The 72089-nt window shown below is 40.2% G+C and overlaps 2 protein-coding genes and 2 pseudogenes across 12 annotated transcripts; 2 read left to right on the top strand and 2 right to left on the bottom strand.

Annotated features, from left to right (window-relative positions):
- Positions 1–22168: 22168 nt before the first annotated feature.
- Positions 22169–71635, top strand: GPRASP2 (G protein-coupled receptor associated sorting protein 2). 11 transcript variants are annotated; one of them, XM_064362228.1, is made up of 9 exons: positions 22169–22497; positions 22638–22773; positions 23851–23963; positions 24408–24453; positions 24816–25029; positions 28434–28605; positions 67607–67674; positions 68006–68083; positions 68363–71635. In XM_064362228.1, exon 9 carries the CDS (start codon positions 68697–68699, stop codon positions 71283–71285), a length of 2589 nt encoding a protein of 862 aa, XP_064218298.1. In that variant the 5' UTR covers positions 22169–22497; positions 22638–22773; positions 23851–23963; positions 24408–24453; positions 24816–25029; positions 28434–28605; positions 67607–67674; positions 68006–68083; positions 68363–68696; the 3' UTR covers positions 71286–71635. The 11 variants fall into 11 exon arrangements, with proteins under 11 accessions (XP_064218298.1, XP_064218295.1, XP_064218290.1 ...); XM_064362225.1 differs by adding an exon at positions 27467–27728 and having other exon boundaries at positions 22169–22773; XM_064362220.1 differs by having other exon boundaries at positions 22169–22773.
- ARMCX5 (armadillo repeat containing X-linked 5) lies at positions 25042–27450 on the top strand. The gene has a single exon (XM_064362248.1). The coding sequence runs from the start codon at positions 25080–25082 to the stop codon at positions 26784–26786; it is 1707 nt and encodes a 568-aa protein (XP_064218318.1). The 5' UTR covers positions 25042–25079; the 3' UTR covers positions 26787–27450.
- LOC135268965 (peptidyl-prolyl cis-trans isomerase A-like) lies at positions 29242–29850 on the bottom strand (annotated as a pseudogene).
- LOC135268903 (chromosome-associated kinesin KIF4A-like) lies at positions 47278–48874 on the bottom strand (annotated as a pseudogene).
- Positions 71636–72089: the final 454 nt, after the last annotated feature.

Here is a 72089-nt window from a genome sequence, read left to right as displayed (position 1 = left end):
ACACAGAAAAAAAGGCAGTGTGACAAAAGAGGCAGAGATGCCCTATTGATAATCCAGGATAATTTCCTATCTCAAAATCCTTAAGTTAATTACATCTGCAAAGACCCTTTTTTGCCATATAAGGTAACATTTGGTGCCACAAGCTAATTAATGCCAGCAGCCACCAGAAAAGGCAGGAAAGGAATTATTCCCAAGAACCTCTGGAGATAGTGTGGCCCTGCCAACACCTAGATTTCAGATTGGCAGTAGTGATTTTGGATTTCTTCCCTCCAGAACTGTAAGAGAATTCATTTCTGTTGTTTTAAGCCTCCTGTTATACAGAAAGTTGTTAAATCAGCAATAGGAAACTAATATAAAAGTTTTCTTTTAAATTCAGCTTTTATTTTAGATACAGGGGGTACATGTGTAGGATTGTTATATGGGTATATTGGACCCAGGTAGTAAGCACAGTCCCCAATAGGTAGTTTTTCAACCCACACCTCACCTTCCTCCCTTCCCTGCCTAGTCATTGCAGTATCTTTTGCTCCCATGTTTATGTGTGTGTGTAGCAATGTTTAGCTCCCACTTACACTTACATAAGAACATGCAATATGTGGTTTTCTGTTCCTGCATTAATTTGCTTAGAATTATGGCCTCCAGCTCCATCTATGTTGTTGCACATGTCATGATTTCATTCTTTTTTATGGCTGTGTAGTATTCCATGGTATATATGTATCATATTTTCTTTATCCAATACACCATTGTTGGGTACCTAGATTGATTACATGTCTTTGCTATTGTGAATAGCATGGCAATGAACATACAAGTGCATATGTCTTTTTGTATAATGATCTACTTTCCTTTGGGTATATACCCAGTAATGGAATTGCCACATTGAATGGTGGCTCTGTTTTAAGTTCTTTGAGAAATCTTGAAAAACTGCTTTCCATAGTGGCTGAACTAATTCACATTCCTACCAACAGTGTCTAAACATTCCCTTTTCTCTGTAGGTTTGCCAGCATCAGTTTTGTTTTTGTTTGTTTGTTTTGTTTTTTTCTTTTTGGTTTTTGTTTTTGACTTTTTAATAATGACTCTGACTGGTATGAGATGATATCTCATTGTAGTTTTGATTTGCTTTGCACTGATGATTAATGATGCTGAGTATTTTTCATGTTTGTTGGCTGCTTTTATGTCTTCTTTTGAATATTTCTACATAGCAATAACATCCAGGCTCAGAGTCAAATCAAGAATGCAATCACATTTACAGTATCCACAAAGAAAGTGAAATACCTAGGAATATAGCTAACCAAAGAGGTGAAAGATCTCCACAAGGATAACTATAAAACATGCTGAAATAAATCAAAGATGACACAAATAAATGGAAATCAAACATCCCATGCTCATGGACTGGCAGAATCAGTATCATTAAAATGGCTATATTGGCCAAAGCAACTTACAGACTCAATGCTATTCCTATCAAACTGCCAATTTCATTTTTCACAGAATTAGAAAAAATCTGTTTTAAAGAACAAACCTAGAGGCATCACACTGGCTGACTTCAAACTATATCATAAGGCTACTAACCAAAACATAATGGTACTGGAACAAAAACAGACACATAGGTGAGTGGAACAGAATAGAAAACTCAGAAATAAAGCTGCATACCTACAACCATCTGATCTTTGACAAACTTGACAAAAACAAGCAATGGGGAAAGGATTCCCCATCCAATAAATAGTGCTGGGATAACTGGTGAATCATATGCAAAAGAATGAAACTAGACTCTTACTTTTCACCATATACAAAAATTAACTGAAGATGGATTAAAGATTTAAATGTAAGATATCGAACTATAAAAATCATAGAAGAAAATGTAGGAAATATTCTTCTTGACATTGGCAAGTCTTCTGCATAGCAAATGAAACTATCAACAGAGTAAACAAACAACCTACAGAATGGGAGAAAATATTCACAAACTATGCATCCAACAAAGGTCTAATATCCAGAATCTATAAGGATATAAAACAAGTCAACAAGCAAAAGCCAAGTAACCCCATTTAAAAAGTGGACAAAAGACATTAACAGACACTTTTATTTTCATTTGTCAAAGTATACGTTTTCTGTGCACTATCTGACTCATTCTTACACAGAATGAATAGGTTTGCCCTCTTTCTTCACTCTCAGATACTGTGATTACAACACAGGGTCCTACAGGACTATATGTGTGCATGTCTGTGCACGGAGAATGAAGTGTAAATCTTAAGGAACATGTGAGGACAAGTAAAGCAAAATGAGTAAAGGGTATGAAAAGAATTGTAATAAAATAAGAAATAAAGACTGACCAACTAAAATGTTAAGCTATCTTCATATTTACATGTAATGAAAAAAAATACTGGTTTTCATCTATGACATTTGTGAAGTTTTTCATTTCAATTATTTGACACATGAAATGAGAGAAGATGAGTAAACAGGTGTGTTGATAACTTCTCTAAAGACTGCAATATGATATGATTTTTATGCAAGAATAATTTTAAGTAAGTATCAATGAACATAAAATGTTCATACTTTTATGTCTAGTGCTTTCACTTTCAGAAATAAATCATTAGGAAATTAAGTGGACAGGTGGAATAAGACAAAATGTGTATATGAGAATGTTTTTCACAGCTTAAGATATTAGGCAGTCTCTGTTTATTATTTCATGCTAACAGCAAAAAAGGTGACTGACAGTTTATCTTAATGGTAGCACTAATAAGTGCTATAGGTATCAATTAAGCCACCAATACTAGGGAGCTGTAAGAGCTTCTAAAAGGAAAGCAGATGATAATTAAAAGTGACAGTATGTATTAGTCCATTCTCATGCTGCTATGAAGAAATACTCGAGACTTGGTAATTTATAAAGAAAAGAGGATTAATTGACTCACAGTTCTGCAGGGATTGGGAGGCCTCAGGAAACTTACAATCATGGCAGAAGGGGAAGCAAACACATCCTTCTTCACAAGGTGGCAGGAGGGAAAAGTGCTGAGCAAAGGGGAAAAAGCCTATTATAAAACTGTTAGATCTCACAAGAATTTACTTACTGTCACAAAAACAGCAGCATGGGGATAATCAATTACCATGATTCAGTCACCTCCCACTGGGTCCCTCCCACAACACATGGGGATTATGGGAACTACAGTTCAAGATGAGATTTGGGTGGGGATACAGCCAAAACATATCACAGTGTGTCCACCTAATTAGGCTTATACTCAAATATTAGATATCAGTGGCTTCCCTCCTCTCTGGTTAATTTTATAAGTGTAACAAAAACTGCTTCACATTCTCTAAACCTATCATTGCATGACACCAATAAAGCAAAGAATTAGGTTTGGGCCCCTAGTATCTGTAGAGGACAGCAAAAGATACAACAGGGAAGAGTTCTCAGGGTCTATACCTTTCCATCCTGTCGAAGCCAGGACATCTACTTCATGCATGAAGAGCTGCTATTTGAAAGACAAAGCCCAGGAATCTTTATCTTCCTACTGAGTAGTAATTATATAATCAGCACCACGCTAGACACTGGGTTGAAGTGATAAAATGCACAGACATAATTTGATAGTGACCGTGAAAATTAGAAGGGATCATGGATTTCACTACTGTCTTTTACTGTTTCATTCTTCTTCTAGTGTAGCACTACCTTAAAGAGATTAAAATATGATATCTGACTTTAAATATGTAACTGTTTATAATGAAGCTACAATAATTAGTTTGGTGATGAATTAATAATAGAACAGTAGAACAGACTAGAATATACCAACTGACCAAAATAGAGATATTTAATATATGATAAAAATGGCCTAACTGTGGGCAAAAGATGGATTCTTCAAAAAATCATATTTAGAGAGTGATGACAGGGAAAATGGTGGCGTAGGAAGTGTTAAGAATCCATCTCTCCATGTAGACAACAATTGTACTTCAGGAAACTAGAAACTGTCTGATGTGACTCTTTTGGAAATCTTGATTCTACTTGAACTCTTTCAGCTTCCAGGGGAAAATATTGCTGGTAAACTGTAGTGATTATCAGTTCATTTTAGCTGTCAGTGCAATAGGAGCTACTCATACTCCAGCCCCCTTCCAAGCCCCATGTCAGTGTAGGGACAGCAACCTGTGTCTCTGGCATGGCTTGTTAGAGTTACAGTGCATAATAAGGCCATTGTCCTCCAAATATCAACGTTTTGTGTTCTGTTATGGATAGCTGATTCTGATTGCTGAGGTGCAGGTAAATAATCCTGGCAACTGTCGTTCTACCCCTCACCAGCTGAAGTGGCTTCCAGAGGATTTCAGGGAGCCTCATCATTTTTTTTTTTTTTTTGGACATTCAAAAACAACTGCATATACAGGGTAATTTAGAAAGGCACTATGTATGCCCAAGGAAAGATACAGTCCCAGAAAATACCTGAGAAGATTGTGACTATTCCATCATTTTAACCCTCATGAGTAAAGCTCCCAACAGACGTGTTAGACTTTTTATGCTACCTGACAGCTATTTTTCACAAGTCTCTCATGTAATGTGAACAATAAATATATTTTTATTATTATTGTTTGAGACAGAGTCTCACTCTGTTGCCCAGGTTGGAATACAGTGGCGTGATCTCAGTTCCCTGCAACCTCTACCTCCTGGGTTCAAGTGATTCTCATGCCTCAGCCACCCAAAAAGCTGGGATTACAAGTGTGTGCCACCATTCCTGGCTAATTTTTGCATTTTTATTAGAGACAGTGTTTAGCCATGTTGGCCAGGCTGGTCTCAAACTCCTGGCCTCAACCTATTGGCCTATCTCAACCTCTCAAAGTTCTGGGTATTTTTGTTACTTTAAGTTGCCCAGATTTGGGGGCCATTTGTTACTGCAATATAATGTAGAACATCATTACAATTATAGAACATATTAAAATAATAGGATTCCATTTTTTACCTTTCATATGAACAAAAATAAAAGTTGGATAATTTCCAGTGCTGACAAGGTGTTTCTGAAACAGACAGTTTCATTTTTTTAAATATTCTTTTTTTCATTGAGAAATAAAAATTATATAAGTGTATGATGTCCAACATGATGTTTTGATATACAGATACATTGTGGAATGACTAAATCAAACTAATTAGCACATCTGTTCCACCTCATGAGTTTGTCACAAATTAACAAATCTCCTATACTCATATATTTGGGTTATATCTATGTTTTCCTATTATAAACAATTCTGTGAGGAACATCCCTGTGGGAAATTTCTAGTACTAAATGATACATTTCACTTGTGTATTTTTTATTTGTGTCAGCCCAGTTATAGTTCTTCCCCTGTTTCACCGAGCAAGATTACCTGGGTGAATTCTAAGATATGGAGAAAAGATCTTGAAAATCTGGAGATTATGCAGGTGCTTGTGTTTGCTGATGCTGGGATCAATTCTGTTTTTCTGTTTATCTACACTTTGAGTGCACTCTCTCCAAGGTGTTTTTTCTTTTCTAAAGTCAGCCCCATAGATGAAGGAATAGCAGAGTATTAATATTCTTGTAGCTAAATTGATTTGCACATCCTTAGCTATTTCCTTAGGGAAACATTCTAGAAGTAGAATTCCTGGCTCAAACAATCTCTGTTAAATAACTCTTAGTTGTATTTTAAAAATTACAATCGCCTTCTGTCACTTTCTCTATAGTGGCACAGAAACGCTTATCCAGTGATCAAGTACCTGAACATCGAAGAGAAGTAGAATTTAAATGGCCTTGAGAGACTTGTGAAAAATAGCTGTCAGGTAGCATAAAAAGTCAAAAATTCCTCAAGTAGCATAGATTAAAAAGTCAAAAATTTTAGTGTCAGCTGCAATATATAAAGAGCTTAGAAGTCATCACTCCCAAATTTAAATAAGAAAAAGCTAACAAACTAAAAACAAATGGCCTATTTTTTGGACCTATTAGAGAACTAAGGTCATAGGCAAACCAATACTACAAAATCTGGAGAAACAGTACATTCAGAGTCAAAGCTGAAATCGGCTTATATAGAATAAAATTTACTAGAGCCATAAACTGGTAAGGACACTTAAATGTTAATTTAATGAATTGCTTACACTGACTGTACAGCAGCAGGAGAGTGAGAAGTTCAGGGAGTCAGTCTCATAGGGGCTTTTTATGGATTTAAACTTCAGGAAACTCCCTCAGTTCTTACGTTGAAGAACCAAGAATTATCTCCTTGTGAATCTGGCAGAGGGAGAGGAAATACAACTATTTTTAAGTACACCCAGAGCATTCTCCATACAACTGACTACTCTTAAGGGAGACAAACTACTGGAGCCTTGTCCCACCTGGGGACAGGCATTTCACCAATTCCAACTCCACCTAGCATTCTTGTCTCACCTTAAGAGGAAAAAAGTTAAGAAACACTTGTGAGGGCACAGGCCAAAGGAAAATATCCAATTCTAGCCCCTTCTACATTTCCTGTCTCACTTAAGGTTAACAAAAAAATGAGAAGCACTTGTGAATGTCACTAAATGGGCAAAAGTTCACGAAAACACTGAAACCTAAAAATAAGACCATGAAATACTTCTCCTTCCCATCTCCTCCCACCTCCATTTCTACTACATCAATAAGGCTACTGTATTATAGCAGGATATTAAAACAGAAGAAACTGTACATATCAGACCATATTTAAGAAGTCTCTAGGGAAACCCAATGATAACAGGGAAGACTAAAGCAAGGACATGAGAAGAAAATTAAGCTATAGCAAACAATAAACACAGCCTAACTGCTAGCCAGACTAAAGGCCTACTTACCTCAATTTCTTTTATCCAGTACATCATATTGATCTTTCAACAAGAAAATACAAGTATACTAACAGAAAAATACTAAGGAATCAAGACCTAGAGTAAGTATCAGAATTAGTTTGGTATATGGCAGAGACTTTGGAATTATCTGACCAGGAATTTAAAACAACTATGATTAATATGCTAACTGCCCTAATGGAAAATGCAGACAACATGCAAGAACAGATGGTTACTGTAAACACTCAAATTGAAAGTCTAAGAAAGAAACAAAAGAAAACTGCCAGAAATAAAAAACAGAACTGAAGAGTGCCTTTGATGGGTTCCCCAGTAAACTGGACATGGCTGGAAGTAGAATCAGTGAGCTTGAAGAAATGACAATTGAAACTTCTAAAACAGAATGCAGAGATAAAAGAGGAGAAAGATGGAACAGAGTATCCAAGAACTGTAGTACAATTACAAAACGTGTAACCTATATGTAATAGGAATAACAGAGAAGGAAGGGAGAATGGAACAGAGATATTTGATGTCAGAATGGCTGAGAATTTTTCAAAATTAATTACATACAACAATCCACAGATCTAGGAAACTCAGAGACCATGGAGTAGGATAAAAATCAGAACATCTACACCAGTTATATTATATTCAACCTGCAGAAAATCAAAGACAAAGGGAAAATATTTTAAAAGCCAAATTAAACAATTACCTACAAAGCAGCAGGGATAAAAATTGAATTCAGATTTTTTTTTTCAGAAACCGTAGAAGCAAGAAGGGAGTGGAGTAACATATTTAAAGTGTTGAAGGAAAAAAAAAAAAAAACACCAACATAGAATTCTATGAAATTACCCTTCTAATCTAAAAAAAGACATTCTGGATATTCTCAAATAAAAATTGAGAAAATTTGTTCCCAATAGACCTGGCTTGTAAAGATATCAGTAGACAATCTCCAGACAGAAGGAAAATTATGCAGGTCAGAAATTCAGATTTACATAAAGAAAAGAAGCGTGTTAGACAAGGAATAAATGAGAGGAAAATTAAATCTTGCATTTTTCTTATTAATTTATTTAGCAGATAACAGTTTGTCCAAAACAATAATGTTAGCAACAATGTATGTGGTCATTACAACTTATAGATAAGTGTAATAAATGACGACAATGGTATAAAGGATTGGAGGGACAAATTAGAAATACCCTGTTATAAAAGTACTTCTGTCGAGGGAAATTTTTAAATAACCTAAAAAATATGAAAATACAACTTATCAAAGTTGTGGGATGTAGCAAAGCAGTGCTTAAAAAGAAGTTTATAGCATTTAATTAATATATTAGAAAAGAAGATCTATAATCAGTAATCTAAGCTTCTAAGGAAGCTATACAAAGAAGAGCAAATTAAATTCAAATTAATCAAGAGTTAAAAACTAGGCAGAAATCAAAGATATTTAAAATAGGAAATCAATGGAAAAACTCAATGAAAAGAAAAGCCAATTCTTTGAAAAGATTTAAAACATTTATAAGTGTCTAGGCTATGAAAAAGAGAGAAGGCACAAATTGTTAATATCAGAAATAAAGGAAGGCCCATCACTACTCTCCTGTTGACATTAAAAGATAATACAAAAATATTATGAACAACTTTGTCCAAAACTTTGATAACCTAGCTGGAATGGAATTATTCCTTGAATGACACAATCTACCAAAACAAACCCAGGGAGAAAGAGATAATCTGCCTAAGCCTATAACCATTAAAATAATTGCATCATAGCAAAGACATAGAATCAACCCAAAAGCCCATTAGTGATAGACTGGATAAAGAAAATGTGGTACATATACACCATGGAATACCATGCAGCCATAAAAAGGAATGAGATCATGTCCTTTGCAGGGACATGGATGGAGCTGGAAGCCATTATCCTCAGCAAACTAACACAGGAACAGAAAACCAAACATTGCATGTTCTCACTTGTAAGTGGGAGCTGAACAATGAGAACACATGGACACAGGAAGGAGAACAACACACACGGGCCTGTTGGAGGGGGTGGGGGAGGGAGAGAATCAGGATAAATAGCTAATGCATGTGGGGTTTAACACCTTGGTGATGGGTTGGTAAGAACAGCAGATCACCATGGCACAAGTTTACCTTTGTAACTAACCTGCACATCCTGCACATGTATCCCAGAACTAAAATAAAATTTAATTAAAAAAAATAAGAAATTCAATCAATGCATGATACACTTCCAAATGAGAAAGCACTAGACCCAGATGGGTTCACTGGTGAATTCTACCAAACATATAAGGAAAAACTTATAACAATTCCATACAATCTTTCACACAAAGAAGAACCCAAGGGAATACTTTCTTTAAAAATGCGATTTGGTCAGCATTACCCTAATATGAAGACCAGGTAAAAAAGTTACAAGAAAGTAAAATAAATGAACATCCCTTACACACATAAATGTAAAAATCATCAACAATTATTAGCCTATCAAATCCAGCAATGTATAAAAAGAATTATATGCCATGACCTAGTAGAATTTATTCTAGGTATGCAAGAATGTTTCAACATTCAAAAATCAATTAATATAATCCATCTCATCAAAAGGCTAAAGAGGAAAAATGATACAGTTACATCAATAGAGCAGCAAAAGTATTTGGCAAAATCTAACACTCATTCATGATTTTAAAAAGAGAAACTCAGAAAACTAGGGACAGAGGTGTTGTGGGCTGAATGTGTATATCCCACCCCAAATGTGCATGTTGAAGGTCCAACACCCAATGTGATGGCAATATAGAGGTGGGACCTTTTGTAGTTAATTGGGTTTAGATTAGGTCATGAAGATCGAACTCTCAAAATGGGATCAGTGCCTTTATAAAAAGAAACACCAGAGAGCTTGACCTCTCTCTCTCCTCCTACATGCACACACCGAGGAATAACCATGTGAGAACACAATGAGACAGTTGCTGTCTACAAGCTAGGAAGTGAGACCTCATCAGGAACCAAATCTGATGACACTTTGATCTTGGACTTCCCAGCCTTCACAACTGTGAGAAATGAATGTCTATTATTTAAGCCACTTAGTATATGACATTTTGTTATAGCAACCTGAACTGACTAAGACAGAGAGAACTCTTTATACTTAATAAAGAACATCTACAAAAAATCTACAGCTAACATCATAAGGGTAAGAAACTAAATGCTTCCCTGCTAAGATCAGGAACAAGCCAAGGATGTCCCTTTTCACTAATCCTATTCAACATTGTACTGGAAGTCCTAGCTAATGCAGTAACACAATAAAATCAAATAAAAGGTACACAGATGTGGAAGGAAGAAATAAAACTATCTTTGTTCACAAATGACATCGTCATCATCATCCTTATTATTATTTCTGAGACAGAGTCTAGCTCTGTATTTTTAGTAGAAACGGTGTTTCATCATATTGGCCAGGCTGGTCTCGAACTTCCTGGCCTCAAGTGATCCTCTCACCTCCCAAAGTCCTGGGATTACAGGCGTGAGCCACTGCACCTGACCCACAAATGATATTATATCTATATGGAAAAATCTTTCAAAATTGCCCTTATATGCTCTCAGCAAACTAGTATTTCATGCATGAGAAATAAAAAGAAAAAGGTGCCCCCAAAGACCACTGAACCTCTCATTGTGAAACAGAAGCACATGAGTTTTAAATAGAGAAGACAGGAGGGGCCTCTGAACAGTTTGTTCTCCAAGCAGCCAAGCAAACCTTCACTAAGGAGAACCACATTCTAGGATTTATCATTGTTCTTAAATTACGTATCTCAGATCCAAAAGTTCAACTTGCTGAAGGTTTTGATGTGTTTATGCCTAAAACTTCACTGTACTCTGTATTGTCAAAGTAAACCTTTTGTTTAGAAAATGGTGTGTGCATTTTTTTGTGACAAGACTTTGGCTAACTCCTTACCCAACTGTAAGGGAAAGAAAGGACTTGACAAGAACCAAAAAGACTAAACCAAAATATTGTGTGCACAATAAAAGTGAGAAGTGTTACAGCATTCCAGAAAGGATTAACATGACAGCTAGCACAATGAAACCATAAGCATTCTGCAACTAAATTGACAAGCAAAGAAAGAAGTTTGGGAACATAATAAGAAAATGAGATCAAGAGGTATACTGAGGCTGGACAAGAACTTACATATCCTATAGCTATTGATGACTCATGAAGGATTTTACATGTGAGTGAATAATATGAAATTACTTAGAAATAGATCACTGTACAGAAGCCCAATAGAACTTTCTATCATGATGAAAATATTCTATATTTGAGGTATCCAGAATTGTCCCACTGGCCACCATAGCCATCAAGTGACTATTGAACACTTGAATCCAACCTCCACCTCCTGGGCTCAAAAGATTCTCCTGCCTCAGCCTCCCAAGTTGCTGGGGGGAGTACAGGCACTCACCACCACACCGCATTAATTTTTGTATTTTTAATAGAGATGTGGTTTCGCCATATTGGCCAGGGTGGTCTCAAACTCCTGACCTCAGATGATCCGCCCGTCTCGGCCTCCCAAAGTGCTGGAATTACAGGTGTGAGCCACCACACCTGGCCAGTTTTTCTATATTTGCTTGTAGGTAGCCAGTTGTCCTTTCACCATTTGAAGACAAGTCACCATTTCCTCCAGTAAATAGTATTGGCACTCTTTTCTCCTATCAGATAACCATAAATATACAGGTTTATTTCTGGATTCTCAGTTGTATTCCAACAGACATCTATATGTCTATCGTTTTGCCAATATCACCATCATGATAAGTGTAGCTTTGTAGTAAGTTTTAAAATTCGGGAAATTGAGTTCCTCCAACTTTTTCTTCCATGATTGTTTTGGCTATTTTGAATCCTTGGATTTAGAATAAATTTGTCATTTTCATAAAAGAAGTGAAGTGATATTTTGATACAGATTGTGCAGAATTTGTAGATAAAATTGGGGCATAATGCCATCTTAATAATATTCTGTCTTCAGTTCCATGAACAGGAAATTTTCTCTCATTTGTTTAGATTTCATTTTATTTATTTCAATAATATTTTGTAGTTTTAAGTATACAAGTTATCTATTATTGGTTAAATTTATCTCCAAATATTTTATTCTTAATGGTATTATAAATGGAATTGTTTTATAGATTGTATTTTCAGATTGTTCATCACAAGTGTATAGAAATGAATTGATGTTCGCATATTTTTCTTGTATATTACCACACGGTTGAACTTGTTTATTAGTTCTAATAGTTTGAACCACTCTATAGGGTCTGTTTATGGGTTCCAATGAGGAAGGAATGGTTGAAATCTCTTGAATGATACTGCTGTTTACCTCTTGAGTGTGTGGCCCCCAGTGCCCAGAGAACAGAAGTACTCAGACCTTGCTTATTTGCAGCTGCTCCCCGACCCATGAGGATGTGGGTACTCACTCACAGACTAAACGCAGCAGTCACTTTCATTCATTCATAACCACATGCTGAGAGACAAGAATGTGCCATGCTGTGTGCCAGGCAGCATGGCAATCCCTACATTAGCTCTAAGGCTCAGTCAGCCCCTAGTTGTCTGTCTCATATTTAAAGGGTCGTGAAGAGGACTCACTCCAGCCACAGAGATTTCCTTCCTAGGAAAGCTGCCCCACTGGAGCCACACCAATATGGGTGACTGCTTCCATCTCTGCTCATCAATGTCTGTTGATAAGTTCAAACTGTAGAGAGGGCCCCACAGAGAGGATACTTTCCAGTGTCCCATCTTCGTAATGGCTGGCCAGAATTTCTCCTCAGCTTCTTTGTGTGATCCTCTCTCCCACACTCTCTGCACCCTCCTTTCCCTGGGTCTAATACATCACCCAAGATCCCCTATATTAATTTATAATCAGAGAATCTAAACATAATTTATGTACACAGCCATGTGTGTGTTTACACACTGAAGCAGAGATTCCAAAGAATTATGCACAATGCATTTTGGGCAAAATAAATAAGACCTTGAAAAGCATGGAAGGAGAAAATAACAATATTTGTTCTTCCCATATTACTTAAAATAATATTGCTCTTTATGACATTCCTGTATTAATTTAGCCCCACCACATACATACATTTTCCAGACCATGGGAAATTTTTTATAAAGCTATAATATTTTTTTAAAAAAGAAAACCAGAAAGATTTTTTTCAATGTTTTGGTGTCTTGAACTTTTTTTCTAATTTTGTGAGAGGATAATGATTCCTGTCAAAAGGAGGCAAGTTCTCGGGGTGATTCACAATCACCAGTGGAACTTGATAGCCTTGCCAATGGAAACAGTCAAACAATCGCCATATATTTTTTCACAGGAATAAATGAATGAATGGATAGGTATTGTCGCAGGTATCCGAGTTTGCAAACGTCATTTCTGAATGGCTTGGTAGCATCTGAATAGCAAATTCTGTGTGGATAGAATGTGGTTGAACTTGGTAAAGAACTCTGAATAATAGCAAAATGAATACCTAGAAAAAGTAGCAAAACCCTCATTCACAGACATGTGTACACGGCATTAGGGAATTATCTCCACAATGTCTTTGGCCGGCAAACACAGTTCTATCTGGTAGTCAGATCTAAACTCTGCAGAAATAATAAGTGCAAAAAAAAGAAATATGTAGAAGATATGGATGGTGAGTGTTAAATTTTGCCTAAGCTAGTCAAAGCAGTTTGTGTTGTGATACAACTCACTGAGTTGATGAAAGGAGCTGAGGCTACAAAGAAGGGGAAAAGCCTCTGAATAATCTCTGGTAGGATACAGAGATGAAAGAAATCAAAGTAAAGAGCAAGTATTAATACATGAGGAGAGTGCTCTGGTTGAGAGTATGACTCCAGAAGGTAGGCAAAAACTTGCTGGTAGATGAGTCCATGAGACTTAGAGTCAGAGAACATTTAAGGGGAGTATATAAATTTCAGAGGGACAGGTTTGATTAATTGTAAACCATTTCCTTTGAAATCCGCTTCCTACTAATGAAGGTTTAGGAAACTGAACATCAAATTATCTTTACTACTCTTAGTACTCCTGGTTCTTCTCTGCTGCCATGAATGACTGACAGATATGTGGGCACTTTTCTTCTAACATTTGAGCCAATTTGTGGTGTAAAGGAAATACATAGCATCCTGTAGAAACCAGTGTGCTCTTTCCTTAATTGGTCCTACACCGGAATGACGTCAGAACCCTGTAGTGTCCAATCGGTTATCTCTGAGTCATGTCTGTTAACCTGGGAGGACCCCAGTCTTCACTCCAGTCATGCTGGACTCCCTCTCCCTTCCACCCATCCAGCCCCCAAAAGTCCTGCCCATTGTTCTGGGTACAGCTCATCTTCAAGGAGACTCTGACATCTCCAGTGAGGCTTCCCTTCTCTTTTATACTTCAATGTGGTTTTACAGAGGTCATCATAACTTTCACACAGACATAGACCTTGTTCAGTGGTTACCTTGATATTTCACAAGGGGATGTTGGCCACAGGGGATGTTGAGAGTGACTGCATAAATGCCCATTGATTTTGGTTAAAATGATCTTTCTGGAACAGAGCTTCTGTGGTGCAGTGGTTAAGAGTACTGGCCCTAAAGCCATGTCATACTGTTCATGTCATCATGTTCAAATCCAAGATGTGGCCCTCACTAACTTAACAACTCTATTGATAATGAAAATAATGATGGTGGAGGTGAAATCCTGCTCCTTGTACCAAGAGGGCTAGGTGTTGGCGGTCATGGACAATGACTAGTCTCTGAGGTGCCGTGTCATTGGGGCAGAAATACAGGTTGTTGACGTATAAAAACTGAAGTAAGGCATAGGGTATTAAAACTTTTAGAAATACCATATTCCAGGCATTAAGCATTTTTTTATCTCCTTTGACCCTACCATTTTTATTACCATGACTCATATCAAATGTTAGGAGAAGCGACTTTCCTCAGAGAAAAATTAATGTGAATTACTTTTCAGGGACTCAAGCCCTGGAAATACTTAACGTCCCCAAATTTTTCTATCCCATCATGTGGATAGACTTTCAACGTCCTCACATATATTGTTTTGTGTTTTCTCTTAAATAGTGAACTATACTACATTTTAAAATAAAAAACTGGGCTGGGCACGGTGGCTCACGCCTGTAATCCCAGCACTTTGGGAGGCCAAGGCGGGTGGATCACGAGGTCGAGAGATCGAGACCATCCTTGTCAACATGGTGAAACCCCGTCTCTACTAAAAATACAAAAATTAGCTGGGCACGGTGGCGCATGCCTCTAATCCCAGCTACCCAGGAGGCTGAGGCAGAATTGCCTGAACCCAGGAGGTGGAGGTTGCGGTGAGCCGAGATCGCGCCATTGCACTCCAGCCTGGGTAACGAGCGAAACTCCGTCTCAAAAAAAGATAAATAAATAAAAAACTATAAATTTGGAAATGTCTTATGTATAGAGATATATGTATATATACATATAGCTTTATATACATATAACTACATATTAATATCTTTGGTATAGCTTTCTCTATATATAGCATACACAAACTGTAAGTAGGTAAATAGTATATAAATAAGTGCATATATATATATACATACATAAATATGTAAACACAAAAAAGGTGTAGGAAAATATTTAAGACCTATATTGTAGACATGGGGCTAATATGCTTGGCATATAAAGATCTCTTAACAAATACAGAAATTGGCAAATAATAACAACAGAATGCCCAAAGGACTATGTAAACATCCAATAAACATTTGAAAATGTGCTCAACCAAATGAAATGGCAAATAAAAATCCAGAGATATAATAAGGAAAAGAGGTGAGGTAATATATTACATACAGGGTAATCACAGTTTTTCAAAGGAATGTATTTTACATGTGTATATATATTGGAGTGTTTTGATATATGAGAATACATTCAGAAAGATAAACAATCTGAAGAATACGCAGCAAGTGATTAATAGTGAATGGATAATTAAGTACCTAAAATCGCTACTAACAATTGCTAACATGTGTTGGATCTTTCAGCTCTCAAGCAATGACTTGAGGTGTACTTAGAGAAAGCATTAAGTCACTTTTCTTTTAGGTAGAATGTAAGATTAGATGTATGAGTATTCTTTTAACAATAAAAATCAACTTGAAAACTCCAATGGGCTTTCTGGCTAAAAGTTGAAGGCCAAGTAAAAAAACTGAGAGCAAGGGCATTTGTTTTTCTCCTTGTTTCAACTTACTGTTCATAGCGCCTGACACGCAAAAAAGGAAAATGAAGTTTGGTGCTAATAAAATACTTAGATTATACTTTGATACATTCTCATTTTTTACGGTGTATATAAGATATCTTTTCTCCTTTGGTTGTTTCAAATGTCTGAAATGTTCCAAAGGTAATTACATAAGTCTTAAAACAGCAGTTATTATGAAAATGAATGATGATTTTAAAATTATATCAGTTGATAGACATACTTCAGCAGTAAGATCATTAAGTCTTCTTAAACATGTACTAAGTTCAGGCTATATAAATTCAAATTGTAATTATGATAGGTCCCATTTTTTAGTGTTTACAAGACCCTAGCACTGTTCGAGGAGTTTAGCTGGGTTGTGTTTTATTTAATCTTTACAACAACAACCATATAAAGGAGATAAATGATGTTTTCCCTTCTACACAAGTGGAAATCAAGGCACACAAAGTAAGTTGGCCAAAGCTCCTAACACCACTCCTCTCGTAACAGAAGAAGAAGTTTTAAAACACAGTGACTCCAGATAGTTTGCTTTTAAGGTCCCAAAGGACAGTGTACTTTTTGTTCGTTTTATTTTTTCCCTTCCAAATTTTACACAAAATGAAAATGACTTGAAGTACATGACTCAATGGCAGCCAACTAGTGAGTGGGTAGTACTGAAATTTGACCCCAAACAGTCTGTTAAGAAAATGTCATTTGTTGAATCATGTCTATGATGTCTGAAGTTGAGCAAAGCCCTCCATACCTTACATCAGTGGCCATTTTAATTTTAGAAGCAATGATAATTATAATACAGCACACTATTTACAAGACAACTGGGCTGTTAAAGACGCCGTGGACTATGGATAATTATATCTGCAAAAGGAAAAACAACAGGCACAGAAACAGATTGGAGGTAGCCTATAGGAGATGGGAAGAAGGATTGACTTCCAACAGACATGAGGAAACTTGGCGAGGGGAGGTGGGTGATGGAAATGTTCTGTATGTTAATTGTGGTGGTGGGGTTATACTAGGCATATATTTGTACAATCCCACAGAACTGTACACCTAAGTGATAGTATTAGGAGGTGGGGCTTTCAGGAGGTGATTAGACTCATTACTGGGATTAGTGCCTTATAAGAGAGGCCCCCCAAAACCCCTTACCCCTTCTACCATGCGAGGTTACAGCAAAAAAGGCAGTCATCAATGAAACAGGAAAAGGCAATCATCAATGAACCTATCACATAATATACTACAGCATGAAGATATGCCAAAATTTATTTAAACTGATGAATATTTAGATTGATAAATATTTACATTCTTTTCAATCTTTAATTGTTTAAAACGAATCTTCAGTGAATATTCTTGTACACACAGTATTTTGCAATGTGAAAATACAACTTCAGCATAGATTCTTAAACTGCAATTGCTGGTCTATGGCCACGTGCATTTGTACACTGATAATTGCCAAAAAACCATCAGAGATGGTGTAACAGTTTGCATTTCCACTAACATTGTGCAGTAGTGCCAGTTTTCCAACCCTTTCTCCACTAAAATTTATCAAAATTTTTGTCATTAATCCAATAGATGATACATAATATACCATTGTAATTATATTTTACATTTGCTATTATTAGTGAGATTAAACATTTTCTCAAATGTTTAAAACATATTGATGTGTCTTTTTGTGAAGAGTCTGTTCATATACTAGCATATTGTTCCACTGGATCATTGTTCATTGGTGTTTATGAATTCATAGGTGTTTGCTAATATATTAAAGAGCTTAATACTAATATATTAAAAAGCTAATATAATTAAGTATACTAATATATTAAAGAGCTTAATAATGCATACTTATAAATAGAAGACAGAAAAAGAAAAATAAATCACTAATATCGAATCAAAATTAAATGTATCCCCCAAAATATTCATTACTGAGATATTAAGATATCCCAGGCTTCTTTCTAAAATATATTTTTAAAAATCCTTACTCCCTTCCTCCATTAAAATCAGAGCCACTCCTTTATGGCTGACTCTGAGCTAAGCCCTGGGGTTACACGCAGCAAAGACAAAGACATGCCTATGAATTAGCATTGATCTGGAAGAAAAACAGAGGGTACCAAGGAATTCTCATGACTCAGTAGCCCCTCACCTTTTTCAACCCTTGACTGACTATATTGTTCACTATGTGCTGAAGATATGCTTCTGAACAAGGACAGAAAAAAAAAAAGGGCCCTTCATTCAAGGAACTTCCAGTCTAACAAGCCAAACTCTCCACTGCTTAGAAGGGAGAGTTCAAAATTTTATCTATTCAGAGGAAAGGAGTACATGCATTCATTAGGCAGGGTGCAGGGCTGAGAGAAAGGTGCAGTTGAGGAGAGCACCTGGGATCTGGGATCTACCTTGAAGAAGTGCACATATAGCAGTCCCCTCTCCTGACAGAAAAGTGGAAGAGGTGCCAGGACCATCCCTACCTGGTGCCATCAAAGAAGGAGGACTGTTATGACCTCCTGTGGGTCCTTACAGGGAAAGGCCTTCTTTTGGGGTCAACTGTGGGGATGGTACAATGCCATTGTGAACCACCATTTGAAATGAGAAAAAGGAGTGTGGCAGAAAGAATGAGTCTGCTGCAGGCCAGTGATCAGTTTCCTAGGATTAGAGGTCTAGGTCTACCTTCTTTTAGAAGAGGGGCAGTGGTGAGGCCTTGATGAAAGCCCTTGCCCAAGAGTTCATTTGGTGCACCTTCCTCCCCTGCCTGGCTTCAGGAAGCAGGGAACGAAACACATAGGAGGCCCACCCTAGAGCCCTGGGCTTGTCTGGCCTGAAATCGCCTCTCTTCCCTAGCCCGCAGTCCTGATGTTCCTTCTACTCCACTGGGCTTTGGGGGCAGGAAATGTGGTCGGTAAGGCCTCAAAGGAGACCGCAAAACTGGGAGGGAGTGGGCTCACCAGTACAAAGTATTTTGGTGTAATCCTCTACCATGAGTACAGAGTTGTTTTTCTCAAGCCTATGCTCAGGCCCTGCATATTTATTTAGGTGGAGAAAATACTGTGGGAATGGAACACATACACACTGGGGTAGTTTGGTATTAATGTCATCTCTCTGCTTTCCCTATATCCCCATCCCACTTTATCTTTTGACTATTTCAATGCAAGACATATGCTGGGCAATAAGGGTGAAAAGACTCAGGTGAGAGGAACAGAAAAAAAGATGAAAGGATGTTTGATACTAATCTGCAAATGAGGCTGGATCAGCTTTCCAGTGGCCTCATCAGGACCTTGCCCATTTTGTGTAGAAAATTAAGGGCTGTAAATTTCCCTCTTAACAGTGCTTTAGCTGCATCCCAGAGATTATTCTGGGATTTTGTCTCTTTGTTCTCACTGGGTTTCAAAGAAATTCCTGATTTCTGCCTTAATTTAATTATTTACTCAGGAGTCATTCAGGAGCAGGTTATTCAATTTCCATGCAGTTCTGTGGTTTTGAGTGAGTTTCTTAACCTTGAGTTCTAATTTGATGGCGCTGTGGTCTGAGAGACTGTTATGACTTCAGTTCCCTTGCATTTGATGAGGAGTGTTTTACTTCCAATTATGTGATCAATTATAGAGCAAGTGCCACGTGGCACCGAGAAGACTGTATATTCTGTTGTTTTGGGGTAGAGAGTTCTGCAGATGTCCGTCAGGTCCACTTGATCCAGAGTTGTGTTCAAGTCCTGAATATCCTTGTTAATTTTCTGTCTTGATAATCTGTCTAATTGGAAGTTCTGACCAGGGCAATCAGGCAAGAGAAAGAAAGAAACTAGGTATAGAAGGAACATATCTCAAAATAATAAGAGCCATTTATGACAAACCTACAGCCAGTATCACAATGAATGGGCAAAAGCTGGAAGCATTCCCCTTGAAAACCGGCACAAGACAACGATGCCCTCTCTTATCACTCCTATTCAACATAGTATTGGAAGTTCTGCCCGGGGAAATCAGGCAAGAGAAAGAAATAAAGGATATTCAAATAGGAAGAGAAGGAGTCAAATTGTCTTTGTTTGCAGATGACATGATCCTGTATCTAGAAAACCCCATTGTCTCAGCCCAAAAGCTCCTTAAGCTGATAAGCAACTTCAGCAAAGTCTCAGGATACAAAGTCAGCGTGCCAAAGTCACACACATTCCTATACACCAACAATAGACAAGGAGAGACCCATATCATGGATGAACTCCCATTCACAATTGGCGTAAAGATAACAAAATACCTAGGAATACACCTAACAAGGGAAGTGAAGGATCTCTTCAAGGAGAACTACAAACCATTGCTCAAGGAAATATGAGAGGAAACAAGCAGATAGAAAAACATTCCATGCTCATGGATAGGAAGAATCAATATCATGAAAATGGTCACACTGTCTAATTTATAGATTCAGTGCTATTCCCATCCACCTACCATTGACATTGTTCACAAAATTAGAAGAAACTATTTTAAAACTCACATGAAATCAAAAAAGAGGTCATATAGCCAAGACAATCCTAAGTAAAAAGAACAATGCTGGAGGCATCACACTACCTGACTTCAAACTATACTACAAGGCTACAGTAACCAAAACAGCATGGTTCTGGTACAAAAACAGACACATAGACCAGTCGAACAGAACAGAGAACTCAGAAATAAGACTACACATATACAACCATCTTACCTTTGAAAAACCTGACAGAAACAAGCAATAGGGAAAGATGCCCTGTTTAATAAATGGTGCTGGGAAGACTGGCTAGCCATATGCAGAAAATTGAACTGAGACCCCTTCCTTACACCTTATACAAAATTTAACTCATGATGGATTAAATACTTAAATGTAAAACCCAAAACTATAAAAACCCTGGAAGAAAATTTAGGCAATACCATTTAGGACATAGGCACAGACAAAGATTTCATGATGAAATTGCCAAAAGCAATCGCAACAAAAGCAAAAATTAACAAATTGGACCTAATTAAACTAAAGAGCTTCTGCACAGCAAAAGAAACTATCATTAGAGTGAATAGTCAACCTACAGAGTGGGAGAAAGTTTTTGCAGTCCATCTATCTGACAAAGATCTAATATCCAGACTCTACAAGGAACTTAAATTTACAAGAAAAAAACAACCCCATTAAAAAGTGAACAAAGGACATGAACAGACACTTCTCAAAAGAAGACATTTATGTGGCCAACAAACACTTGGAAAAAAGCTCAACATCATTGATCATTAGAGAAATGCAAATCAAAGTCACAATGAGACACCATCTCACACTAGTCAGAATCGCAATTATTAAAAAGTGAAGAAACAAGAGATGCTGGCAGGGTTGCAGAGAAATAGGACTGCTTCTACACTGTTGGTGGGAATTTAAATTAGTTCAACCATTGTGGAAGACGGTGTGTCAATTCCTCAAAGACCTAGAACCAGAAATACCATTTGACCCAGCAATCCCATTACTGGGTATATACCCAAAGGAATATAAATCATTCTATTACAAAGATACATGCACATGTATATTCATTGCCACACTATTCACAATAGCAAAGATGTGGAATAAACCCAAACGCCCATCAATGATAGAATGGATAAAGAAAATGTGGTACATATACACCATGAAATACCATGCAGCCATAATAAACAGTGAGATCATGTTCTTTGTAGGGACATGGATGAAGGTGGAAGCCATTGTCCTCAGCAAACCAATGCAGAAACAGTAAACCAAACACTGCATGTTCTCATTTATAAGTGGAAGCTGAACAGTGAAAACACATGAACACAGGCAGGGGAACACCACACACTGGACCCTGTCAGAGGGTGAGGTGAGGGGAGAGAGAGCATTAGGAAAAATAGCACATGCTAGGCTTAATACCTAGGTCATAGGTTGATTGATGCAGCAAACCACCATGGCACAGGTTTGCCTATTTAACAAACATTCACATCCCGCACATGTATCACAGAACTTGAAAAAAAAAAAGAAAGAAAGAAAGAAAAGAAAAAGAAAATTAAGGCCTGGGAGGGGGGACTCGAAGGTACACAAAGTTTGTGGAATCGATTAGTATGTATCCTCCTATCTCAGTCTTGACTCTCTTTGCAGACTTTCCTACCTTGGGCCCCACCCCCAGACGGCCCATTTCGGTGGGGCCCCTGTGTTTGGAGAGATGAACTTCTAAAGACTGGAACACTTCCGCCTGTCAGGCCGGAAGAAATTTCCTGACGCCACAGCCGGAAACCCGTGTGCATTTCAGTTCAGAAAAGAATGGTAGGCTTGGTGGGGGGAGCTCCTGCAAAAGGGGAACTAATACCGAAACACTCTGGTATTCGTCTGCCTCTCATTCCACCGCGGTTTTCCCTATATTCGGAGCTCGCCCCTGCGCATTCCAATACCTGAAGCGGCCACAGAGTACAGGACAGGGAGCTCTCCGACAGAAAGAGTCGCGGCCTTAGGCAAACCCTGATATCACTCCGCTTCCACAAGCTGGATCCCGGTAAACTACGCTCTAGCTCCTCCCACTGCCGAGGTGGGTAACCCGGATGTGGAAGAACCTTCTCGGCGAAGGAAAAGGTAGATGTTAAATGATAACTACCCGCGAGGTCCTGAGGAGCCCTGGGAACAGGAAGGAGAAAGGAATACTGAAAAGTGACAACCGTTTGCCAATCACAGTCTTTAATCTGATAAAGCGAGTATCTCGTCTTGAATCCCAGGTGCCGGATCAACCTCCGAACACAGCCGCCGCCATTGACTCGAGTCCTTGTGTCTGACGGTCAGTCCCTGCTGCTGTGTGACACAGCACCTAGAGGCAAGGAAATAAGAAAACTGCCTCTGATCCAAGCAAAGAAGGTCAGTGAGAAGGCGGGCATCGCTTGGGGTTGTGGATGTGGATATCGGAGGTGAACACTGGAAACGCGACCTGGTCATGGGAGGCGGGAGGTGAGGAGGAGAGAGAGGCGAGTAATGTGAATGGCACACAACAATAAAAAATGATCTGCCTTTTGCTAGCTTGATTTCCAGATACACTTGGTTCACGACCATGTTTGGGAAGAAAAAGGTTGCAGCTTCTAGTCGGGAAAAGGCAGACTAGATAAGAGGAAGAGGGGGGCTACTTCTGTAGGCGAGAACAGTTGTCTGGGGAGCCCTGAGAGGGAGAGAATACAAAAAGAGGTTGTAAATGTTTGATAATCAAGGCCCTGGATTCGAAAAGGGTCTCATGTCTTGGTTACTGGTCTGACCATTAATAACCACGTCTCTCTCTCTCTCTCTTTTCATGTGCTCTTTGGGTGTGTATCACGCGTTTTTATGTGTAGATCTGTTCCTAAGTTTGCAGCACTCCACGTTTCTGTAAAGATCTCTAGAGGGCAGCAGACCTCAAGGGGAGGGGAGAACGGAAAGAAAATTGGCCTGGGTTTTACAGAGTGGGCAGTACTTGGAGGCAGCACTTGGAGGTGGTAGATGGCTAAGACTAGAGTAGGCAGGAGTCTACGGGAGCCCCCAGAACTCTCTGCCAGCTTTCCTAACATGTCCTCATTTACCCATCCACATTATGTTGCAGGAAATGATAGGCTTTGGGAGAGAGAAAGGAAACGTAGTAACCCAGATGAAATATGGAAATAATACTTTTCCTTTTTTTTCCCAGCCTCTGTGGTTTGTCTAGTCATTTCATCCCTACAAACACCACTACTACTACCTTGTAGGGATGTTTGAGTTGCCTCTGTATAGGAATTGTCAGACTTTGAGAACAGAGCAGAGGGCTTGGAGATTTAGGAGTGGGAGAAAAAAAGGGAGATAGAAAATGTTTGCAAATCAGGTACCTGTATTCAGAAAGAATCTGTGCCCTAGGTGCTAGTCTCTACCAAAGACAGCCTCAACTGTCTCCTATGTCTTCATTTATTGGTCTCTTGTTTTTGTGAATCCCTGTAGGTAGATCTGTCTCCAGGTCTGTGGAACTGTCAGTTGTGAAGTTTTGTAAAATGGCCACCCAACTTAAAGTTAGGAAATTACGAAGAAGATAAAATTGCCCTGTATCTGTTAAGGTTGGTGTAAAGCTACAGGGACGGGGTGGGGGCAACTTCAGCTAGAGAATTCCATCTCTTCTGTTTTGTCATTTTACCAGTTGTTTCCATCTGTCCCACCCTCTGCTGCTGCTGATTTAGTTGGGAGTCTTGGGAAGCTTTGGGGGTACAGAATACTAAGACCTGCCGTTCCCACTTCCCACTTGATTGTCCTGCTCTCATGCTTAACCCTAGTCTAATCTGAATGAAGGACATTCCAGGGCAATCACTGAAGGAAGAGGAAGATGGTGGGCAATAGGGAGGAGAAGGAGGAGTAGCCCTGAAACAAAGCAGTGCAGGGAAAGGGGACTCGGAGGGAAACAGTAGACAAAATGTATCTGGAAAGGCAAGAATAGGGGCCAGGGACCAAGGTCTGTCACCAGGAGATCAGTTTCCATATTCTCCTGTTTGTTTATTTGTTCATAGGTCTGCCTGTAGATCTGCTGTAGGGCTTGTCACCATTGGAAGCAAGGTAAGGAGGAGAAAGGTACTCCAGATCAGTGCAGGTTGGTATGAGTGTGGGGATTGCCTGGGTGGACCTGTAGGATGTAGTAGTGGAGAGCTGCTTGGCTCCAGCAGGGGTCAAGAACCACTATAGGGATTCCTTAGGTTCTCATCCACTTTTCCTTTGTGCTCCTGTTTGGTGCCTGGAAAGAAGGTTGATAGTGCTTGAAAGCGTAGGGAGTGGGTGAAATGAAGGGAGAGAGTTTGCTAATTATCTGCCTCTCTCACCTAGCACTGGATCTCCATACTCTCCTGTCTCCTTGTGCTGATCAGCATGAGGAGAAAAAATGGGAAGAGACTCAAAGCCCCATTTCCTTCCTCCACCCCTAGGTCCTACTTCAGTGGCAGATCTGGTGGCCTTGGAGTGGCTGAAGACCACCACCCTCCACAGGGCTGCGCCCATGCACAGCCATCCTTCCCTACCTTGAGTGAGCTTCCTCTGCATGTTTTCTACATCACCGGCAGAGCCTGTAGTTGGAAAGGAGACAGAGTGACTACTGGACTTTGTATGAAAACACCAACCGGGACAGACCTTCAGTCAAGGGTGAGACAGGGTTGGGGGTATATAACTTGTCCTTGCCTTAAACTTGGAACATGGCTGGCTCTGGGACAGAAGCAAGGGCTAGACAAAAGGCTGAGGCTGGCCTGAAAGAGGGAATCAGTGGTCCTGCTGCTGCTAGAGTGAGTGGTGAAACACAGGCCAAGGCAGTGGCTGAGGCAAAACTGAAAACAGAATCAGTGACCCAGGCCAAAGCTGGTGATGGAGCAATGGCCAGGCCACATACGGTGACCTACACTGTGGCTATGGCTGTGGCAAGGGAAGAGAGCAGGATGGAAGATACAACTAAGACTAGAGTCGTGGTTGAGACTAAGGCAAAACCCCTGGCAGAACATAGTATAGTGCCACAAACCAAGTCAAAGGCCATGCCTATGTCTAGGGTCAGTGCTGTAACCGAGTCTGAAGTCAAGATTGTTGCTGTCAGGGAGGCAAATATCAGGTCCTATACCAAGTCACATGATAAGGCCAGTACTGGGTCCAGACCTGATAGAAGGGAAGAGGCCAGCATCAAGGCCAAGGCTGGGGACAAAGCTGGCATTGGGATGAAATCCAGTGATGAGGATGAAGAAAATATCTGCTCCTGGTTCTGGACTGGAGAAGAACCTAGTGTAGGGTCCTGGTTCTGGCCTGAAGAAGAGACCTCTCCTCAAGTTTATAAGCCCCTACCTAAGATCCAGGAAAAGCCCAAACCCACACCTAAACCCATGCTTACTATAAAACAAAAGGCAATAGCATGGTCAAGGGCCAGGTATATTGTCCTAGTTCCAATTGAGGGAGGAGAGCGATCCTTGCCTCCAGAAGGAAACTGGACCCTGGTTGAGACCTTGATTGAAACTCCTCTGGGGATTCGACCTCTGACCAAGATCCCACCTTATCATGGGCCTTATTTCCAGACCTTAGCTGAGATCAAAAAACAGATTAAGCAAAGGGAAAAGTATGGGCCCAATCCAAAGGCCTGCCGCTGCAAATCACATGCATTTAGTTTGGAGCCTAAAGAGTTTGATAAACTTGTTGCCCTCCTTAAGTTAACTAAGGATCCTTTCATTCATCAAATAGCTACCATGATAATGGGCATCAGTCCTGCTTATCCATTTACGCAAGATATAATTCATGATGTAGGTATTACTGTTATGATTGAAAACTTGGTCAATAATCCCGATGTTAAAGAACACCCTAGAGCTTTAGGTATGGTGGATGACAGCTCTGAGTCTTCCAAAGAACCAAAAGCAGAAGAGTCATATATACAGCAAGTTTGTAAAGACATAGTCTCTTGCCCCTTGAACTCCCCTGTGCAACTGGCTGGACTGAAATTACTAGGGCACTTGAGTGTAAAATTTGAAGATCACTATGTGATTACCGGTTATATTCCAGATTTCCTCGCCTTGTTAAACAAGGGAAGTGTCAAAACCAAGTTTTATGTTTTAAAAGTGTTTTTGTGTTTGTCTAAAAATCGAGCCAATACAAGAGAATTGGTCAGTGCCAAAGTACTGTCATCATTGGTTGCACCCTTTAACAAGAATGAGTCAAAGGCCAATATTCTTAATATTATTGAAATATTTGAGAATATAAATTTTCAGTTCAAAACAAAGGCAAAGCTATTTACCAAAGAAAAGTTCACTAAATCTGAGCTTATTTCAATATTTCAGGAAGCAAAACAGTTTGGTCAGAAACTCCAAGACTTAGCAGAGCACAGTGATCCTGAAGTGAGAGATAAAGTCATACGATTAATACTCAAACTCTGAATACCCCTCTGTTTTTATAAAGCCTCAAACAGTTTTTTGGGGTTGCAATATGAAAACAATGCATATTATAATTATAAATTCAATACTTAACGTCTTCCATGTTGATTGAGGGGGAATACCAATTAATCTCGAGATCCTGAAACGTGCTGATTTTTATTGTGCTATATAATATAAATTGAGATTATTTTTAGTATTTGTGCAACATGACCTGATAATGAATCTATTCATCCTAAGCTATACTTCTGTGCTTTATATTGATCTAAGTGTATTCTTTTGAGATTTTATTTCCATGTTGTTAATAAAGTTGCATGCTAAAACTGGTGAAAATATTGTCCTAGTTCTTCAGTTGAAATCTAGTCTGGGGGGATAAAGCACAGACAGCATAAGGATGGTGAAGAACACTGCCTGTGTGTCTGTAGGAGGGCACAAACAAAACAGGTTCGCATTGACAGATTATTTAGTTTCAAGATGTTCAAGGAGTAGAATCACTCTATGCAAGAAGACAGGACTGTGCTATTAGCTGTCTTGTAGGCTTCTACTGATAGGGCTTCAAATGAGGAATGAAGCCCTATCTGGGCAGCCCTGGGAAAGGGAGTAAGGAGGAAGGGAACACAGATGCTTTCATTGTAGTCTCAGTTCCAGAACTCGTGCTCAGCTTTTCACATAAAATGTCTCATCAGGATGCCTTGAAGCTGTTTAACCCCAAGAGGATTCCTGGTTCTCAGCCCTGTTCAGTAAGCCATGGACAGCTGCACAGGAAGTGTGGTTCCGAAGGGACCCAGCCCCACTGTGCCCTCAACAGCTCCCTCCCTGTCCAGGGATATTAGATTTACTGCTGCATCTGAGATTCTCTCCCCATGAAGTCCTGGGTCGCAGAAGAGAGTGTTTCTGGGGATTACCCATTGAAACTGCTTCATAGATAATCTCGTCTGTCTCATCCTGGTAACTGTTGACTCCTTGCCTTTGTTTTTGGGCCATTGCTTTGGACTTGGTGACTTGTACCACAGTTGGTAGCAGCTCCCTTGTTTGTGCTGGTTCTTTTTGGTCAGAGCTCAGGTCTATGTATGACATAGCCACAGGATACCAAATTCCTTTAGAAGTATGTAGTTAGGAAGAAATTAATTCCCATAAAACCCACTATTCTGTCTATTTGCATAGTTTATACAGTTGAAGCTATGTTGTCTATACTAAGCTTGTCCTGTTTATTCTTAACAAAGGCTAGTTTCTCTGCAGGGGTTTGTGGAATCGAATGACAGAGTATAGTTTAGGATCTTGGGGTCACCTCTGCATCTTCTACCCCATGCCTGTTTTACTGTTAATTTACTGCCCAGAATTGGGAAATATAAAGATTAGGATAAGTATACAAATGGTGGTCTTTCTGTTGACCTTCCGCTCCTAACTTTTAGGGACGTTCTAAACCAGAAAATCTCAATATGGTGTAATGGATCCCTACTTTTAATAGCTATATCTAGTTTAATTTCTACTAGGATCAGGTGTGAATCTATTGTGGTACATCTAAAAGTTTAAATGAAGCACAATTAGCTACACTCGTGCATTAAGAGAATCAAGGAAGCTAGTTTTTTTTGCAATGTGAAACTTCAATTTAGATGATTTTTGAAGTTCTTTATAACATTTTTTAATCCACAGAATTCCTGTAGCCTGTAATACCAGCTGTGGGTACTACTCTCAGTGTTGGAGATCATCAAAATGCAATTGGACCAGACCCTTTGGAAATAATTCTGTGTCTCAAATGCCATGTGGAGCACACACTTAATCAGTTGATGGCTATGGAATTTTCCAACATCAGCTAAAGAGAAGGGTGAGTGTGGGGTGTGTATGTGTTTGTATCAAAGCACAAAGTTGATGGTCTCTCCTTGGATGGGAATTGTGGGATGCAAAGTCATCTCCGACATTGTTCATGAGGTGTCACCTGTTGATGGACACTTCGCTTGTTTCCATCTTTTGGCGGTTATGAATATTGCTGCAGTGAACATTGGAGTACAAGTATCTGTTTGAGTCCCTGATTTAAATTCTTTTGGGTATTTAACCTAGTTGTGGAATTGCTGGGTTGTATAATATGTTTAGCTTTTAGAGGAATTGCCAAGTTGTTTTCCACAGTGCCGGTACCATTTTACATTCCCATCAGCAAAATGCAAGGTTTTCAATTTATCCACATCCTTATTATTTTCCATTATCTTAAAAATAGCCATCTTAGTAGGTGTAAAGTGGTATATCATTGTGGTTTTAGTTTGCATTTCCTGAAAGTCTTATGATGTTGAGCATCTTTTCATATCCTTATTGGCCATTTGCATATATTTTTTGAGTAATGTATGTTTAAGTTCTTTGCCCATTTTTTTTGTTGTTGTTATTTTGTCTTTATTTCATAATCGTAAACTTAACTCAACTCTGTAATCCAGCTCGGCATGGAAGGGAACAAGGAAAACATGGAACCCAAAGGGAACTGCAGCGAGAGCACAGATTTTGGGATACTGCGAGCAAATGGGGTGGAGGGGTGCTCTCCTGAGCTACAGAAGGAATGGTCTGGTGGTTAAGATAAAACACAAGTCAAACTTATTAAAGTTGTCCACAGTCAGCAATGGTGATCTTGCTGGTCTTGCCATTCCTGGACCCAAAGCGCCCCATGGCCTTCACAATTCATGCCTTCTTTCACCTTGCCAATGACCACATGCTTGCCATCCAACCACTCTGTCTTGACAGTGCAGATGAAAAACTGGGAACCGTTTGTGTTGGGTCCAGCATTTGCCATGGACAAGGTGCCGAGACCTGTATGCTTTAGGATGAAGTTCTCATCATCAAATTTCTCACCGTAGATGGACTTGCCACCAGTGCCATTATGGCGTGTGAAGTCAGCACCCTGACACATAAACCCTGGAATAATTCTGTGAAAGCAGGAACCCCTATAACCAAATCCTTTCTCTCCAGTGCTCAGAGCACGAAAGTTTTCTGCTGTCTTTGGAACCTTGTCTGCAAACAGCTCAAAGGAGATGCGGCCCAAGGGCTCGCCATCGACGGCGATGTCGAAGAACACGGTAGGATTGACCATGGCTGATACTACAAGGTTCCAGGCGGCGGCGGCGTCTGCAAAGCCCTTTGCCCATTTTTAATTGTGTTTTTCGGCATCGTAGGAGTTTTAAAATATATACATACATGCCCCTTATTAGCTATATATGATTAGCAAATATTTTCTCCTGTTCTGTAGGTTTTTTCACTTTTAACGATGTCCTTTGATGTGCAAAAGATTTTAATTTCAAAGAAGCTCAATTCATCTGTTTTTTTTCTTTTGTTGCTGGTGCTCTTGGTGTCATTATCTAAGAATTCATCGCCAAATTCAAGGTCACAAGAGACTTACCCCTATGTTTTCTTCTAAAAGTTGTATAGTTTTAAACATCAGAGTAATTAGTAATTAGTGTGTCTATCACCTCAAACATTTATCATTTCTTTGTTTTGGGAGCATTCAAAATCTTTTCTAGCTGTTTGAAAATATGCAATACGTTATTCTTAACTATAGTCACCCTATAGTGTGATAGAATATTAGAACTTATTCCTCCTATCTTGCTGTAATTTTGTGTCTGTTAACCAGCCTCTCCCTCTCTACTCCCTTCCCTATCTTCTCTTAACTTTTAATGAAAAAAAAACCACAATTACTTTTGCACCAGCCTAATAGTAACCACTATTCTACTCTCTAGTTCTGTGAGATAAGCTTTTTTAGCTTCCACATAGGAATGATAATGTGGTATTACATCTTTCTGTGCCTGGCTTATTTCACATAGTGTCCTCCAGGTTCATCCATGTTTCCGTCAATGACAAGATTTCTTTCATTTTTATGGCTGAACACATTTTTTAATCCCTGCATCTGTTGATGGGTACTTATACTGATTTCATATCTTGACTGTTGTGAATAGTGCTGCAATAAACATGAGAGTGCCGATACGTCTTTGATATATTGATATCCTTTCTTTTTGATATATACCCAGCAGTAAGATTCCTGGATCATATGGTAGTTCTATTTTTAGTTTATTGAGAAATCTCCATGCTGTTTTCCATAGTGGCTGTACTAATTTACATTCCCACCAAAAATGTGTAAGAGTTCCATTGTCTCTGCATCCTTACCAGCATTTTTCTTTTTGTCTTTTTGACAATAGCCATTCCAACTGGGGTGCGATGATATCTCTTTGTGGTTTTGATTTCCATTTCCCTGATGATTAGTGATGTTGAGTGTTTTGTCATATGCTTTTTGGCCATTTGTATGTCTTCTTTTGAGAAATGCCTATTCTGATTATTTGCCAATTTTTAAATTGAAGTATTTGTGTTTTTGTTGTTTAGTTGAGTTCCTTGTATAGTCATGTACTGCACAGCGTTTCAGTACATAATGGACTGCATGTATGACAGTTGTCCCATAAGAATATAATACCAAATTTTTTCTGTACCTTTTATATGATTAGATACATGAATACTTAGTAGAAGAGCTTTTTTGCTCTTCTGCTTTTAGAAGAGCTTAAGAAAATCTGAATCTATGAGTCTCACAATGATGGAAATGCCTAGGGACACATTTCTCAGAATGTATCCCCATGGTTAAACAATACATGACTATATATTCTGGATAGTAATCCCTTGTCGAATGAACAGTTTGCAAATATTTTCTCCCATTCTGTAGATTGTCTTTTCATTCTCTGATTGTTTCTTTTGCTGTGTGGAAGCTTTTTAGTTTGATATAATCCCATTTGTCTATTTTTGCTATTTTGCCTGTGCTTTTGAGGTCTTATCCATAAAATCTTTGCCCAGACCAATGTCCTGAAGTATTTCTCCTATTTTTTTCTATTAGTTTCATAGTTACATTTAGATTTATAATTTATTTTGAGCTGTGCCAGGAAACAGAAGAATGAAACTGGACCTCTGTATTTCATCAAGTACTGCAGAATTTTGATTATAGTAGTTTTGTAGCATGTTTTGAAATCATTAAGTGTATGTGCTCCAAGTCTGTTCTTCTGCTTCAAGATTGTTTTTGTTATTCTGAGTCATTTTCCATTCCATGTCAATTTTAGAGTCAGCTTTTCCACTTAAACAAAAAAGTCTTTGGAATTTTCACATTGATATTTTTCACTGAATCTATAGGTTGCTTTGAGGGTATTGCCATCTTTGCAATATTTAGTTTCCATTCTATAAACACATAATGCCCTTCCATTTATTTTGGTCTTTAACTTCTTTTAGCAATATTTTTTAGTTTTAGGTATGTAAGGTTTTCACCTCCTTGGTTCAATTTATTCCTAGGTGTTTCACTCTTTTATATGCTATTGTAAATGGAATTGTTTTCTTTCTTTTTCAGATTGTTCATTGCTGGTATATAGAAATATAACTGATATGTGTGTGTTGATTTTGTCACCTGCAACTTTGCTGAACTTATTTATTCACTCTAGTAGCTTTTTTGTGGATTCTTTTGACATTTCTATCTATAGGATCATTTCATCCACAAATAGAAATACTGTATCTTCTTTTCTCCTATATGGTTATCATGTATTTCTTTTTCTGGTCTAATTGCTCTGGCTTAACTTGAATAACAGTGCTGAAAACGGGCATGCTTGTCTTGTTTCTGATCTTTTCGGTGAAAGTTTTCAGTCTTTTACTATTGAATATGACATTAGTTGTGGGATTTTCATAAATGCCGATTATCATGGTAAGGAAGTTCCTTTCGGTGCCTAATTTTATCAGTGTTTTTTTTAAAGGGTATCAGGTTTTATCAAATATCTTTTTTTGTATCAACGGAGATGATCATGTGGAGATTTTTTTTTTTTCTACTCAAGTGATATATTATGTGATTTGACTCTCTTATGTTGACCACCCTTGCATTTCTAGGATAAATCCCACTTGGTCATGGTATACATTCTTTTTAATATACTGTTGGATTTGGCGTGCTGGGATTTTGTCGATAATTTTTGTATCTATATTCATAAGTGATACAGGTATGTATTGTTTCCTTGTGTTGTCTTCATCTGGTTTTGATATCAGAGTAATACTGGCTCCGTAGAATTAGTTAGAAGATGCTCCCCCTTCTACTTTTTAGAAGAGCTTGAGGATTGTTGTTGACTCTTCTTTATGTTTGTTGGAATTGTCTAGTGAAACCATCTGGTCCTGGAATTCTCTTTTGGGGGAAGTTTCTGATTACTGGTCCAATTTCTTCACTGTTTATGGGTCAGTTGAGATTTTCTATTCAGTTCAGTTTCTTTTCTGTCCAGATTTTGAGTCAGTTTAGGTAATTTATGTGTGTTTTTAAGAATTTGTTGATTTCATCTAAGTTATCTAATTTGTTGATGTACAAATGTTGATTGTATACTTTTAATCTTATAAAATTTCTGTGTGGCTGGTAATAATGTTTCCCCTTTCTGGTTTTAGATATTTATGTCTTCTTTTTTTGTCTGTCTAGCTAAAAGATTGTCAATTTTCTTTATCTTTTTGAAAAACCAACTTTTGGTTTTATTGATTCTCTGTACTGTTTTTCCATCCTCTATTTTCTTTATTTCTTCTCGAAATATTTCCTTCCTTCAGTTAGCTATGGGTTTCATTTGCTCTTCTTTTTCTAGTTCCTCAAGGTATAAAGTTAGGTAATTGATTTGATATCTTTTTCATGTTTTGATGTAGGTGTTTATAGTATAAACTTCTCTCTGATCACTATCTTTGCTGCATCCCATAAGTTTAGTTATGCTGTTTTTCTTTTTATTCATTTCTGAGTATTTTCTGATTTTTCTTGTGATTTCTTCTTTGACCCTTTGGTTATTTAATAGTGTGTTATTTAATCTCCATATATATGTGAATTTAAAATTTTTCTTTCAGTTGTTGATTCCTAGATTCAGCCACTGTCAATGAAGATATTTCACATGATATCAGTCTTATAGAGTTCATTGAGACTTATTTTAGAAGAATATGTTTTTGCCATTATTTGGTGCAGAGTTCTATATATGTCTGTTAGGTCTAGTTGATGTATACCGCTGTTCAGGTCCTTTATTTCTTTATTGATCTTGAGTCTAGATGCTCTATTCATTATTAAGTGTGGGATTTGAAACTTCCTACTGTTATTGTAAAACTGTAATTTTTCCCTTCAATTCTGTCAATGTTTGCTTCTCCTTAGGGACTTTCACTTTCGTAATTATTTACATTCTCCTGTATTTTAACCCCATTATTTTTACAGGTTTCTCTATATCTGCATGGAACATACACTAATTTTTCCCTTGGGAAGAATAAAATCCTTTTTCCCAACACTAATCTCACATACTTTTCCAGCTTTCTCTCCACCCTTTCAGAGTAATCGTTTTTCCACATTTGTTATTTCTGCTTTCTCATCTCCTACTTAGTCCTCACACAATTGCAGTCTAGTTTCTTTCTCTACTACTCGGCTAAAACTCTGCCCTCAAAGTCACCAAAGCCTCCATATTCCCTAAAAAAAGAGCAATTAACATTTTTAAAAATTTTATTTATATGTGCTGCTAGGGAACAATGTTTTTTTTTTCCTCCACTTTTGGTGTAGCCTTACATGTAGTGGGATCTTTATTAGAATAATATCTCTGGCTTTTCTGTGTCCCCACCCTTATTCACTCTTACCCTTCTCTCTTCCCTTTCTTGTTCCACAGGGGGCTGTGTTCTTCTTTGCTGTTTTATAACATAAGTTTTCAAGTGAAGGTTGAAAATAGGGCCCCAGTTTTTAATTGGATGGGATTGTGGGTTAAATTCTGAAATTTCTTTTTAGGAAGCCTTCCTGCCCAAAGATCTGCGTCATATTTCTCTGTTTTAGAATTATTAGTAACAAAGATTATGTGTTTATTTCTCATCTGCTTTACTCCTTTTACTCAGTTTGTACAGAATTTGGGTAGCGTAAAAGGATTGACATTTGTTGGGCCCTTTAAAATCCAGCTGATGTAAGAGCTTAATACATTTTGATTTCAAAAGATTGAGTATTACAAGTAAAGTTAAAGACCTCTTCAGCTATAAACACCAATTTCAGTCTTCTTCCTAGAAGTAATGCATATTGTCCATTTCTAGAACCTTTTTATGCATTGCCTCCACACAAATATATCCATGTGTTCTGAAAATTTTTTGGAATATTAAATGTTACCATAGGATATGTATTAGTCTGCAGCTCTTTTTTTTCAATAGTATGTCTTGGAGATTTTTCCATATAGGTATATACCTTTCTCCTTCTTATTAGTCTTATATAACATCTCATAGTCTTACAATGTCATATTTGTTTGTGTGGATGATTCTGAGAAGTAGACTCTTGGGTCATAGGCATTTTTTGTTGTTGCTTTAGTAGACACTAGAAACCTCCTTACAAAGGGATTATATCATCGTATGCTTTCTCAGTATATCAGAGTCCCTCATTTCCCACACATTCACCAGCAGTACTGTCTGCATATTTAAACATATCTGCCAATTCGATAATGAAAATGGCATCTTTTTGTTTTATGTTTTTACTAATGTTGAAAACAATAAATAAGCTGTCTAAACTCACAGAAAATATCAAATTGGAAATACAAATTACAATCAAATACAAATACAGATCAATTTGTAAGCATCAAAACACTCATTAGAAAGATTTTGGAGGCTGAAGTTAGTCTGAAGAGAAAAGCGTTTTTTCTGTGCCTGAACTTAATATTCAAAATTCCTGTTATGCAAATAGAAGTCATCTCATAGCACTAACAAACTTGAGAGTTTACTATTATAAGACCTTTAATTCTTTTAGCTATTTCAAATATGTTGAGACACTTCAGATAATTATAAATTATTGATAATTAGCATAATAAATGATGATTTAAAACTATATTAAGTGATGTAATTCAACAGTAAGATTCCTAAGCTCTTCTTGAAGGAAGTTTCTATTCAAAATGTATAAAAGCTTAAATCATCTTGGTGGTAGTTAGCACAGTTTAGTCAATCATCTTCGTGCTATGTAAAATAAAATTCGACAGTTTATTTTTTAAAACATACTTAACACATTTTTGTTAATGTTCATTCACAATTGATTGTGTCTTGTTTTTTTTTTTGCTCTTTTTTTGAGATGAAATCTCACTCTGTCGCCCAGACTGGAGTGCAGTGTCGTGATCTCATCTCACTACATCCTCTGCCTCCTGCATTCAAACGATTTTCCTGCCTCAGTCTCCCAAGTAGCTGGGATTACAGGCACACACCACCACTCTGGGCTAATTTTTCTGTTTTTAATAGAGACAGGGTTTCACCATATTGGTCAGGTTGGTCTTGAATTCCTGTCCTCGTGATCTACCTGCCTCAACCTCCCAAAGTGCTGGGATTACAGGCATGAGCCACCATGCCCAACGGCGTCTTCTTATTACTGTCCCAGTCGAATACCCGAAGTTGTGGGAACAGGCTCTGTAAAGTATGAAATTCTATTTTCTTAGCGAATGATTTTTTTTTCTCTCTAAGGTGATATTTACAGGATTTTCAAACATGTCTAGATCTCACTGGTATTAATGTTTTGGGGGAGATTGATTTATTTACCAGAGAAGAAAGTTAGGCACACTGAAATCTATGATCCAAAATGAAAAATGAGAAAATGGTTGTATGTGCAAGCATATGATCTCATCTCTTATGTTAGAACTCCATTCTGTGCTACAACAAATCCCGTAATCTGATCGCACTAAAGTGACCCTAAACAGTGTATATGTAAAATTCAGAATTCTATGTAGATTTTTTTTTGTTCTCTAGTGGGGATTTATTTCACTGAGATAATACAATTGAAGTAAATTTATGCTCTTCGAAGCACCTGAGACGATAAACCCTAGCCCAGAGCTGAGGATTTATTCCTCAGTGAGACAGTGACCAAGTACACAAAAAACTTGTTCTCCTAGAGTAGGGCTCTCTATCATCTTTCAGTTCCTTAAACAGGTAATAATGTATTGTGAGGCAAAAAAAATCTAGTAAAACAGAAACTTAAATGAATACCACCTTTCGGTGTGTAAATACCAAGTAGATAAGAAGCAAAAGAAAATGGCTCAAAGGTTTTACCTTTTTGAGACTCCTGTTAATGTGATTTTTCTAGCATGCCAAAAATGGTATTTAATATTTAAATAACTCTTACCAATCAATAAAAGAGCAATAACACAATTAAAAACTAGGCAAAGGAATTTTAAAGACATATTTCCAAAGAAGATATACAAATGGCCAAAGCACATGAAAAGATGATCAGCATTATTGTTCTTTAAAGAAATGCAGATCGAAACCATAGCTACACCACTCCACACCCACTAGTATGTCTGTAATTTTTTTATGGAACCTAAGTATTACCAAGGATGTGGAGAAATTGGAACTCTTGTACATTGCTCGTTGGTATGTAAAATGGTACAGCCACTGTGGAAAATAATTTGATAGTTTTTCTAGTGTACCACTTTCATTCTCTTCTCGTTTCTTTTTTGTGTGTTTTTTTTTCCAGTGCTTTTTTTCTTTCTTTCTTTCTTTTTTTAATTGCATTTTAGGTTTTGGGGTACATGTGAAAAACATGCAAGATTGTTGCATAGGTGCACACGTGGCAGTGTGATTTGCTGCCTTCCTCCCCTTCACCTATATGTGGCATTTCTCCCCATGCTATCTCTCCCCAACTCCCCACCCGCCGCTGTCCCCACTACTCCCCGCCAACAGACCCCAGTGTATAGTGCTCCCCTCCCTGTGTCCATGTGTTCCCATTGTTCAACACCCGTCTATGAGTGAGAACATGCGATGTTTGATTTTGTGTTCTTGTGTCAGTTTGCTGAGAATGATGGTTTCCAGGTTCATCCATGTCCCTACAAAGGACGTGAACTCATCGTTTTTGATGGCTGCATAATACTCCATGGTGTATATGTGCCACATTTTTCCTGTCCAGTCTATCATCGATGGGCATTTGGGTTGCTTCCAGGTCTTTGCTATTGTAAACTGTGCTGCAATGAACATTCGTGTGCATGTGTCCTTATAGTAGAATGATTTATAATCCTTTGGATATATACCCAGTAATGGGATTGCTGGGTCAAATGGAATTTCTATTTCTGGATCCTTGAGGAATCGCCACACTGTCTTCCACAATGGTTGAACTAATTTACACTCCCACCAACAGTGCAAAAGTGTTCCTATTTCTCCACATCCTCTCCAGCATCTGTTGTCTCCAGATTTTTTAATGATCGCCATTCTAACTGGCGTGAGATGGTATCTCAATGTAGTTTTGATTTGCATTTCTCTAATGACCAGTGATGATGAGCATTTTTTCATTTGCTTGTTGGCCTCATGTATGTCTTCTTTTGTAAAGTATCTGTTCATATCCTTCGCCCATTTTTGAATGGGCTTGTTTGTTTTTTTCTTGTAAATCTGTTTTAGTTCGTTGTAAATTCTGGATATCAGCCCTTTGTCAGATGGGTAGGCTGCAAAAATTTCTTCCCATTCTGTTGGTTGCCAATTCACTCTATTGACTGTTTCTTTCACCGTGCAGAAGCTGTGGAGTTTGATTAGGTCCCATTTGTCTATTTTGGCTTTTGTTGCCAATGCTTTTGGTGTTTTGGTCATGAAGTCCTTGCCTACACCTATGTCCTGAATGGTTTTGCCTAGGTTTTCTTCTAGGGTTTTTATGGTGTTAGGTCTTATGTTTAAGTCCTTAATCCATCTGGAGTTAATTTTAGTGTTAAGGTGTCAGGAAGGCGTCCAGTTTCTGCTTTCTGCATATGGCTACCCAGTTTTCCCAACACCACTTATTAAACAGGGAATCCTTTCCCCATTGCTTGCTTTTATCAGGTTTGTCTAAGATCTGATGGTTGTAGATATGTTCTGTTGCCTCCGACGCCTCTGTTCTGTTCCATTGGTCTATATGTCTGTTTTGGTACCAGTACCATGCTGTTTTGATTACTGTAGCCTTGTAGTATAGCTTGAAGTCCAGTAGTGTGATGCCTCCCGCTTTGTTCTTTTTGCTTAGAATTGACTTGGCTATGCGGGCTCTCTTTTGGTTCCATATGAAGTATAAGTTAGTTTTTTCCAGTTCTGTGAAGAAGGTCATTGGTAGCTTGATGGGGATAGCGTTGAATCTGTAAATTACTTTGGGCAGTATGGCCATTTTCATGATATTGATTCTTCCTAACCATGAACATGGAATGTTTCTCCATCTGTTTGTGTCCTCTCTTATTTCGTTGAGCAGTGGTTTGTAGTTCTCCTTGAAGATGTCCTGTACGTTCCTTGTTAGTTGTATTCCTAGGTATTTTATTCTCTTCGTAGCAATTGTGAATGGCAGTTTTTTCTTGATTTGGCTCTCTTTAAGTCTGTTATTGGTGTATAGGAATGCTTGTGATTTTTGCACATTGATTTTGTATCCTGAGACTTTGCTGAAGTTGCTTATCAGTTTCAGGAGATTTTGGGCTGAGATGATGGGGTCTTCTAGATATACAATCATGTTGTCTGCAAATAGAGACAATTTGACTTCCTCCTTTCCTAATTGAATACCCTTCATTTCTTTTTCTTGCTTGATTACTCTGGCTAGAACTTCCAGTACTATATTGAATAGGAGTGGTGAGACAGGGCATCCTTGTCTAGTGCCAGATTTCAAAGGGAATGCTTCCAGTTTTTGCCCATTCAGTATGATATTGCCTGTTGGTCTGTCGTAAATAGCTTTTATTATATTGAGACACGTTCCGTCGATACCTAGTTTATTGAGGGTTTTTAGCATAAAGGGCTGTTGAATTTTGTCAAAGGCCTTCTCTGCATCAATTGAGATAATCATGTGGTTTTTGTCTTTGGTTCTGTTTATGTGGTGTTTGGGTGGTAGGCTCTTAATTGCTGCCTCGACTTCAGACCTTGTTATTGGTCTATTCAGGGCTTCGACTTCTTCCTGGTTTAGGCTTGGGAGGAGGCAACTGTCCAGGAATTTATCCATTTCTTCCAGGTTTTCTAGTTTATGTGCATAGAGTTGTTTGTAATAATCTCCGATGATGGTTTGAATTTCTGTGGAATCTGTGGTGATATCCCCTTTATCATTTTTTATTGCATCTCTTTGGTTATTCTCTCTTTTCTTTTTTATTAATCTGGCTAGTGGTCTGTCTATTTTGTTGATCTTTTCAAAAAACCAGCTCCTGGATTTATTGACTTTTTGAAAGGTTTTTCGTGTCTCTATCTCCTTCAATTCTGCTTTGATCTTAGTTATTTCTTGTCTTCTGCTAGGTTTTGAGTTTTTTTGATCTTGCTCCTCTAGCTCTTTCAATTGTGACGATAGGGTGTCAATTTTAGATCTCTCCTTGCTTCTCATGTGAGCACTTATTGCTATATATTTTCCTCTCGATACTGCTTTAAATGTGTCCCAGAGATTCTGGTATGTGGTGTCTTCGTTCTTGTTGGTTTTGAAGAGCATCTTTATTTCTGCCTTCATTTCATTGTTTATCCAGTCAACATTCAAGAGAAAGTTGTTTAGTTTCCATGAAGCTGTGCGGTTCTGGGTTGGTTTCCGAATTCTGAGTTCTAACTTGATTGCACTGTGGTCTGAGACGCTGTTTGTTATGGTTTCCGTTCTTTTGCATTTGCTGAGGAGTGATTTACTTCCAATTATGTGGTCAATTTTAGAGTAGGTGTGATGTGTTGCTGAGAAGAATGTATATTCTGTGGATTTTGGGTGGAGAGTTCTTTAAATGTCTATTAGGTTTGCTTGGTCCAGGTCTGAGTTCAAGTCCTGGATATCCTTGTTAATTTTCTGTCTCGTTGATCTGTCTAATATTGACAATGGTGTGTTGAAGTCTTCCACTATTATTGTGTGGGAGTGTAAGTCTCTTTGTAAGTCATTAAGAACTTGCCTTATGTATATAGGTGTTCCTGTATTAGGTGCATATATATTTAGGATCATTAGCTCTTCTTGTTGCATTGATCCTTTTACCATTATGTAATGTCCTTATTTGTCTCTTTTGATCTTTGTTGCTTTAAAGTCTATTTTATCAGAGATGAGAATTGCAACTCCTGCTTTCCTTTTGCTCTCCATTTGCTTGGTAAATCTTCCTCTATGCCTTTATTTTGAGCCTTTGTGTATCCTTGCATGTGAGATGGGTTTCCTGGATACAGCACACTGATGGGTTTTGGCTTTTTATCCAATTTGCCAGTCTGTGTCTTTTTATTGGGGCATTTAGTCCATTTACGTTTAGGTTAATATTGTTATGTGTGAATTTGATCCTGCCATTTTGATGCTAGCTGGCTGTTTTGCCCGTTGGTTCATGCAGATTCTTCATTGTGTTGATGCTCTTTACCATTTCGTGTGTTTTTGGAGTGGCTGGTACTGGTTGTTCTTTTCTATGTGTAGTTCCTCTTTCAGGAGCTCTTGTAAAGCCGGTCTGGTGGTGATGAAATCTCTGAGTACTTGCTTGTTCACAAAGGATTTTATTTTTCCTTCACTTATGCAGCTTAGTTTGGCTGGATATGAAATTCTGGGTTGAAAGTTCTTTTCTTTAAGGATGTTGAATATCGGCCCCCACTCTCTTCTGGCTTGTAGGGTTTCTGCTGAGAGATCTGCTGTCAGTCTGATGGGCTTCCCTCTGTGGGTAACCCGACCTTTCTCTCTGGCTGCCCTTAGCGTTTTCTCCTTCATTTCAACCCTGGTGAATCTGACGATTATGTGCCTTGGGGTTGCTCTTCTAGAGGAATATCTTTGTGGTGTTCTCTGTATTTCCTGGACTTGAATATTGGCCTGCCTTGCTAGGTTGGGGAAGTTTTCCTGGATAATATCCTGAAGAGTATTTTCCAGCTTGGATTCATTCTCTTCGTCACATTCAGGTATACCTATCAAACGTAGATTAGGTCTTTTCACATAGTCCCATATTTCTTGTTGACTGTTCATTCCTTTTTACCCTGTTTTCTCTAATCTTGCCTTCTCGTTTTATTTCATTGAGTTGATCTTCGACCTCTGATAGCCTTTCTTCTGCTTGGTCAATTCGGCTGTTGAAACTTGTGCGTGCTTCGCGAAGTTCTCGTGTTGTGTTTTTCAGCTCCATCAATTCGCTTATATTCCTCTCTAAGTTGTCCATTCTCGTTAGCATTTCGTCAAATCTTTTTTCAAGGTTCTTAGTTTCTTTGCATTGGCTTAGAACATGTTCTTTTAGCTCACGGAAGTATCTTATTACCCACTTTCTGAAGGCTCATTCTGTCATTTCATCACACTCATTCTCCATCCAGTCTTGTTCCCTTGCTGGTGAGGAGTTATGATCCCTTGTAGGAAGAGAGGTGTTCTGGTTTTGGGTGTTTTCATCCTTTTTGCACTGGTTTCTTCCCATCTTTGTGGACTTATCCACCTGTCGGCTTTGTAGTTGTTGACTTTCTGGTTGAGTCTCTGAGTGGACGTTCTGTTTGTTGTTGAAGTTATTTCTGTTTCTTAGTTTTCCTTTTAACTGTCTGGCCTCTCTGCTGTAGGACTGCTGAGGTCCACTCCAGGCCCTGCTTGCCTGGGGATCACTTGCAGCAGCTGCCGAACAGTAAAGGTTGCTACCAGTTTCTTCTGCTTTGTCCCAGAAGGATACCTGCCAAATGTCAGTCTGAGCTCTGCTTTACGAGGTGACTCTGGATATACGGGGGTCAGGAGCTGCTTGAGGAAGCAGTCCTTTATATTAGCTCAGGTGCTGAGCTGTGAGCCCCGTTGTTCATTCAGAGGTGCTGGGCTGGTAAATTTAAGTCTGCAGCAGCAGAACTCATAAGCCCCCCCTTTTTTTTTCCCCAGGTGTTCTGTCCCAGGGAGTTAGGCCTTTATGAGTTTCTGCTGTACTGCTGCCTTTTTTTTCTTCAGGGCTGCCCTGCCCACAAGGAGGCAGCTTAGTCACTTTCAGCCTGCAGAGGCTTCACTGAGCTGCTGTGGGCTCTGCCCAGCTGCTATGTGAACTTCCCTGCAGTCCTATTTATATGGGTGTAGTTAGAGCTGCTTCCGCAATGTTGGCCTGCCTCTGTAATCACGGACTTTCTCTGTAATGGCGGGTTGCCTCAGCAACGGCAGGCTGCCTCAGTAATGGCGGACGTCCCTCCCCGACAGAGCTGGACTGTCCCGGGTTCAGCTGTGCTTGCTGTGAAACTCTCAACCCAGAGCGTTTCCAATTGCTGTTTTTTTGTTTTTGTTTTTATGGGGGTGGGACCAGCCGGGCCTGATCTCCTGGCTCCCTGCCTCAGAGCCTTTTATTTTTTCGTTGAACGGTCGGCCCTCTCCCATGTGTCCTGGTCGCCTGTTGAATAGGCACCGGGATCTGTGTGATTTCCCGTGTGGCGACCCACTGTGCCGCTGAAACCGCGTCTCTGAGTTTCGTGGCGCTTTTTTTGCCCGGGAATCTCCTGGCCTGGCTCCCCGTTTCAGTTCCCCTTGCTGGCTAAGAGGGAACAGAGTCTCGTTTACTCTGCACCAGGAGCGGCTGTGCCAGGGCGCAGGCAAAACTGCCACGCCGGCCAAAACAGCCGTGCTGGCGACCCATGGGGCTCCTCCGCTTGCGAATCTCCTGGTCTGTGGGCAATAAAAATCCGTCTGGAAATGCGGCGTCCACTCACCCTCTGCACTTTCACTCGGAGCTGCAATTCTGAGCTGGATCTCACCAGCCATCTTTGCTTTTTTTCTTAATGGTCACTCTGGGTATTACAATTAATATCTTAACTATACAACATTCAGGTTTAATTAATATCAGCTTAGTTTCAGTGATAACACAAAATTCTGCTCCTTTATACTTCCATCTCCCTCTTTATGTTATCACAAATTTAATCTTTTTTTTTGACGGAGAAAGAAGAAAGAAAGAGAAAGAAAAAAAGAATGAAGAAGAGGAAGAAAAAGGAAGAGAAAGAGGGACAGAGAACAGGAGTATTGCTTTATTGCCCAGCTAGAATGCAATCTAAAAATGGGAATTGAAAACATCTTTTATGCCAGTAATTGTGCTTAACAATGGAGACAGGAAGGAATAAGGGAAGAAAATAACAAACAAGCAGCCAACCAATATTTCATTTAAACCTATGAAATGCTATGCAATTATAGAGGAGTGATTTACTTCCAATTATGTAGTCACTTTTGGAATAGGTGTGATGTGGTACTGATAAGAATTTATGTTTTGTGTATTTGAAGTGGAGAGTTCTATAAATGTTTATTAAGTTTACTTGTTCCAGGTCTGAGTTCAAGTCCTGGATATCCTTGTTAATTTTCTATCTCGTCGATCAGTCTAATATTGACAATGTGATGTTACAGTCTCCCACTATTATTGTGTGGGAGGTCTTACGTATCTGGGTGCTCCTGTATTGGGTACGTGTATATATAGGATCGTTAGCTTTTCTTGTTGCATTGATCCTTTTACCATTATGTAATGTCCTTCTTTGCCTCATTTGATCTTTCTTGCTTTAAAGTCTATTTTATCAGAGGTGAGAATTGCAACTCCTGCTTTTTATTTATTTATTTATGTTTGCTCTCCGTTTGATTGGTAAATCTTCCTCTGTCCCTTTGTTTTGAGTCTTTGTGTATCGTTGCACGTGAGATGGATCTGGATACAGCATACCGATGGGGTTTGGCTTTTTATCCAGTTAATAATATATATGAGTTTAATACTGCCATTTGATGCTAGCTGGATATATTTTTGGAAAGGCTAATACTGGTTGCTCCTTTATATGTATGGTGCTTCTTTCAGAAGCTTCTGCAAAGCAGGCCTGGTGATGGTGAAATCTCTAAGTACTTGCTTGTTTGCAAAAGATTTTGTTTTTCCTTCGCTTTTGAAGCTCAGTTTGGCTGGATATGAAATTCTGGGTTGAAAGTTCTTTTCTTTAAGGATGTTGAATATTGGCCCCTACTCCTTTCTGGCTTGTAGGGTTTCTGCTGAGAGATCTGCTGTAAGTCTGATAGGCTTCCCTTTGTGGGTAACCTGACCTTTCTCTCTGGCTGCTCTTAGTATTTTCTCCTTCATTTCAACCCTAATGATTCTGACGATTATGTGCCTTGGGGTTGGTCTTCTTGAGGAATATCTTTGTGGTGTTCTCTGTGTTACCTGGAGTTGAATATTGTCCTATCTTACTAGGTTGGGAAAGTTTTCCTGAATAATCTCCTGAAGAGTATTTTCCACCTTGGATTCATTCCCTTCATCACATACAGGTACACCTATCAAACGTAGATCAGGTCTTTTCACATAGTCCCATATTTCTTGGAGACTTTGCTCATTCTTTTATATCCTTTTTTCTCTAATCTTGACTTCTCGTTTTATTTCGTTAAGTTGGTCTTCGAACTCTGATATGCTTTCTTCTGCTTGATCAATTCGACTGTTAAAACTTGTGCAAACTTTGCGAAGTTCTCGTGTTGTGTTTTTCAGCTCCATTAATTCACCTATATTCCTATCCAAATTGTCTATTCTCGTTAGCATTTCGTCAAACCTTTTTTCAGAGTTCTTAGTTTCTTTGCATTGGGTTAGAACAAGTTCTTTTAATTCACAGAAGTTTCTTAATATCCACCTTTAGAAGCCTACTTCTGTTAATGGAACACACTCGTTCTCCATCAGGGCTTGTTCCCTTGCTGATGAGGAACTGTGATCCCCTGTAGAGGGAGAGGCATTCTGATTTGGGGTATTCTCAGCCTTTTTACGCTGGTTTCTTCCCATCATTGTTAATTTATCCACCTGTCATCTTTGTGATTTCCGACTTTCAAATTAGGTTTCTTAGTGGACGTCCAACTTGTTGATTCCCAGCACCGAAATCTGAGCAATCCACTGCGCCGGCCAAAACAGCGGTGTTAAGATTGATGGTGCTTTTCTGCCCGGGAATCGGCCAAAAGGGTCCCCAGTCCCGCTCACTCTGCACCAAGAACTGCTGCGCTGAGGTGCCAGCAAAACCGCCGCGCCGGCCACAAGAGTCGCGCTGGTGACCTGTGGGGCTCTTCCCCTGGGAATCTCCTGGTCCGTGAGCAACAAAAATTCATCTGAAAGTGTGGCGTCCTCTTGTTCTCTGCACTTTCACTGGGAGCTACAATCCCGAGCTGCTAGTGGTCAGCCATCTTGGATCTCTCTCCTCAAATTTAATCTTTATATACTGTGTGTCTATTAACAGATTTGTAATTATAGCTTTATGCATTTGGCTTTTAAAACATTTAGAGAAAACAGAAGTAAAACAACAAAGATGCAATAATACTGGCTTTTTGAAAAACTGACTCTGTATTTAAGAGTAGTTTTAGGTTTACAGAAAAATTGAGCAGAAAGTACGTACAGAGAGCACCCATACTTTTTTCTTACACCCCACCTCTGCCACGTGCTGCCCACAGGTTCCCATATTACTAGCATCTTATAATAGTATGGTACCTTTTTTTTTTTTTACTATCGATAAATGAATACTGATACATTATTATTAACTAAAGTCCCTAGTATACTTTAAGGTCTGCCCATTAAGTTGTACATTCCAATTTTTTTTAAAAAACGTTGTAGTAAAATATACATGACATTAAATTTGCCATTTTAGCCACTGTTAACTGTCCAATTTGGTGGTGTTAAGTGTATTCACATTGTTGTGCAGCTATCACCACTATTGATCTCCAGAACTTTTGCATCATTCTAAATTAAAATTACATATATTAAAAAATAACTCCGTGTTATTCCCTTCCATCAGCCCCTGGAAAGCACTATCCTACTTTCTTTCTCTACTAAATCTTTGATGCATTTTGAGTTAATTTTTGTATATTGAGTAAGGTAAGGTCCAACTTTTTTTTTTAAGATGATTAATATTTATTTTTTCTGCCAAGTATTAATAAAATGACAAACAAGCATTCCGTTAAAATCTTTAAAGTGTCTGTACATATAATTTGTATCTTCATTAGTAGTCAGCTACTTACATTTTGAAAAACAGACTTTTAAAATATAATTGGTGAAATCTCAGTTTGTAGTAATTTATGAGTGCTTTTTTGGGCTTAGCTTTTCTTTTTTTAATTATTTTTTATTAATTTTTTTTTTTTTTTGTAGATGAGCCAAGGTTTATTTACTTAACATTTAAAAATAGTTCATTTACTTCAACAACATGGCAGACAGTCAAAAGTACTATTGAAACACTTACAATTCAGAGAGGGTCAGGACAGAAAAGATCACAACCCCATTCCTGAGGTGGAGTGAAAAATGTAAGCCAGGCCTCCATCCTAAGCCAGGCTCCTCCATTAAACAGAGACAACCAAAAGATAGGAAAGCCATCAGGAGATGGCCTGAACTGCTCACAAATAAGAAAGAACTTGATCATACTGAGGGCTGGTTCCTGATGAGTCATTAGGAAAGTCAGTTGGTTCTCTCTTTAGTAAGTGGCTTACCACCCTTCTGGAGAACAGAGAACAGTAGTCCGGGGCTGGACGCTGAGGGCCAACATCCAACAAAGGTTACATTCTTTTCAGTAATGCTTTGTTCCTTTTTGCAACAGCAAGAAACCTGAAATCCAGAGGAGTCATTTAAAAAACCCTTTCTGGCTGCAACCTAAAAGCATCTACCAGGCCAGATTGTGGGTAGAGATGATGACTCCAACTTCAGTGGGCCTATTCAATAGGGGAGCAGCCAGAGAAGAAGCTGGTATTACTGGCCAGAGCTCGTTTCTTTTTCTTCCCTGGAGCCTTATTTCCTTGGTATTCTGTTGCTACATGTTTCCGCTCTGGGAGGTCAAAAGGGGAGGGAGGTGTGCAGTCTTTGACAACACTTGCTTCAGGTCACACATCTCTTTCAGGATCTTGCTATTGGGGGTGGCACAGACAGGGTTAAAGAGGCTCAATCCTGGAGTCACCTCAGTAGGATCCTCCAGGTTGAAGGAGCCTTTGGAATCCTGGGTCCATTCAACTGTACTCAAGCTATCCTTGCCTTGCTGGTGGTTCCGACACTTTGTGGGATCACAGCTACTGTCCACACCACAGTCTGACTTTTGCTTCCTGCACCCACACTTCTTGTTTCCACACCAGCCCTTGCAGGAACACCCTTGGATGTTCTTCCTGGACACCTTAACTAATTTTGTTGGCTTCCATTCCTCATCATCCCCCTCATCACCGTCACCATCACCATCCTCATGCTCATTGACAGAATGCTCTGAGCAATATTTTAGATCCTCGACGTCCATGCTTTGCTCCAGGAACTTTTCTTTAACATGAGGAGGTGTTGGCTTAGGTGGGATATATTCAAAAGGAGAGTCTGGAGATAGAAGGGCATCCTTAGGAAGAGGTTTCTGTCTGCTGGCTATCTGGAGGAGAGTCAGTTTCTGCTTGATTTCATTCTCTCGGAGAAGCTGCTTATTTTGCTCACACACTTCTCGCGTCTTCTGAAGTTCTTCATCCTGATGCTTCAGTGTGCTCAGTAGCTGCTGTTCCTTTTCACTGATTGATTCCTCTAACGGTTTCTCTGCCATTTGGCTTCGCTGCAGCTGGCTGAGAAGGTACAGCACCTCCTCCTGGTGCTGTTGCTCCATTCTGACCAGCTCAGCTTGTAACTCTGTCTCTATCTCGGCAAAATGATTTCGTACCTCAAACAGCATCTTCTGCGTGTCAGCACAGCTGGCCTTGCTCTGTTTCAGGCTGCTTTCAAGTTTGCTGACCTGTATTTTGGAGGAGACCAGCTCTCCAATCAAATATTTCAGGGCACACTTGGCTTCCACAATGGTGGCAATATTCTCCCAGCATTGTTTTGGTCTGTCCTCACTTTCTGCATCTAGCAGCTTCTGCTGTAGGTCAGCAATCTGAGCACTCCTGCATTCCATTTCAGTCTGTAGGCTTTCAATCTGCTTTGTAATAGAATCTTCTGATTCTGAAACTTGACCAGGCACTTCAGTAAGGGAGAATGTACGCCTCCGGAGTTTAGGAGGTGGATTCTCCCCAGATTCCTTTTTTTCTTTGAGTTGAGCCACATCGTGAGCCAGGATCTTTCTGTCTTCAAGGAGGTCATTCAGATGGCGTTTGGCTTCCTCAGTACTAACCATAACCTCTATTTCATTTCCAAGCCAATTCTTCACTCGAGCTGCAGTGCTTTCCATTCCACGGCTCTGAGTCTCTTTCCGCTTTTCCGCGACCTCCTGTTGTTTCTGGAGAGCATCCTTGAGATGCTTATTGGCAGCTGCTGCCTCCTCTGTTTTAGGTCTGAGCACATTGTATTGTTTCTGGAAGATTCTTTCAAGTTTCAGCAGCTCATATTGCCTCTTACGGTCTCATTCTTTTAACTGTATTACTTCTTTGTCTTTTTTCTGCTTCCATTGTCTGAACTTCTCAGCATCCTCTTTCATTTGATGCATTAACTGTACCCACTGGTTTTTCATCATCCGTATCTCCTGGTTCAGTTTGGAGACAGTATGCTCTGTGGAATCCTTTAGTTTCAGAACTTTGGACTTCTCATTCAGTTTCTTCTTCAGATCAGCAATTTGACCCTGTAGCTCCTAGAGACATTTGTGGTGGCGAAGTGTTCAGGTGTGTGCAGGGTAGTTCTCCTGGAGTCCCAGGTTGGGAGGCCTTGCCCAGTGAGGAGAAGTGAGGACAAATACCTGCATGGGGAGGAATGTGACCACTTTTCCATGGGGTGACTGCACTGTGCTGAAGGTTTGCACCAGTCCCTAGTTACCGTGGACTCTTCAGAGCTTGAAGGTAGCAAAGGCAAGTGCTGCAAGAGAGCAACGATGGTGGCCTGCTCCTCCTTCTTTGAGCTCTGTCCCAGGGAGTTGCAGAACTGCCACCAGCATGAGAACCCCAATGAGGGGGTAGCTGGAGTCCCTGGTTTGGAGGTCCTGCCCAGTGAGAAGAAATGGCCACACTCTAGTTGCCTGGGCCTCTCCAGAGCATGAAGCCTGTGAGATTGTAAAGATGGCAGCCCACCCCTTCCTCTGGGAGCTCCATCCCTGGGAAGTGAGGAGCTATTACTAGCCCAAGAGCCCCACTAGGGGGTGACTAAAGTCCCAGACCAGTGTGTCTTATCCTGCAAGACTTGTAGACCTTCATTGTTCAGCCCCCTGCATTCAGAATCTTTCTTAAGGGTGTATAAGGGAGTCTTACCTCCCCCTTTAACAGAGCTGGAGCTGCTAATGCCAGGATGCCTGGGGATCCAAGGCTTCTGGGACTCTGCATGTATGTGAGTGTGGCACTGCCCAGTCTCCACATAGCTCTGTGTGTCAGTTTGAAGATCTTGGTGGTAGAGTGGGCTCACAAAGGGATCTCCAGATTTTAGGGTACCAAACATCTGTGGAAGAAGTGTGGATTCCTGGGGTTTCTCATTCACTCACCAATTCCCATGGAGGGGGAACCTCCCAGGTGGACGGACGTCCTGTCTTCTCTCTATTCTCCATGAGTCAATTTGTTTCTTTGATGGATTTCAATGTGTTCACTTGCATGTTTCAGTTGAAGACGTAGTGTTTAATTGCCGCTGTTGCTTCTCTTTGTGAGCGTAGCATACACTAGCTACTTCTAATCAGCCAGCTTGTCCTTCCCCCTCATTCTTCATAGGGTTTTATCTCTCCGTTTATATTACTCATTTGTTCTTAAATGCTGTCCATTTTTTTTTCCACTAGAGCCCTTATCATATCAGTCTTGATAGTTCCAAAATTTCTGCCATATCTGAGTCAGGTTCTGATGCTTATTTTGATTGACTCTTGAGACTGTATTTTGCCATTTAACATGCCTTCTAATTTTTTGTTGAAAGCTAGACATGATATATTGGGGAACAGAATTCAGAAAATTCATCCTTAAGTGTGAGGTTTTATGTTTTATCTGTCTACGAATCAGGCTATATTCAATGTTTGTTGTAGTTATAGACGTCAAAGTCTAAAATTTCTTATGCTATCCCTACTGTCTCCTATTCTGTTGTCTTTGGTTTCCTGGGACATGACTTTGTATATAGGGTCTGATACTTAACAGTTGTTCCAGCTGTAATTTCCTGTTATTAAACGTTAGCTTGATTGATGTAGTGGTAAGCAGTGGGTACAAGGGGGACATATTCTATTGTCTTATGATTAGGTCTTAGTCTTTTAGTGACCTAATGCCCCTGTGCTGCGACCTTCACAAGTTTTTCTCAGTTTTTTCTTCCCACTAGGTGATATAGAAATCCTAGAGGGGGCTGAAGTTGGTTATTTTCCTTATTCCACATCAGGATAATGGGTATTGGAGCTGGGTATTTCCCTTCTCTACAGTCAGATAGGCATCGATAAAACCCAATTCAGTTGGATTCTGGTAAAACATCTCCCTTTAGGGAAGCAGGGATTTGTTAAGGAGAGCAGAATACCCTGGGCATATTTCAAATGGTTACTTTACCCCACCCCCACCCCCGGCCACATCCTCACTGCCAACCACTGTCTTCTTACTAGAAATATGAGGAGACTTTTTTAACCAATCATTGTGTTGAGAATTTCTCAGGGTCCTGGAGGCAAAACTCATAAATATTTGGGAGCCTCTCTGAGAGAAACACCCAGAGGTTTTACCTGTAAAGCTAGTCCACATTGAGCCTTCCACTACTGGGTTTAGCAGTGGGCTTCTGGTCCTGAGATTCTGATATCAGCAAGCTGTGGTTTTCAGTATCCACTTTTTTCTCAATTTTGGAGCCAGTGGCTTGTACTGTGACCTCAATTTTCTGGTGGATCTAAGAAGAGCTCTTTACTTTGTTCAGCTGTTTTCTTTTTTCTTTTTTTTTTCCTTTTCTTTTTTTTTTTTTTTGGAGACGGAGTTTCGCTCTTGTTACCCAGGCTGGAGTGCAATGGCGCGATCTCGGCTCACCTCACCGCAACCTCCGCCTCCTGGGTTCAGGCAATTCTCCCGCCTCAGCTTCCTGCCAGCTGTTTTCTTATACTAACAATGAGAGTGATGACTTCCATGTGATTTACATCTCAGACTGGAAATCGGAAGTCTCTGTTTGATTGATTTTTTTAAGTTCTCCTTTATGCTACTGAACATTTCTTGCTAGAGGTTATCTTACTTATAAGTTCCTTACTTGTAGTGCCATGTAGGAGCCATAATATCATCCTTAGAAAAAAGACGTTTGAGAACAGCTTTTTTTCTTTGTATTCCTTATCAATGAGAGGTATAACAGAAGCACTGCCCAATATAAATTTTAGCTCTTATATTTATGGCTTTCATATATTTGGAGTTAATTGTTATATATGGCATGAGGTAGGAGTCCAAGTTCATTCTTTTACATGTAGCTTTCTAGTTGTTCCAGCCATATTTCTTTTGAAGACATTTTTTTCCATGTCATGGCCTTGGCACCATTGTTGAAATTCAGTTGTCCATAGATGTGTTCATTTCTGGATACTCAATTCCATTCCATTAATCCACCTATCTGTCCACAGGTCTGTACCTCCCTGTTCTGGTTATTGTAGCTTTGTAGTATGTTTTAAAATAGGGAATTGTGGGTTCTACAACTTTGTTTTTTTCTTTTGTAAGATTGTTTTGGGTATTGAAAGCCCCTTGCAATTCCATATAAATATTAATATCTGCTTTTCAATTTCTGCAAAACGGGGCTTTGGAGTTTTGATAGTGATTGCACTGGTCCTTAAGGGTTTTAGTAAGAACTGTATAGTCTATGTTCAGTTTGATTGTGAGGCTTTTGTAAGTTTAGCAGGTTATATAGTGAATGATGTGATTTCATAAGCAAAGTCCCTTTTTGCCACATAAGGTAACATATTGACAGGTTTCAGCGATTCAAAAATTGACATGTTGTGGGGGGTGATATATTATTCAATCTACTGTACTACTTACAGTAAAGGCAGTGGTCATAGAATCAGGCAAGTTATATATGGGTAAATAAATGTGGTAAAATAGGTTGTCCATATTTTGCAGAAACTGAAATTCCAGTGATAAACACAAGGTACAGACTTTTAAAATTTTACTGCTTTCATAGATGCTGTGTATCAATGATTCACAACGACCATTTTTATATGTTAGTTGGAAATAATTCATCATTATTAATCCTTGTTGGGAGAAATTCTGTTAATTGTATGTTTGGGAAATGCTATTATAGTTTGCTGTACACAGAATACTACCAGTTGATGGGCATTTAGGTTGGTTCCAAGTCTTTCCTATTGTGAATAGTGCTGCAATAAACATACGTGTGCATGTGTCTTTATAACAGAATGATTTATAATCCTTTTGGTATATGCGCAGTAATGAGATTGCTGAGCCAAATGGTATTTCTAGTTCTAGATCCTTGAGGAATCGCCACACTGCCTTCCACAATGATTGAACTAATTTACACTCCCACCACCAGTGTAAAACTGTTCCTATTTCTCCGTATCTTCTCTGGATAAAGAAAATGTTGCACATATACACCATGGAATACTATGCAGCCATAAAAAGGATGAGTTCATATCCTTTGCAGGGACGTGGATGGAGCTGGAAACCATCATTCTCAGCAAACTAACACAAGAGCAGAAAACCAAACACCACATGTTCTCACTCCTAAGTGGGAGTTGAACAATGAGAACACACGGACACAGGGAGGGGAACATCACACACAAGAGCCTATCGGGGGTAGAGGGCTAGGGGAGGGATAGCATTTGGAGAAATACCTAATGTAAATGATGGGGTGATGGGTGCAGCAAGCCACCATGGCACGTGTATACCTATGTAACAAACCTGCATGATCCGCACATGTACCCCAGAACTTAAAAGTGTAATAATAAAATAAAAAAGAATACTAGCAGTTATAACATCTCTTACAAAACATTGATAATAACATATTTATTGACCCATACCTAGTTAAAAATTACAAGTAGCTTTTTCCTAGAATAAAGGGTTTAGGAAGGACGCAGAAAAAGAGGAGGCTATTGCTACTTTTCAAAGGACTCAGTAGACATTAGGGAACATATTTAAGCAGCCAGTATACTTGTAGAAAGTTTGTTGAGTTTTTTCCTGACCATTTTGTTTCTGTACGCTAGTTTTATCACAAAACAATACTTATGAGTTTACCTTTCCTCTCTGAGCAATAAACAAACAAGCTTAAGGTATCTAAGCCTTAAAAACTGGCCTTGGTACTATTCTCTAAATTTGAAGTAATCTCCTTGTTCTTCAACAAGGTCTTGTCTTGTTGTCCTAAGTCTCATAGTCTTAGGATTTGGGGCACACAGCAGTGAGTTTAGGGTTGAGTGAGTATGGACTGACTTTGTGATACGCTCAGTATCAATATATACAGCAATTTCCCAAGTAATTCCCTAAAGAAGAGTTCTGGTATACCTTCCTACTCCTAAAAATGAGACTGTTTTTCCTACTTTCCTGTTGTTGTAACAAATTACCATAAATTTGATTGCTTAAAACAACATATATTTATCATGTTAATATTCTAGATGCCAGAAGTTCAAATTTAGTGTTGCTGGGCTGAAGTGAAAGTGTTGGCAGGACTGGTTCCTTCTGGAGGCTGTGAGGGGAAAATCCATTTTCTTGCCTTTTTTCAGCTTCTGCCTGTGTTCCTTTGCTCATGGTCTCTTTCTCACATAATTTCAACCTTTGATTTTTTTGTCCCATCTCCTTCTGTCTTTGACCTTCTTACCTCCTTCTTTTAGTGACTCTGCTTACGTTAGGACTAACTGCATAATTGAGGATAGTCTTCCCATCTCAAGATCCGTAATTATATGAGCAAAGTCCCTTTTTGCCATAGAAGGTAACATGTTGACAGGTCCCAGGGATTAGAAAATGGACATATTGTGGAGAGGAATACATTATTTAGTCCACTATACAACTTGCAGTAAAGGCAGTGGTCACAGAATCAACCAAGTTATAGATGGATAAATAAATGTGGTAAAATAGGCTATTCATTGAGTTGTGGGTACTATATAAATATCTTTAGCACACTTGCTTCCAGTTATTGCCATTTTACCATCTGTGAATTCACATGGGTATATCATAATAAGGGGAAAATTGATGAGTATCAAACACTCCAGATTTCCTTACCAAAAGGAGGTTGGGAAATTTGACAGTTCTGTAAATTTTACCTTACAAGTGAATTAAAACACAACTAGGAAAGCTGTCTTGTGGTAGAGTTCCTATAAATATGATAGAAGTTCATTTGAATAACCTCTTTACCATGTTAATCTTCTGTAATGGGCTTTTCCACAATGACTGCAACATTTTACATTTCCAATAGGGTTCCAGTTTCTCCATATTCTCACCAATGCTTGTTTTGTTTTCTGTTTTTTAAAATTAATATGCTGATCATAGGAGGTGTAAAGCAGTATTTCAGTGTTGTTTTGATTTGCATTTCTGTAATGATTAATGATGTTGAGAATCCTTTCATGTGTATATTGACCATTTTGATGCCATTTTAGAAAAATATTTCAAGTTTTTGCCCATTTTTTAATTGAGCTGTCATTTTTTGCTGTTGAGTTGTAGGAGTTTTTTATATTTTCTGGATATTAAACCCTTATCAGATGAACTATTTGCAAATGTTTTCTCCCATTCTGTAAGTTGTCTCTTAATTTTCTTAATGTTGTCTTTTGATGCACGTTATACATTTTTTTTATGAAGTCCATTTACTCTATTTTTTTTTTTTTTCTTTTCTTGATCTTGCTTTTGGTATCATATCCAAGAAACCATTTCCAAATCAGAAGTCATGAAGGTTTATCTCTATGTATTTGTATTAGTCCGTTCTCACACTGCTATGAAGAAACACCCAAGACTGGGTAATTTATAAAGAGGTTTAATTTACTCACAGTTTCACATTGCTGGGGAAGCCTCAGGAAACTTACAATCATGGCGGAAGGCAAGGGAGCAGCAAACACCTTCATAGGGTGGCAGGAGGGAGTGAGTGTTACCAGGGGAAATGCCAGACATTTATAAAACGATTAGAACCTGTGAGACTCACTCATGTCATGAGAACAGCATGGGGGAAGCTGCCCCCATGATCTAATTACTTCCACCTGGTCCTGCCCTTGACACGTGGGGGTTATGGGGATTTATGGGGATTACAATTCATGATGAGATTTTGGGTGGAGACACTGCCAAACCATATCACTATTCTTCTTAGAGTGTGATACTTTTAGCTCTTATATTGATGTCTTTAATGTATTTGGAATTAAATATTACATACGGTATGAAGAGGAGTCTAGCTTCATACTTTTTGTTTCAGCCAAATATTCATTATATTAAATAATCATGTAAGTTATATACAATAAAGTCTTGTCCATTCCATGGTATGATACCTCAATAGATTAACCAAGTCCCCAAAATAGGAAGGAAGAAAACTATTGTATCCACTGGAACTGCAAGATGAACAGTATGTAGCCTTTTTACATTAGCTTTTTTCACTTAGTAATGTGCATTTAAGTTTCATCCAGGTCTTTTCATGGCTTGATAGCTCATTTATTTTTAGTGGTGAATAATATTCCATTGTCTGGATGTACCACAGTTTATCTGTTAATCTAGTAGAGGACATCTTGTTTACTTCCAAGTATTGGCAATTATAAATAAAGCTGCTAGAAACATTCATGTGCAAGTTTTTGTGTGGACATATGTTTTCAAATCACTTGAGGGAATACCAAGGAGTTCCATTTCTGTATTATATGCTAAGAGTATGTTTAGTTTTCTAAGAAACCATGACCATCTTCCAAAGTAGCTATATCATGTTGTATTCCTACCAACACTAAATGAGTTTCTGTTGCTCTACCTCCTTTCCAGAACTTGGTGGTACTAGTGTCCTAGATTTTGACCATTGTATTTATAGTGGTATCTCACTGTTGTTTTAATTTGCATTTTCCTGATGACATATAGTGTTGAGCATCTTTTCATATGTTTATTTGCCATCTGTGTATCTTCTTAGGTGAAGTGTCTGTTAAGGTCCGTAGCACATTTTTTAATCATGTTGTTTGTTTTCTTATTGTTGGGTTTTAAGAGTTCTTTGTATATTATAGATAACAGTTATCATATATGTCTTTTGCAAATATTTTCTCCTTGTTTGCGGCTTACCTTCTCATTACCTTAAGAGTGTCTTTCTCAGAGTAGAAGTTTTTACTTTTAATGAAGTCCCGCTAACCAATGCCCTCTTTCATGAATCATACCTTTGGTATTACATTTAGAGAATGGTCACCATACACAAGGTAATGTGGATGTTTTAAAAATGTGAACATCTAGGAGCTATAATTTTGCATTTTACTTTTAGGTCTGTTATCCATTTTGAGTTATTGTTTGTGAAATGTATAGAGTCTGTGTCTAGATTTTTTTTTTGCATGTGGATGTTGAGTTGTTTCAGCATAATTTATTGAAACGACTCTCTTTTTGCTATTGTTTTGCCTTTGCTCCTTTGTTAAAGATCAGTTGGCCATATTTACATGGGTCTATTTCTGGGCTCTCTGTTCTGTTGCATTTATTTGCTTGTCCTTTTGTTGATACTGCACTGTTTTGATTACTATAGCTTTATAGTAATTTTTTTGAGTGTACGTTGATTTTATTTATGCTTGTATAAATTTTATAATGACCATAAAAGTGATGTTGTAGTCAATAACAATTTAATTGTACATTTTAGAATAACTAAGACTGTATAATTGAATTGTTTGTAATGAAAAACATAAAAGCCAGAGGTTATAAGTACTTTATTTACCCTAATGTGATTACTATAAAATGTATGACTGTATCAAAATATACCATATGTGGCATATATACACATATTATGTACACACAAAAACTAAGAAAAATAAATTTTAATGTGAAATAAAAAAAATTAACCTACAGGAACCATATTTAACTTGTTTGCCACTGGCAAAGAATACTAGAGATGTTAAAATGTAGTTTTATCACATAAAAGTACAATTACTAAAATGACATACTAATTAATTTTGATTCGATTTTAAATATAATTAAGGATGATTTTTTTCTCATAATAATGCATTAGATTACCTGGTATTGAGAGCAGTGGCTCACACTTGCAAACCCAGCACTTTGGGAGGCGGAGGCGGGCAGATCACTTGAGGTCAGGCATTCAAGAACAGCCTGACCAACATGATGAAACCTTGTCTTACTAAAATACAAAAATTAGCTGGACGTGGTAGCAGGCACCTGCAATCTCAGCTACTTGGGAGGCTGAGACAGAAGAATTACTTGAACTTGGGGAAAAAAAGGAGCTTGCAAGATCATGCCACTGTAATCCAGCCTGGGCAACAGAATGAGATTCCCTCTCAAAAACAAACACAAAAAGGAATATTACTCAGAACGGCTACCTCATGCATCACCCACTTTAGCTGGTCCTCAAGGCTTTCTAATCATAAGAGAATTCGTACTGGAGAGAAACCCTACAAATGTGAAGAATGTGGCAAAGCTTTTAATCAATTCTCAATTTTTACTAAACATAAGATAATTCATGCTGGAGAGAAACCCTACAAATGTGAAAAATGTGGCAAAGCCTTCACCTGGCCCTCAAGCCTTAGTGAACATAAGAGATATCATAAACCCCTCCAAATGTAAAGAATGTGGCAAAGTCTTTAAAAAGTCCTCACTTCTTACTAGACGTAATTCATACTGAAGAGGAACCCTACAAAAGAAAAGAATGCGGCAAAGCCTTTAACCGGTCATCAACCCTTACTCATCATAAGAGAATTCATATTGGAGGGAAAACCCTAGAAATGTGAAGAAGGTGGCAAACCTTTTAACTGTTCCTCAATTCTTACTAAACATAAGGTAATTCATACTGGAGGGAATCCCTACAAATGTGTGGAATGTGTCAAAGCCTTTAAGTAGTCCTTGAGGTTTACTACATGTAAGGCAACTCATACTGGAAAGAAACCCTACACATGTGAAGAATGTGGGAAAGCCTCTAACAGACCCTCAATTCTTAACAGACATAAGATAATTTATACTAGAGAAACTCTACAAACCTGAAAGATGTGACAGTGCTTTTGGCAACACCTCAAACTTTTCTAAGTATAAAAGGAATCATACTGATGAGAAATCCTAGAAATAGGAAGAATGTGATAAAGCTTTTCAATGGCTGTCACACTTGATTGACTGGAGAAAACTAGTGTGAACAATGTGGCAAAATATTTAACCAATGCTTACACCTTATGGCACAGGAAAGCATTTATACTTGAGAACAAATGTTCAAATATAAAGAAAGTGTAGGCCGTGCATGGTGGTGGCTCATGCCTGAAATCTGAGCACTTTGGGAGGCTGAAATGGGCAGATCACTTGAGGTCAGGAGTTCAAAACCAGCTTGGCCAACATGGCAAAAACCCGTCTTTACTAAAAATGCAAATAAATTAGCCAGGCATGGTGGCAGGCATCTGTAATCCCAGCTACTCTGAAGGCCAAGGCAGCAGAATCGCTTGAATCCAGGAGGCACAGCTTGCACTTAGCCAAGATTGCACTACTGCACTCCAGCTTGGACTACAGGGAGAGACTCTGTCTTAAAAACAAAAAAAAAGGAAGTGTGAAAGTCATTATAGTAATTTTTAAAGTTGGGCTTTGTTGGTCCAACTTCATTCTTCTCCAATAGTGTGTCAACTATTATGGGCCTTTTGCCTTTCCATATAAGCTTTAGAATCAGTTTGTCAGTATCTACAAAATAAATTGCTGCGATTTTGGTTGGGATTGCATTTAATTTATAGATCAAATTTGGAAGAATTGATATCTTGACGATGTTGAATCCTCCTGTTCATCTTTGATGAAATATCTCTGCATTTATTTAGTTATTTCATTTCCTTCATTGGTGTTTTGTATTTTCACTTGTATAGATATTGTGCATATTCTGCTAGATTTATACCTAAGTATTTCATTTTTATGTGATAATGTAAATATTATCCTTTTTAAGTTACAAATTCTACTTTTTCATTGCTTGTATTTAGGAAAGTCATTTTTAAAATATATTAATCTTGTATCCTGAAACCTTCCCATAATTACTTATCAGTTCCCGAAGTTTTTTTGTTGTCATCAATTCTTTCAGATTTTCTACGTACACGATCATTTTATCTGCACATGAAAACAGTTTTAACTTTAATTTCTTTTTCTTGTCTTTATTGCACTAGATAGGACTTCCATTATGATGTAGAAAAGCAGTGGTGAAAGAGGAAATGTATGCCTCGTTCCTGATCTTACTGATAAACTGAGTTTCTCACCATTAAGTATAATGGTAGCTGTAGGATTTTTGTAAATATCCTCTATCAAGTTGAGGAAATTCTCTGCTTTCAGTTTGCAGAGACAACTTTATTCTTTTATCTGTGGATATCCAGTTCTTTCATTACCACCACCACATGTAGAGAAAGGACAAGAATTTTAATAAATGGTGATTGAGTCCTATATTAGTTTGTTTTCATGCTGCTGATGAAGATATACCCAAAACTGGGAACAAAAAGAGATTTAATTGGACTTACAGTTCCACATGGCTGAGGAGGCCTCAGAATCACGGCAGGAGGCAAAAGCAACTTCTTGCACGGCAGTACCGAGAGAAAAATGAGGAAGTAGCAAAATCAGGAACGCCTGATAAGCCCATCAGATTTTGAGAGATTTACTCACTATCACAAGAATAGAACCAGAGGGACCACCCCCCATGATTCACTTACCTCCCCTGGGTCCCTACCACAACACGTAGGAATTCTGGGAGATACAATTGGAGTTGAGACTTCGGTGGGAACACAGCCAAACCATATCATTCTGCCCCTGGCTTCTCCAAATCTCATGTCCTCACATTTAAAAACCAATTTCAAAACAGTCCCTCAAAGTGTTAACTCATTTCAGCATTAACCCAAAAGTCCACAGTCTAAAGTCTCACCTGAGACAAGGCAAGTCCCTTCCACCTATGAGCCTGTAAAATCAAAAGCAAGCCAGTTACTTCCTAGATACAATGGGGATAGAGGTATTGGGTAAATATAGCTGTTCCAAATGGGAGAAATTGGCCAAAACAGAGGGGTTTTAGAGCCCATGCAAAGTCCAAAATCCAGTGGGGCAGTCAAATTTTAAATGATCTCCTTTGACTCCAGGTCTCACATCCAGGTCATGTTGATGCAAGAAGTGGGTTCCTACAGTCTTGGGCAGCTCTGCCCTGTGGCTTTGCAGGGTACAGCCTCCCTCCTGGCTGATTTCATGGGCCAGCGTTGAGTGTCTATGGCTTTTCCATGCACACAGTACAAGCTGTCAGTGGATCTGCCACTCTGGGTTCTGGAGGATGGTGGTCCTCTTCTCACACCTCCACTAGGCAGTGCCTCAGTAGGGACACTGTGTGGGGACTCTGACCCCACATTTCTCTCCCACACTGCCCTAGTGAAGGTTCTCCATGAGGGCCCTGCACCTGCACCAAACTTTTGCCTGGGCATCCAGGCGTTTCATACATCTTCTGAAATCTATGCAGAGGTTCCCAAACCTCAGTTCTTGACTTCTGTACACCTGCACACTCAACACCACATGGAAGCTGCCAAGGCTTGGGGCTTCCACCCTCTGAAGCCACAGCCTGAGCTGTACGTTGGCCCCTTCCAGCCACAGCTGGAGCAGCTATGACACAGGGTACTAAGTCCCCAGGCTGCACACAGCATGAGGACCCTGAGCCCAGCCCACAAGACCACTTTTTCCTCCTGGGCCTCCAGGCCTGTGATGGGAGAGACTACCAGGAAGTTCTCTGACATGGCCTGGAGACATTTTCCACCATGGTCTTGAGGATTGACATTAGGCTTCTTACTACTGATGCAAATTTCTGCAGCTGGCTTGAATTTCTCCCCAGAAAATGGGGTTTTCTTTTCTATCATACAGTTGGGCTGCAAATTCTCCAGATTTTATGCTCTGCTTCCCTTGAAAACCTGAATGCCCTTAACGGCACTCTTGAATGCTTTGCTGCTTAGTAATTTCTTCTGCCAGATACCCTAAATCATCTCTCTGAAGTTCAAAGTTCCACAAATCTCTAGCGCAGGGGCAAAGTGCTGCCAGTCTCTTTGCTGAAACATAACAAAAGTCACCTTTGCTCCAGTTCCCAACAAGTCCCTCATCTGCATCTGAGACCACCTCAGCCTGAATTTTATTGTCCATATTGCTATCAACATTTTGGGCAAAGCCATTCAACAAGTCTCTAAGAAGGTCCAAATTTTCCCACATGTTCCTGTCTTCTTCTGAGCCCTGTTCCAACCTCTGCCTGTTAGCCAGTTCCAAAGTTGCTTCCACATTTTTGTGTGTCTTCTGAGCAACACCCCATTCAACTGGTACCAATTTACTCTATTAGTTCGTTTTCATACTGCTGATAAAGACATACCCGAGACTGGGAAGAAAAAGAGGTTTAATTGGACTTACAGTTCCACATGGCTGGGGAGGCCTCAGAATCATGGCAGGAGGTGGAAGGCATTTCTTACATGGCAGCAGCAAATGAAAAATAAGGAAGAAGCAAAAATAGCAACCACTGATAAACCATCAGATTTTGTGAGACTTAGTCACTATCATGAGAATAGCATGGGAGAAACCGGCCCCCACGATTCAATTACCTCCCCCTGAGTCCCTCCCACAACACGTGGGAATTCTGGGAGGTACAATTCGAGTTGAGATTTGGGTGGGGACACAATGAAACCATATCAAGTCTCGTCAATGGAATGTTAGTGGAAATGATGTGAGCGTTTCCTGACCATGGATTTTAAGAAGGAAATGAACTACCTCTACTCTCCTTTTTCTCATTTGCTGGCTGGATGCAGGCTGTGATAAGGCCCTATCATGATGAGGCAGGAAGTGATGGTTAGTTAATGAGAAACCCCAACAAAAGGGACTGTAGATTTCTCACTATTTTTTTCCATTATAGAAAGCAATTCTACTAGAATTCCACTAATTTCCAATATTTATTGGCATTGTGGAAATTCAGGTTTTGTTCTCCCTGTAAAGCTAGTTAGCTCTCCTTACCAGCTCCTATAGTTCTAAAAATCCTCAAGGGGTATTTCCCATGTTCTGAATTTTTGGGGTTTTCCTGTGATTCTTCCAGTTGTTGCTGCCATTCTAAGCTGTATTGCCAGGCACTTAAAGTCCTCTAACTGTTCCCTCTAATTTTCCTAACCCTACGTATACACAAGGTTTTCATGATGTCAGAGCTGAGTAGTAGTCAAAAGTTTAAAGCCATGTTAGAAAGGAGGATATTTTCCTCTCTTTAGGTTATGCTTTATTAATGGGATCTGCACACTGGAGCATTATAGAGTTTACTTAAAGACAGTTATTTCTGAGATATGTATAAACCTGCCTTTGCTATGACAGATAAACAGTTGAGGGTTTGTGTTGGAATGGGCACAAATAGGAGTTCCACAATAATTTCAGTGCTTCTGTTAAAATAGCTATACTTCCCTAACGGCAAGGCATTGTTTATGGGTAGGTTGACTTGGCTTTTCTTCAAGATTAACTCTCTTGAAGTAGACCCCACCCCAAATATGACCTGAAAATATTCTTGGGTCAGGCCTCCCCACAAGTTCTGCAAATGTTCCCTGTCTTTAGTAGTGGAGGCAGGCTGAGAGCTTTCCCATAGTATTTTCAGGCTACACTGAAAACAGACATCTGTTGGACCAATTTCACCATATAGTTCACCAGACCTACCTCGGCCTAGTTGTTCTTGACTACAGGGAACTTTAATTTCTGTGTATAACCCTTGAAACTCTGGGATAGAAGAAGGGGATACATTATAAGAAAACACGGGGCTTGGCTTAGCCTTGACCAAAAGAGAAGTCTCAGAAGGAAGGTTTGCTTGAGGCCCATAAAGGACAGTACAGAGGCAAGTGAAACTAAATAGGCAAAAGCAGGCCCGTGACCATGGTGATTGAGACGGACAAGAGGAGAACAGGGAAGTAATATGCTGGTGTGCAAGTTCATGAACATGCATATGGGTGGTGGGTGGGATTTGGAAGAAAACAGTGGGTATGATGAGTGAGCACAACTGCATCTGTATCAGACTTAATGGTTATTATTTGACTCTGGTATTTAGATTTCAAGGGTAAGTCAGGGTTACACAGGTGCTAGCGTAAGCACTGAGGAGTACAAAGATGACTGTTGCAATTTATTGAACTGGAATTAATTATAGGAGGAAATAAATAGTGCTTAGCACTCAGAGTATCTTATTTCCGTCTTTTATTTGCTCAGAGACTTTAAAGATAATCTATTTGATACATACACATAAAAAGCTAACACATGAAAAGCTTAAATTAGGTCCTTTATCACTTCAATACATGTCAACCAATACAAGACCGTGTTTTCTAAGAGAACTGACAACAAATTGTCCAACACACATTTTAAAGTCTCACACAGTAAAATTTGTCAGCTTTTGGTAGGACCATTCCACTGTCGGTAAATATCTTGGAAAAAAGATTCTAGCACCTCCAGAATTACCAGAGAAGCTTGTACTAGTGTAATTTTGGACATACTTATAAAACAGTGAATGGGATTGGTGGCTGTATTGGTGAGATGAGCCCTAAAATATTTCTCAGAGATGGAAGCGCAGGTAAAGGAAGGCAAGGGGAATAGCTTTCATCTGGATGATGAGTGTATTCTGTTCCTACTGCTGCTATTGTTACCAACCAACATAATGGGTGGGTTCAGTTGCCTGACATCAACCCCCTGACCACAAGCGAGGATTTATAGTAAGGGGATTTATTACTTGTAACAAGGTAATGAGAACACCAGGGATAGTTCCCAAAACAGTGTCTGCCTGAGATGGGAGCTGGGTCAACTTTTTATGAGCATATAGTATTGAGGCCTGATGGCATTGGATCATACAATGAGGTGATGCTGGGAGGCATGATCTGACTGAACCCTGTCATGCAGTGTCCACTTCTTAATTCAGCCCTGTTCCTCCTTCCAATCACTTACATTCTCCCTCCGATTGCACGCTTGGATCGTCTGGGGATGCTGCTCAGGTAACATGATCTGAGGGTTCCTGGCAAGTGAAAGAGAGTGCACAACTTTGTTACCTAAAAGTTAAACCAGATAGGTCTGGTGCTGCTACCCTGTCATCAATTGCCACACATGGAATGGCTTAAAATAATACAAATGTATTATTATCTTACAGTCCTGGAGGTTGGAAGTCTGCAAAGGGTTTCACCACACTAAAATAAAGATATTGCCAGAGCAGCTATCCCTCTGGGATTTCTAGGGAAGAATCTGTTTGTCTTTTCCAGGTTCTGGAGACAGCCTGTATTTCTTGGATCTTGGCTTCCTTCCATCTTCAAAGCCAAGAATGGCCAGTGTAGACTTTCTCATGCTGCTTCAATCTGACATTGAGTCCCTGCCTCCTCCTTCCACATCTCAAGTACCCTTGCAATTACATTGGCCAAGTTACTGCAGCATACTCTTAAATTCAGCTAACTAGAAATATTAATGCTTCTTTGCCAGGTAATATAAAATGGTACATGTTCTGGAGAACAGGGCATGGACATCTTTAGGGGACCGTCACCTACCAAACACAATGAAGGTAGTTTTCAAATGGACAGCAGTAACCACATCAACTTGGTGTTTAACCGCATTGCTCTGTCTGTCCCATGCAGGAAGCAGGGAAAAGAGGGGCTCAAGAGTAAAGGATGGATGTAGGGGTGAAAGGAGAGGCTTCAAAAGGAGCCACGGTGAGTGGAGGGGAGTTCATTCTCAGGATCCTCTCCTGAGAGTGACTGCTGAAATAGCAGGTAGTTGTGACAGGTGACTGAGATCCAAGCTGGTTCGAATACCAGCCACATTTCTACACTGCCAAATGTCATGGCAAGAGAAGACTTGACAAGGGACCGAAGAGGAGCCAGGATCTTCCCTATCTGGTACCATCAAAGAGGGAGGACTGTTATGACCTCCTGCGGGTCCTGAGAGGGAAAGGCCCTCTTTTGGGGGTAACTGTGGGGATGGCGTGATGCCAACGTGAGCCAACATTTGAAATGAGAAAAGTGGTGTGGCATAAAGAAATGGGTCTGGTGCAGACCAGTGGTTGGTTTCCTAGGGTTAGAGGTCTAGCCCTACCTTCTTTTACGGAAGGAGCAGTGGCGAGGGCTTGATGGGAGCCCCTTGCCCTGCAGTTCACTTAAGAGCAGGTGTACCTTCATCCCCTGCCTGGCTCTATCAAGCAGGGAAAGAAACGCTCAGGACCACCCTAGAGTCCCGGGCCTATATGGCCTGAAATCGCCTCTCCCCTCCCACACTGCAGTGCTGACACCCGATCTTCCATTAGCATACAGGAAGGGGGGTGAGGAGACTGTGGGGGGTAGACACCCAGCAGTCCTTGTCGGGGGAGGGTTGGGAGGGGGTGCAGACACACCAAGGGGCGGCTTGGTATCCATCCGCTGCTCCCTCCAGTGCGGCTCTTTCCGACCTCCCGATCCTGTCCCCCGCCCTGGTCCCCAGCCGCCCGCTGGTCCCATATATTGTAGCAGCCCCAGAAATCTGTTGCTGGTCGCCACGTTAGGGTCCGCGAGGGCCTCCTGACGCAGCCTGGTGCCAACACGCACGTCCAGGCTGGGGCTCGTCGTGGCCCCGCCCACCTCTGGGTCGGAACTACGGTGGGCCTGAGAGGGGGCGTCGAGTCCTTTCGCGCCGTATCCCTCCGCCCCCCTTTCCCGACACCCTTGCGGCGAGCGGTTCTTGCCGCATCCTGCGCAGCCCCTGCCTGCTTTGCTGCAGAGGCGTGGGGGGCGGGACGCCTCTTTGCCATTCGGAACGCGGGGAAAGCGGTGGGAATCCAAGTGAGGAGCTGCCAAAGGAGAGCTGAGGAGAGGAGGGGGAGGCCGACGACCTGGGCCCTGGGCCTCTCAAGGCAAGTGGGGGTGCGTGAGTAGGGGGACCAGGGTGCGGGGGTGGTCTGCCAGGGTGTCCCGGCTGGCAGCCTGCTCCGCGGACCCTGGCAGCCTGGCAACGAGGAGACGATCCGGTGGGAGCCAGGCGCTGGAGAGAGGTGCGCAATGCCGGAGACCCCTGGCGATGAGGAGGCGGTGACTGGTGCGGGCCAGGCCGGGCTGGGCCAAGGGCTGAGGGGCTGACTCGGCAAGCACCGTCAGATCCTCTGGAGGACAACCGCGCTGACCGCTTCCCAGCCAGCTTTGCAGGCGCCCGCGCCCCGCCCTCGACGGTGTCTTTGCCCAGAGAGGGCTGGGGGCAGGCTCCTGCAGGAGAAATGGCGGAGCGGCAGCCCTTGTGGGGTTCGCCCAGAGAGGCCATTGGGGGGCATCCCAGCTCTGTGCCCAGCCCGCGGGAGGTGGGCCACGTTCCCTACTCCGGACCCTGATTCCGGAAAGGGGCCTGTGGGGCCCCTGTCCTGGGTGCCGTCCCACAGGCTCCAGGTTGATGTCGAAGTCTTCTGTCTGCACGGTAGGTCTTGCGCATTCTGACAGGCCACACTGCGCATCTGTTTTGGAGAGGCTTGAGATAAAGCAGGAGGAGGAATACAGCCTGGATTTCTGGAGTTGTGTGGGGATGGGGGGGTGGGTGCCAAACATTTAATGGGGACCAGAATCGGGGTGTGGGGGACTGCGACCAGAGCAGGTCAGGCATCCAGGAGCACCTCCTAATCTTTCCTTCTCTAAAGGCCTTCCAGGCGCTTCCCCCACCTTCCTCCCCACCTGCCTCCTCCACCGTCCTAATCTGGGGGCATGAAAGGGTGGGCTTTGGAGGTGGGGGTGATGAGGGAGTCATACTGACAAGTACCAATTCACAACCTGTTTTCTAGAATATGCGGCGCCCTTCCCCCATTTTATGCTGCGCAGAGCCCAGGGGATGTGGCGCACCTAGTGGTGAAGCCTCAGAATTGGAGAAGGGAGTAATTGGAAGAGTATGACGTCAAGAGGAAGGAGTCGTTATCTCTGGAACCTTGAAGTAGGGCCTAAATGAAACGAGAATATTCCACCAGCAAAACCCCGAATGTTGAAAGACAGATATTAATAATATGGGGACTCTCATCCTTGGTGTTGGTCTGCCACCCCTCATTTCCTGTCTTACCTTTTCATCTGTTTGTCCATAGGCCTGCTTCAAGGCTGGTCAGTTCTGCAAGAAAGGCAAGAGAGAGGAGTCTGGCTCACACCTCTGGAGGTTGGTGAGGAGGGGGAGGGAGCAATGCAGGGGACAGTTGGAGAGAGAGAGCATGGCAGGTGGCTTTGAGCCCAGTGGGTGCAGACCTACTTCTACTCTGCTGGGTTTGCACAGTGCCAACATCCTTTTTATTTGTTGCAGGAGACAGGAGATAGATGTAGGTTAGGTTGTGACTCAGAAAAGACCTGAGAGCAGGGACCAGGAGACAGGAAACAATAGACACATTGAACCCTTGAATGGGAAGAGAGATATTTGTCACAGGGGCCAGAATACCTGCCTATCTACCAAGTACTCAGACCCCATTCTCTCCTGTATGTTTACTTATCTGTAGGACCCCCTTCTGTCAGCTGTGGGGCTTGACACCACTTGCACGAGAAAAGGAGGGGGAAACTGCACCACATCGGTGAAGGTTGGTATGAAAGCAGGTATACTTTTGGGTTGGGTAGTGGAGACCAGCATGGGTTCGGGAGTGATTAGGGTCCAATCTAGGGGCTTCTCAGCCCCTCCCATTGCCAACACACTTTCCCACCATTGCTGGACCTGTTTTGTAGCAGGTAGCCAGCCAGAGAGACTTTCTCATAGCCCAGCTGTCCCACCTAGCATTCAGCATCAGTCTCACTGTGTAGTCTCTGCATGGGGTGACACAACTGGAAGAGACTCAAAGCCCCATTTCATTCTCTCTCTCTAGATCCACCTCCAGTGGCTGCTCTGCTGGTGGTGGAGTTGCTGCTGACAACCACCCTCAACAGGTCTGCACGCATCCAGGAAATATCTGTCTTCCTCAAGCTTGGTTGTGCCTGTTCTATACTCTGTCTCTATTACTGAATTATTGACTGAGACTGTGTTTGGGAAGGAGGCTGATTTACTACTGGGTTGGATATTGACTCTAACTCTTGTTTCCAAGCTCATATCCTCTATCACCTAAAGATCAGAGTGTGAAGAAACAAACTGGTGACAGATCTGTGGTTGAGGTTTAGATTAGGGGTGGAGTATATTACTGGACTTTCTTTGTAACTTGTACCATGACTGGAGCAGAGGTTGCACCTAGTGCCCAGGCCAAGCCTGAAAAGAAGGCTGGGGAAGAGGTTATTCCTGGAGTTGAGAGAGAGAATGAAGTCCCTCTGGTGGTCAGACCCAAGGTTAGGACCCAGGCAACTACCGGGGCAAGGCGCAAAACTGAGACCAAGTCTGTGCCAGGGGCAAGGCCCAAAACTGAGAACAAGTCTGTGCGGGGGGCAAGGCCCAAAACTGAGAACAAGTCTGTGCCGGGGACAAGGCCCAAAACTGAGGCCCAAGCAATGTCTGGGGCAGGGCCCAAAACTGACCCCCAAGTAATGGGTGGAGCAAGACCCAAAACTGAGGCTCAGGGAACGGCAGGGGCTAGGCCCAAAACCAATGCCAGGGCAGTAGGTTGTGCTCGTCCCAAAACTGATGCCAAGGCAATCCCTGGGGCAAGGACCAAGGATGAAGCCCAGGCATGGGACCAAACTGAATTTGCTACTGAAGCAGTGTCACAAGCAGAAGGGGTGTCCCAGACTAATGCCGTTGCCTGGCCACCGGCCACTCCTGAGTCTGGATTGGTTACTATATCTAAGGGCCTATCTATGGATAGAGAACTAGTCAATGTGGATGCTGAAACCTTTCCTGGCACCCAAGGTCAGAAAGGAATCCAGCCCTGGTTTGGACCAGAGGAGGAGACTAATATGGGGTCTTGGTGTTATTCCAGGCCCAGGGCCAGAGAGAAGGCCTCTAATGAGTCTGGGTTCCGGTCAGCAGATGAGACCTCTACAATGTCTTCTTTCTGGGCTGGAGAAGAGACCAGTATCAGATCATGGCCCAGGGAAGAGTCCAATACCAGATCCAGGCACAGGGCTAAACATCAGACTAACCCCAGGTCCAGGCCTAGACCACAGCAAGAAGCCTGTGTTGATTCCTGGTCTGGGTCTGAGGATGAGGCTGGCAACCCATTCTCCTGGGCTGGAGAAAATACCAATAACTTGTTCGGGCCCAGAGTCAAGGAAGAGGCAAATATTAGGTCTAAGCCCAGGACAAAGAGAGAAGATTGTTTTGAATCTGAATCTGAAGATGAGTTCTATAAGCATTCCTGGGTTTTGCCTGGAGAAGAGGCCAATAGTAGATTCAAGCGCAGAGACAAAGAAGATCCTAATACCAACTTGAAATCCAGGGCCCAGAAAGATGTTAATGGTGATAGAGTCAAACAGGAACCCAGGTTTGAGGAGGAAGTCATTATTGAGTCCTGGTTCTGGGCAGAAAATGAGGCCAGTTTGGAGGGTGGAGCTTCAGCAATCTGTGAATCTGAGCCGGGAACTGAGGAGGGGGCCGTTGGTGGATCCTTGTACTGGGCTGAGGAACAGTCCAGTTTGGGGGCTGTGGCCAGACAGGAGGCCAAGCCAGAGTCTGAAGAAGATGCCATATTTGGGTCCTGGTTCTGGGACAGAGATGAGGCCTGCTTTGACCTAAATCCCTGTCCTGTGTACAAGGTCAGTGACAGGTTCAGAGATACAGCTGAAGAGGAGCTTAATGCATCCTCCAGGCCCCAAACCTGGGAAGAGGTCACTGTTGAATTCAAACCTGGTCTTTTTCATGGGGTTGGCTTCCCATCCACAAGCCCCTTTAGATTTACTGAAGATACTTCTGAAATGTTTGAGGCAAAGCCCAAGACCCTGGAACTTAGCCCAGAAGGGGAAGAGCAGGAATCTTTGCTTCAACCTGATCAGCCTTGCCCTGAGTTCACATTTCAGTATGATCCTTCCTACCGGTCAGTCCGGGAAATTCGAGAGCATCTTAGGGCCAGGGAGAGTGCAGAGTCTGAGAGCTGGTCCTGCAGCTGCATACAATGTGAGCTGAAAATTGGTCCTGAAGAGTTTGAAGAACTCCTCATATTAATGGACAAAATTCGGGATCCTTTTATTCAAGAAATATCTAAAATTGCAATGGGTATGAGAAGTGCTTCTCAATTTACCCGAGATTTCATTCGAGATTCAGGTGTTGTCTCACTTATTGAAACCTTGCTTAATTATCCATCCTCTAGAGTTAGGACAAGTTTTTTGGAAAATATGATTCACATGGCTCCACCTTATCCAAATCTAAACATGATTGAGACATTCATATGTCAAGTGTGTGAGGAAACCCTTGCTTATAGTTTGGATTCCCTTGAGCAGCTGACTGGAATAAGGATGCTTAGACACCTCACTATGACTGTTGACTATCACACACTGATTGCCAACTATATGTCCGGATTTCTCTCCTTATTAACCACAGCCAATGCGACAACAAAATTTCACGTTCTGAAAATGCTATTGAATTTGTCTGAAAATCCTGCCGTGGCAAAACATCTATTCAGTGCCAAAGCTCTTTCAATATTTGTGGGTCTCTTTAACATAGAAGAGACAAATGATAATATTCAAATTGTTATTAAAATGTTTCAGAACATCAGTAACATTATAAAAAGTGGAAAGATGTCCTTAATTGATGATGATTTCAGTCTTGAGCCGCTTATTTCTGCATTTCGTGAATTTGAGGAGTTAGCTAAGCAACTACAAGCCCAAATAGACAATCAAAATGATCCTGAGGTGGGACAACAAAGTTAATATGATTAACCACCTGCCGCTGATCAGCCTTATGTTCCCAAAGAGCCCTGAGTAGTGCTTTGGTGTTCACAGTCTGTTTTTTTGTTGTAACTTATATTTTTTATTGCTGATGTTAACTTTGTCAGACTCTTGTTTTGAGCTGGATCATTTTGTGGATGCCAAATGAATATCAAAACTGAAAACACATTTGTTGATATTTGTCTTGCTGTCCAGATTGCGATATTTTTCAGTATTGAGCTTTCAATGAACTGTGTCACCTGAGTAAGCTGCCCTGCTATTCGCTGTTTAAATATATGGTTCTCTATTTGAATCTGTGTTTTCAATAAAGTTCTATGTTAAAATTGGCATAAGTGACCCTTCTTCAGTTTAAGAACCATGTACAGATACAGTGTGTGCACTTACAAACATAGGTAATTATTAGTATGACAAACATGCACTCATTAGAAAATTCTGTTCTTTGAGCTTAAGAAGGGAGAGATTATTGTGGGCTGTGATACTTGAGGAATGCTTCTGAGACAAGAGACCCACTTAAATTGGTCAGGATAGAACAAATTGGTCAGGACAGGACAAGTTGCCCACCTACTTCCCCAATTATGAGCCTTCCAAACAAGCAACCTAAAATTAGTACTTCTTATAGGACTCATTTAAATTACCATCTTAGCACTGGGACTTGCCTAAGAGTAGGATAAGACAAGTCATTAGGTTGTTCTTGAAAGTGGGCAGCAGTGGTTTGAAAAAAAGTGTGTAACTGAGTAATCTGTTCTGGTAGCATGGATGAACACTGTCTGAAACAAGTAAAAGGAA

This window comes from Aotus nancymaae, unplaced genomic scaffold (genome assembly GCF_030222135.1).
Source record: "Aotus nancymaae isolate 86718 unplaced genomic scaffold, 86718_ANA_hifiasm-v0.15.2.pri h1tg000004l, whole genome shotgun sequence".
Taxonomy (NCBI): Eukaryota; Metazoa; Chordata; class Mammalia; order Primates; family Aotidae; genus Aotus; species Aotus nancymaae.
Note: the sequence above shows the minus strand (reverse complement) of the source record. Positions and strands in the feature narration are given on the sequence as shown.

Coding starts and splice junctions, on each gene's coding strand:
- ARMCX5 (XM_064362248.1), top strand. CDS start 25,080: ATGGCTGGCTCTGGGACAGAAGCAAGGGCTAGACAAAAGGCTGAGGCT.
- GPRASP2 (XM_064362228.1), top strand. CDS start 68,697: ATGACTGGAGCAGAGGTTGCACCTAGTGCCCAGGCCAAGCCTGAAAAG.